This window comes from Plectropomus leopardus, chromosome 19, assembly GCF_008729295.1.
Source record: "Plectropomus leopardus isolate mb chromosome 19, YSFRI_Pleo_2.0, whole genome shotgun sequence".
In the NCBI taxonomy this organism is placed as follows: Eukaryota; Metazoa; Chordata; class Actinopteri; order Perciformes; family Serranidae; genus Plectropomus; species Plectropomus leopardus.
In genome coordinates this window covers 17,558,812-17,630,900 of record NC_056481.1, presented here as the reverse complement: position 1 = coordinate 17,630,900, position 72,089 = coordinate 17,558,812, and the positions used below count along the sequence as shown (strand labels likewise).

At 40.4% G+C, this 72,089-nt stretch overlaps 2 protein-coding genes across 2 annotated transcripts; one reads left to right on the top strand and one right to left on the bottom strand.

The window, feature by feature from the left end:
• Nucleotides 1-3,019: 3,019 nt before the first annotated feature.
• Nucleotides 3,020-8,963, bottom strand: LOC121959229. Its single transcript, XM_042508453.1, has 8 exons — nt 8,839-8,963; nt 7,865-7,903; nt 7,438-7,662; nt 7,072-7,347; nt 5,906-6,187; nt 5,588-5,806; nt 4,940-5,047; nt 3,020-4,405 (listed from the first exon to the last, which is right to left on the bottom strand). Exons 1-8 carry the CDS (start codon nt 8,870-8,872, stop codon nt 4,014-4,016), a joined length of 1,575 nt encoding a protein of 524 aa, XP_042364387.1. The 5' UTR covers nt 8,873-8,963; the 3' UTR covers nt 3,020-4,013.
• Nucleotides 8,964-18,116: 9,153 nt separating this feature from the next.
• Nucleotides 18,117-70,849, top strand: LOC121958391 (SH3 and multiple ankyrin repeat domains protein 1-like). The gene is made up of 28 exons (XM_042507286.1): nt 18,117-18,171; nt 33,152-33,753; nt 38,568-38,771; nt 42,131-42,202; nt 42,290-42,398; nt 42,605-42,756; nt 43,152-43,319; nt 43,631-43,672; nt 44,318-44,434; nt 44,541-44,618; nt 45,380-45,446; nt 45,714-45,883; nt 46,040-46,170; nt 48,091-48,230; nt 49,683-49,796; nt 50,442-50,520; nt 55,591-55,673; nt 55,847-55,971; nt 59,220-59,355; nt 59,535-59,615; nt 60,078-60,086; nt 60,286-60,312; nt 60,408-60,464; nt 60,643-60,764; nt 63,386-63,509; nt 63,600-66,855; nt 68,180-69,076; nt 69,377-70,849. The coding sequence occupies exons 2-28, from the start codon at nt 33,256-33,258 to the stop codon at nt 69,426-69,428; spliced, it is 7,110 nt and encodes a 2,369-aa protein (XP_042363220.1). The 5' UTR covers nt 18,117-18,171; nt 33,152-33,255; the 3' UTR covers nt 69,429-70,849.
• Nucleotides 70,850-72,089: the final 1,240 nt, after the last annotated feature.

Below are 72,089 nucleotides of genomic sequence, written 5' to 3'. Positions count from 1 at the left end.
AAATAATGTATGTGGAAATACTGTATAATAAAACCTAGAGGTGATTATTCCTTTACAGTAATTATAGATATACATGGCAGTTCATGCTAATGCATTATTCCTAATTTTTTTTTGTTTTAATATCTGTTATTTGGTTGTGCTAAAAAAATAGATGATTACAGCTGAATGTTACATTTTTGCGCACCTGATTTGGTTTATCTGATTTGTCCTGTTAGAGCCAACTCTCCCCTGCTTCATGTATGATTCCCAATAACAATAACCCTTTGAAACCTGAACAAATTGGTTGAAATTCTTTCAAAAACATGGGGAGAGGGCAACTGGCAACTGGCAACTTAACACAGGCAGGAATATTCAAATAAATAAGCACAACAAAGGCAAGTAAAAGACAAAAACAAACCAAAAATGCCCGAAAAATGTGCATAAATTAAAAAAAAAAGTATAGCCTATGTATTTTTTTCTGTAACATAATTTTAATTATATGTTTATAATGATTATATATATGTATGTGTGTGTGTATGTTTACATAGAGAGTTTTCTGGACATTTTTCCATAGTTTTTATAAATTTTAAGGTCAATTTCTCAATTTGCTGAGGTTTCACAGAGTGAAATAGCTTGTGAGACGTCTGAATGTAGAAAACTGAGCTTGAACCAGGTTTTAAATGGTTAAACCTTTGGATGCAGTGGTCTCATGTTACCCATAATGCTGTACTGCACTCCAGACAGTGTATTGATCACTGGGTTAAAGAGAGCGTGGAAATGAAGAAGGTAAATAGATTGATTTGATGGTACCAGAGCAGGGGATTCACCAATTTTCCTCAACCAGTGTGAAGCACTGAGGCTCAGAGATTCACCCTCACTGTCCTGCTCTGCTCTCGAAAATCACCAGGATTATCCTGCATCCATCTGCCAGAGAGAGGAACAGTTGTTACTTGGATGTAACTCCAGCTCTTTAAACAGGCTTTGCTATTGGTTCACTCCATCCAGGCTCTGACTCAGCACCTCGAAACTGATCTTTGATCTTTTTACCCATGTGTCAACCACACACTATAAAACACCAGAGCACCTCTGGTTCATCTCCCTCAGCAACTGGAATAGCACAGGGACCATCTGGGTCTGCAGTGAAAGAGCTCCAGACAAACTCATAGACTAAAGGCCTTTGCACACTAAAGGCCAAATTTAGCCCTTAAAATTCATCGCTTGTGCTTCATGCTGTATTTAAGGCCTACTTATTACCTTTCTCTGGCAAAAGTAAAACATACAACCATAACATAATCCAAAAAACTCACCTTTGTGTGGCTTGAATGCTTTCAATTGTGGCAATTAGATTTTCTTCTGCTCTGTAAACATGAAACGTTATCAGAGTTGTATGAAGTACCTGAAAGCCATACTTGAGTAAAAGTAAAGATTTCTTACAGGAAAATTACTTTGTTAGAAGTTAAAGCCACCTATCAGAATATTACTTGAGTAAAAGCCTGAAAGTATCTCATATTCACTGTACTTAAGTATCTAAGTAATTTAATTATGTTAAATGTACTTACATATTGAAAGTAAAAGTAAAAGTTTTTAACTCATATTTATGTATTTTTTTTTTTTATAAATGCTGGTAAAAATAAAAGGCAGCGGTAAGAATTTTGAGTTTTATTTCTTCATAATATAAACTTTCAACATGCAGTTTAACATGCATTAAACTTGAGGAAAAACAAGACTTAAAAGATTTAAATGAAACAAAACTAAACAAAACAGTTTTTCCTTTCATCCTCTCCCCTCGATGGTCCATCTGACCCCCTCTTCCCCCCCTTTGCTTTTATTTTTTAGTAAGTAACTAAAATGCTTAAGGGTAATTTGGAATAAAAGTATAGGTCTGCATTTTGTTTAGGAAATATAGTGGAGTAAGAGTGAAAGTTGACAGAAATGTAAAAAACTAAAAAACTATAAAAACTCAAGTAAAGTACAGGTACTTCCAAAAACACTTAGGCTAAGTACTGTAACGAAGCATTATTAGGTTACTTCGTTACGTTACACCATTGAACATTACTCATACACTCACCCAAATTAGCCGTCGGATGGACGCACACCGGGGTTTTGGAGCCGCCTCACGCCCACGACCGAATCACAGCTGTGCTGATCCACCATATCAACACGCCCCCGCGCGATGTTGTAAAGCAAATTAGTTGGCCGTGTGAAAACGAGCCGTCGTCGTTTACCTTTTTTTCGCGGTAAATTCGTTCATATAGGTGCTCCTTTGATTAAGAATTACTTTTCTTTCTGGCCGCAAAACATGTCGAGCCGAGAGAAAAACTCCTGTGGTCAAAATACGGAAACTGAGCTCGGGCTGACAGGTGAAAAGGCCATGGCTAAAAGCCAGCTAGCAAACAATGCTACAAACAACCCCTATCACTCTGCATGTAGCAACAGACTGAAACACAAGCGACTGTTCGTCTACAACACTTGCAACATTCAGGTAAGAAGTCTTTGAAAGAAACGCTACTGCGTTTTTCAAACTTATATTTCCAGGAAAAGGTATGTACTGGAAGCTACCAGATATGTAAACTAACAAAACAGGAACAATGTCATCTGTTTAAGAATGTTTAACAATGTCATTTTTTTAATGTGTTGTTTTGTTTTTAATATTTCAGAAAAAGGGAGGTATCTTCTGGAGATAGGGGGTGTTAGACTTGTTGACTGTATGCTACTAAAGTTGATGGGAAGGTTTTTAAACTTCCCTATAAGTTGAACTAGGGTGGCCTACTTTAGTTGGTGAACTGACTGCAGTGAGTTTTGTCTTCCTGACGCTGCATTTCTAAACATTATGAAAGAACCAGTTTTGTGAGCTTGTTTGAACTTAATCTTCACCTCTGTGTCACTAACATTTTAGAGTTTTGTCTGTGTGAATAAGTAATCCTGACCCCTTATTGACCCTTAATTGGCATTAGGTGGTTGCAGGTAGAAGACATTCAGATCATCATGTCTTAGAAAGAATATTTTTTTTGATGAAGTAAATGTACAAACTACAACCAAGTTTGAACAAAATAGATTTATTTCAGCACATCAAATACAACAGGAATTCTTCTCTGCATTTGCACTGCAAATTAATGTCATATCTGATAAGCGTACATGCGTGAATATAAAGAGATTTTTAACATGAATACAAAAGCAGAACTTAAGCCACTTGTTATTTGTGGAAATAATAGCGCATCACAAAAATATTTGGTAAAAGCAATATATTTTCAGATAAAATCACAAGACCATTTCGTTTTTTGCTGAAAAATGCTTTGCTTATCCTAGTCACTGAAAGCATATTTTGAAAGTTTGTTCAAGCGCTAAATGTAATTTACATTATATTTTCATTAGAAAAAGCCTCAAAAAACATTTGGATCATTGTCATTGAAAATCTGCAAATGCTGTAAGTAGGTGTATGTGTTTGATTATTATCAGGGTCTGAAAATTGCAATTACAGGGTCAGATCAGAGCTGGACAATATACTTTTGTTATTTTTGACTGCTGGTATCACCAACATGAACAGCTTTATGTTCTGGTAACTTGTGTTGGCTGTTTACATTTTATAGAATATTCCATAATTAACATGATAGTTATGGATAAAGTTGCTGCATTGTGCAACATAACGTCTTTATGTTTTGTAATTTCTCTCTTTTTTCTCTCTCTTTTTTTAACATTTGCTTTTGTTGTTTCGCAATGTATTTCTCCTTGCCTATCACATGGTCACTCTCAAACCTTGTTTGAAGAATTAATTTGTCTTTATTATCTGATCTCTGTCTGAAACATACTCTTTTTTACTTTGTTTATACATGAATCCTGACCCAGTGTCACCCAGAGTACATTTCTCATACAGGATTTGAACTTCAGAATTGTGATTTCATTTGACTTTGCTGGTTTGCAGGAAAGCATAAAAGCTACTGAGACCTATTTGTCCCGTCATGGCTCAAGTCTTTTGTTCTCCGCCTCGGCCACCTTCTTTATCTTATATTCTCAGTCTTTCCTACTGCTACATATCCTCACTCACTTCCACTTGCCCCCTCCATCCCCAGGGTGTGGTATACTCCCTCTTTCACCCCCTCTTTCTTCAGTGCTTCGTATCCCCCCTCTCCTCCTGCTACTCCCTCCATCCCCAGGGTGTGGTATACTCCCTCTTTTCTCCCCTCTTTCTTCAGTGCTTCATACCCTCCCTCTCCTCCAACTGCCCCCTTCTGTTTCACAGTGTGGTACTCCCCCCCTGTCATTTCTTCTTTCTTCAGTGCTTCATATTCGCCCCTTTTCCTCTCTCTGCCTGGTGCTTCGGAGTGAAGGGTGTCATACTCGCCCTCCCTTCGGGCACCCATCTCTAGCCTCTCATATTGGTCATCACCTTTGTCTTGTGACCTCAGTGGCATATCCTCGTAAACTGGTTCTAAAAATAAAAAGAAGTGTTATGTGATGTCTTCAGTAGGGGTCGACCGCTATTAGTTTTTCAGGGCCGATACAGATACCCATTATTAGTGGCTATTAGAGGCCAATAACCGATATGCTTTTACAATAAACATGAAAATCTTTCTGTTTAAATTTAGAATTTGAAATATAACAAACTCCGACACAGCTCTTTGTAAAAATGCCTTTAGTAAATGTAAAATCAAAACTAAAAGATTAACATCCTATACAGCAAGATCCCAGCATTTTTTTAAAATAAAATCAAGTGAAAATTGAAATAAAAATGAATAAATAAAAATAGCCCCCTGAGGTTTTACAAAGTAAAAGTTCTTCTCACGCTGACACTTTCTTCTCACTTTTTAATTAACTGATTTTATTCGCGATCATTAAAATAGAACACTAATACAGATAATTGAAAGAAATGCCAAATATCAGCCCCAGTAATTTGCTAATAATCTTTTGACCCCTAGTCCTCAGTGCGCTTACAAAAAGTGGAAAATAAGTAGGAGTTACTCACCTGTGGTATTTCTCCTCCTATACCATATCAATATTAACACAGCTACTAAAATTAGGATCACCAGCACGATGACCACTATCGCTAGACTGGATATGATTGGAGGTTGATCTGAAACAAGGACAGAACATAGTTAACATGAAAGCCACGTGACTGTGACCTTGTGATAGTGCATATTAGCTGAGTTCCCATTGCAGTCCTTATCAGTATAAAACATGAATGTATAAAGAGAACTAGATACAGCTTTGGAGGCAGGGGTCCATTAATTTATATGAAAGTTGCTCAGTGGTGCATAAATACTGTATGGTATTGCACTGCCACAAAGTTGTTGGGCTTACAAAAGTGGCAATAAAAAATGGTCAAAATTGATGCCACAGATGCAGAGGTATCCTGACTTGCAACCTAACCCTAGAAAAAAGTAACTCTCGGTTAAGAACTTCAAGTTTTCAAGTCAAAGGTGAGATTACACTAACCACATTGTCAGGGTCCCTTTTGTAGGAGTTGAAAACTCCCTCCATGGCTACAAAATACATTATACAACTGTTATCACAGGCTGAGCAGTACTCATGATGACTCGACTGCTCTTAATGTGTATTAATACATCAAGGAAAACAATATCAAAGCCCATTAGCAGGAAAAAAAAGAACTCACAAGTGTAACTGTTGCTGAGAGAAGACCTTCCGGTTTTCCACACGGCTCTACATGCATAAGTACCACTCACTTCTGGCGTCATGAATGCTTGGGTGGAATCCATACGTTCCCATGACTGAGCACTCTTGTGGTACCAATGATAGGAGCTACCATCAGGACAAAGTGGACAAGAACAGGACATGCCACCTTGTACAGAGAGTATTGCCCTTATATGAGGTGCTTTAAAAAGACAAGAGGAGACAGATTTTAAAGATGTCTACTGGAGAAACAAAAAGCATGTGTAAAGCATCTAAAATTACACAAAAGATATAAACTTACGTATTTGGACAAACACATCTTGTAAATCAGAGACCACTCTGTTTGGGGGCCCATCAGTGCGTCCCATGTAAGTGAAGGTGGCATCACACTTATATTTTCCCTTTACAGATTCTGTCACATTAGAGATTTCGTAGGTAGGACTTGGACTATCTTTAATGACTGCATCGTCTTTGTAGAAAACAGCTTGGCTTATTCGATTTGTGCCCCAGGTGAGGCACTTCAGGGTCAGAATTTCCCCAACTACAGCAGGCAGGGGATACATTTCCAGTGATACGTCCTTCTCTGAAAGATGGAGATGAACATTGGTTTGGACATGTTAATAATGCTAATAATATTACACTGTGAATAGGGAATCTGCAGCTGCTCTTGGGTTTGTATAAAGGTTGTGACACACCAAGCCAGCATCAGAGACCTAGTGAGAACGAAAGCCAGCCCTGCTGCGTCACTCTCACATTGCGGTGTCCTGGCCAAAAAGTTGCACAGGAACACACCAAGCCATCAGCAAACAAATACGTATGTTCTGAACCTGTCTGAGAGGAAATACCCCTCCATACTAGCAATATGATGTGTTCAAATGGATATCTTGAACTTGTAGTAATGACATGGCAAGCTGTGTACATGACATGCTTGTTTTTTAAGTCATAAAGTTGTGGGAACACCGCTGCTGGGCAATGGCAACATGGATGCTACTGTTGATGTCAAGGGGCTACCAAGGCTAATGATTCAGCAAGCCTTCAAGTGAGTCACATAATGCAGGAAATGCAAAGGCAGAGTGTCAGAAGAGTGGCCTTAAATTAGGAACACAGTAAACACAATCCCAAATGAAAGCACCAATGGTCTCTTCAAAATAGGAAACCGGAAGACCGCCATGACAGTTAGCACATTAACAGCCAAACCCAATATTGAAACAACAAATTATATTTACTGTGTGCCAGTGAACAAAAACACAAGCCATCGGTGTGTGTGTGTCAATGTTTATGTAAAGAGCTCAATGGTTTAAGATTTTTTTTTTTTTTACGACATATAACAAGTTTATTTCGACCTCCCTCCATCTTAAACTTTGTTTCTCTTCTTGTGCACTGAGCGGAACGCCTAATCAGAGTGATTTCGTTCTCCGACAAGCTCCACACACGCTCGACACATCATGAATGTAAAAGTAGGCCTACCTGAGGTCCTGACAATAATTTGGTTACTTCTGATTTGTTGGTTGTCAGAACACCAGAAAATTGTCTCTGGGATATGCAGTCTTTTGGGCTGAAAGATCACACTATCACTGTCTTTCTTCACCGTCAAATGAATCTTCCTTGGCTCTTCTCCCCTATAGACCCAACAGTTCCATCCCTGCAGACCACCCTCATTGTCAAGCTGCAGGATAACTGAACCTCCTTTCCGCACCACTGGCTGACCGGTCCTGATGGTGAGTGAGGCTTTGGGAGTATAATCTGAGTGGTAAATATGTAGATAAGACAATTATTTTTATTGATCCATGTATCTACCCTTACTTCTTTTGGAATTTAAACATTAAAACTTACCCAGGACACTGATGGGTAAACTGTCACTCTTCAGTCCATTGCTCTGACATTGATAAGACCCTGAGTGCTTGGGTGCAGCAACTCCTATCTTCCAGATTTTGTCTGTCAACGTTTGTTCCGTGTCGTTAACGTACCATTTAACTGTGCTTCCACTTGTGCTGTCGTCACATCTCAGAAAAAATAAGTCCCCAGAGAAGATGTGCGTGAGTTTGGGTGAGATATGAACTAAGGAGGCAGGATACAAAGGAAAAGAAGACATACAGTGAAGTCCTTGAATTGGCACAGTTTATGTCATTACAAGAATGGGCCAAGAAAGGGCTGTTGTACATGACTATTGTTGCCATCTAAATGACATTTAACATATCTGAGAAATAATTGAGGGAAGATGGAGTGCCCTCACATTTGATCATTTGTGAAAACTGATTACCTTGTGGCTTTTCTTGACATCTTGCCAGGCACACAAATACTGTAACAAAACAGAAAAAAATGTATTCTTTAATTTCATTAAAGAATTCTTTAGAATTTAGAATTCTTTATACTCAACTTACACAGTTCTACACAAAGAGTTTAGCAGATGTGTGAAAGGTTATTGTTTTAATTTTTTTATATTTTATATTTTAACAAAAAAATAGAGAGAAATGCAATGATGGGGAAAAATTACAAATTATAAAAATGTTCTGTATAACTTTTTTTTCAGTTTATATTACACATTTTTCATATGCTGGTGCAATGCATGTTTAATTATTTTTTTTTAAAAGTTGAAAAATTAACCCCAACACTGTGAGTTAATTATAGAGTTTGTGTAAGCTCCTGGTACTAATGTAAATGATAGTACAGTATCCTCAGAAGTGTATGAAAGCCAGTGTCTATCCGTGTAAGTGTATATTTAATCAGCTTTTAATTGTTCAGCAATTCAAATAATTTTTATTTCTGTTTTTAAGTATAAGTTTATTCATTATATTAACATCGCCCAGCTAATAATAATAATTGCATAGCTTAATGTATAAAGCAAAATATATATTTTACATGCTTATTTCTATTATTTAAGGTTAATATCTTTATGTCATCTAATCCTTGAGATAAAAATGTACAAGTTTTTCTTTAATCTTTTTTTTTGTCCAGTCTAGAAATGATTCCTTCTTTCTCACACTGATCTGTTAGAGCACTTCACTGAGGGTTAAGTGCCTTACTATAAAGAGCAACACAGTGATTTTTATGCAGACAAAATGTTTACATACATACATACATTTGTTGAATGTGAAATGCAATTTAATTCATTACAAAAAATATTTTAAATTTTACTAAATTTCACCTGAAAAGCATGAAATAACTAACTTTACAATCTCAAAACTATCTTTAACCCAAGCACCCCTAGTTTATGTTTCATTAGATCCCTCTTACCTGCCAGGAGCAGCAGATGTTGTGTTTCCTTCATGTTCTTGCCAGAGTGACACAGATAAGAGAAACACAACAACAGAATGCTGAGAAGTGACCAAACACCACTGACCCGTTTTTAGTCATGTTGAGGAAGTGGCTATTGGGGCTGAGCCAAGATCAGCGGTGGTGCAAGAAAAAACAGTAATATAAGTTTGCATTCCTCAGTATCTGCTTTCAAAATACTTCCGCTCATACTTAACATTATCTTCTCAGAACTTCAAAAAAATTGAATCTGCGAGATTTGAAGTAAGATAACAACTAGAGAACATTTCCTTAAAAAATGTGTTATGCAATAGTGCACATCCTACACATACAAGATCAATACAAAGAAACACAGAGACAGTGAATTCAGAGTACAAATGGTTTAGCATAAAATACAAAGAAGGAAGAAGGTAAAACTGGAAGTAGATGCTTGAGATAAGCAACTTCTTTACAACCTTCTGTAAACCTTTAGAGAGGGCAGTTAATACTTTCCTTACAACTGTTAATGGCAGTAAAATGATTACCTATAATTAGGGCTCTTAATGCATTAATTGTGATGTGAGTTACATGTTGTACATGATGTGTTATTTTTCTAAAAATGGTGTTGATTTCCTGCACACATTCCAGTGTTTAAGAGGCTGTGCCTGGGTTTCAAATCTAGAGGGGTTATACTGATGGTATCATGCGAAAACTAGAAGACCTTAGGAATCCAGCGGTACCAACTATGCCATGCTAGTTTCTTGGGAAGGGGGCTAAATAACTTTGGGGATATTAAAACGGTATGGTCATTTCACAGGAGTCCTTTGACCTCAAACCTCAAGATATCTGAGTGAAAATGGGTTCTATGGATACTCATGAGTCTCCCATTTACAGACAAGCACATTTTATGCTAATCCCATGCAGTATTTTTGCTGTTATTGTATTCCTTTTCAAGACAATCTGGTAAGAATTGCTTTACCTCGTCAATATGGACCTAATAAATGTCTTCTAATGCAAAATAATTAAATTGAAAACATACGAATAAAAAATGTAGTTAATCACAATTAAATATTGAAATTCTGTGATTAATTGTGATTTAAAAAATTAATCTTTTAATGGCCCTACTTATGTTAACTGCTGTATAAGGGTTGACAGAAAAGCAGTGAAAAAGTGGATCATTTAACATGATAGAAACTCCTGTGATTCAACAGCTCTAGAGGTTTCATGAAGACAGAAGCAACAGAAGCATTTTTGTGCTGCATCCTGATTTATGGCCAGAATCCTATTAATAATAATCAATCAATCAATCAATCAATCAATCAATAAATAAATAACATGGAAAAGATCTGAAAAATCAAGTCATTTAAAATTGAAACTTAGCCTCATAATTCTTAAGAGCCCATCAAGCCTCACAAAAAATTCTTCTGCTGTGACTGACAATTTCAATTTATGATTTACATCTTCAATTTATGTTTTTGTCCAGCTCTTGGGATTCATTCCCAATTAAATGGAAAACCTTGTAATATTATACAATCACACGACAAATCCCATCTATTTGAGCTCATGAAGACCACCTTATTGTACTAGTTAAACAGGTGACTTGCAAGCAAGAACTTTTGGTATACTGAGGGCATTTGGTAGCCTTGTTAGTGCATTCAGATGTGTTAACTGCAATGTATTGCTATGCCTCTGAGGAAGTTATTAAAGTAGCCTTTCTGGTGTTTTTTTGTCATGATACAGAAAATGATGAGGCTGCAGGAAGTTCGAGCAGTTAAAAGCAGGTAGTGGTGTTGTGGCAAGAATGCAGTGCTCAGCCAAGGTCCAAACTGATGACATAAGTGCTAAATTTTAACTGTTTGCTTATTGCTTTCATGCTTCACCTGCCTATAGAAAGCTGACACCCTCCTACTTTGTGTCCATTGCAAGTGTTAAATTTTATATAACCACTGGTGTTGCAGATGGTCATATCTGATTGGATGGTAAATGGACCATGAACACCATTTTGAAAGTCAAGTGAAAGTTCAACTACTGCAGTACTCTATGAAGTGAATCAAAACATTAAATGATCCTTTCTAGGTTATGTGCCTTTAGCTGGATTTGTAAGATTAGGTTTGACTAAAGTCCGTTATATTGCAATAGCTGTAATGAGTAATCAAAACTCGTCATTTGGGTTCTTCTCTCATTTTTCGTCTCTGAGAAAGGAAGGAGAAACTGTCACAGCCTGTCGAGTGGTTAAACCCTTACACAGATGGAAAGCAGAAACCACGTGTTATGTTGAATTGTTGTTAGCCGCTGACACCACAGCCGACACAGAGGCACAGAACCTAAAAGAGGAAAACAAAATGCAGTTTTGTTTTAAAATTACATGATATCTGCCAATGTGTAAAAATGGCTATTGATCAATACACAGATAAGACTTGAGGTTGTGAACTTGTCTGCATGACAGGCGCCCAGATAAGGTTTAAAAAGAGCGATGATGTAAAACTCAAAAAGTGTAACCTGACACAGTTATATGGCACTTAGTCATCACTTGTTTATGTGCAGGTCATTTCAGGACAATGTGGGTTTTTGGTGTAAAATAATGTGATATTGATTTCTGAAAGTAAAGACAGCTGAATTGGTCAGCAACTTCTGCTTTTCCAGAGCATGTGAAAGAAAACACATTTTAAAAAGAATAAGGTATAACTAAGAGTCCGCTACTCCACTCAACAAGTGTTGCAAACAGGCTAAGTGACTTCAGTAAAAAGCATAGGAGTGTTCCTCCTCTCAAATGTTTCAAAACTCATCCGCTGCAAAAGCACGAAGAGATACTTGCATGGTGTAACACATCATGACAAAACGAAATGCGTTGTTTCTGTTTTGTTGCCTTGTTTCTCAGAATCCAAACAAGGTTTCATTTTGTGAAGAGGGGGTATTTTCGACTTACTGTAATCAGTAACACTTAACACCAATGTATCCGAAGAGAAGGAACTTAATTTATTTTTGCAGCCCCTCCTTTTACAGCCTTTACTTGTTACACATTACATTTCTTTTTTTTGTGATCGAAATTTTATTGATGTTTTCAAAGAAAAAGAAGTGGAAGCAAACATTATATTAGGCAGAAAGCGTATAACATCAGAGATAAATCAGCAAGACACATATTGAGATAGAAATTGCCCCCTCCCTTCCCCCCAGATCCCACCCTCCCCACCCGCGAGGCCACCACAACATACATCCAAATACATACATTCACTCATCCAAGCACCTTCACATAAAACCGGGGTATTTATACAAAAGAAAGACACAAATACACACATCCCTATACACAATTATACCCAAATACACACATGGGCAACCAAATAAACAGAGAGAGAAAAAAAAGAAACCCTACCCAACCGCCCAAAGAACCCAGGAAAAAAAAAAGAAGAGTAGCTATGTGGCAAAGCCAACCTCACCCAGAAATGGCGGCCAACATAAACAGCATGCATAGGCTGCATGCATATATGTACATATAAGAAAGATACAACACCACTACAATTTTACTATATATATGCACATTGATCAAACCAGTCGACAGGCCCAGACCACCACGGTTCAACTCAAACAGAACACAGTTTTAGAAGAGGAAGATCAAACAAGATCCACCCCCAGTTTGAATGTTGAAACACATTTTGAGCAACTACAGCGATGCTGACGTATTTCTAAAAATGTAAAAAAGGCAGCATTCTGAGAATGGTTTTATTTTCATGATTTAAAAAACAGTGTGAGCTCTGTGTTTCAGTTACTTGAAATGGCCACCAGAGTCCAGCACTGCATCGGTTTTCCATGAGCAAATAATTCATGAATGAGGCCTTACAGCAGGTTTGAGCCCGTATGCCGCTGAGTGTGTCTGTACAGTAAGCAAATATTTCATTGCAAATCATATGTTATACAAAATGTTTAATTTTAAGAATGAGTAACTGTATTTAAGGCTGTGGATTTGCAAAGGCTCAATCTGTGAGTAAAGGGATCACAAGATATGAATCTCAAAATGTGATTGGATGGTTTAAGTAATATAATATCTGTTGGGAGCTTGTTCACACTGAAAATGTCCACACATCTTTTTTTTGTTTCAAGCCACTGATCCAAATCCTCTCTGTGCTTCACAGCTTTGATTTCCTAAATCAATAGTTTTTTTTCTCCTCCTGCCCTCTACTCTCTTGTTTTACTCTTTGTTTTGACTCCACTTCACCTTAAGCAAAGTGACTGCACTCACTAAAACCCACAGGAGAAAAAAATAAATAAAAAAATAAAAGAATAAAAACCTAGCCAGCATATTCTCACCACTGTATGGTCCGTCTGCCCGTGACCCACTTTTCTCTCCTTGCCTTTGGCACGAGAGGCGCTCACACAAAGCAGGAGAAAAGCTAGTTTCTCATTCTCACAATAAGGACATTGGGCAGCAAAGGCAGCGTCGGTAGGATGAAAGTGAGGTGAATACACACCATGGAGTGCTGCACCATTAAAGGAAGAGCACCCACTAGAGCTCTTATCAAGGGTTACAATGCAGATGTCATGTTGTCCTTAAGAGGCAGGATATGGCAGGATACAGGGTGTACAGAGTGTACTGTTGTGTGCATTAATGTATTTCAACCCAGCTCACCTTCCTCTGTCCTCCATCCTAATCTCTAAAAGCAACCATAAAGCAAGCTTAAGGACTATTTTTCAAACACTCCAACTGCATAAATGCATTTCACTTAAACAATTATTATATAAACTTACTTAGTATCGTCACACATATCAAACTTTAAGGGTACTAAATATATAATTTCCTTTTTAAGATGGTTTTCTCTGTTATGATGTACAACAAGCGTTCATTATTTGAACAAAGGATATTGCAGTGTTACTGTATTTGTCTCAACCACTGGGTTACCAGATGCCCTACTGTTTTGGTAGGTTTTGCTTTGAGGTTACATCTTCTCTGTTTTTGCAGCTGGTGTAATAACCAGTTTACCATGTGAGAGCAACATGTGCCAAGTCGAGACACAAAGCTATTACCAAGTGGGACAATGATGCAATCACTCCTTGAGCCTTCCAATTCAATTCATTGGAACTCGACTTGCTTTAGTCCTGATAGCCAAATGATTAATGTGCAATATACTCCAGTCATAACATTAACATGGCAGCAAACAGCTATTTGCTATGTAAAGATTTAGAGCAGTAATGGCGTCCTTAGCAGAGAATGAAGTCCATCGTCCTCTGTGTGTTTTACTATGATTGTTTTTGTTCTTAGTTTTGGTAGCGGTGCTGAACTTATGTGCATGTTAGATTAAATTAGATTAAATTAGAAAACTTTATTAATCCCCAATGGGGAAACTCATTTGCCACCAGGAACATTTCATACAGACAACAAACAATGTACACAGTACATTCACAGTACACAACAAATACAAATGCATGCAACAAATAAATAACAATATAAAAAGCCTTTTGAGACAGCCAAGACCACATCTAAAAGTGTTCATTAAAAAATCTGTCTGCAGGGGCATCCTTAGTTGCTCACTTTATGAGCCGCTGAGTCTGTTAAAAACACAGTGAAATGGATGGATTTGAAAACATCCAAGTGCATATGAGCAAAGCTACTCTTACAAAGATAACATATTACAAAATACACCAATGGTATGAAAATATATACAAATATATAATATATAAATACACTCCCTGTCTCCTAATTGGATGTAGTCTCCTCTCTTGCTTATTCCCCACCTTGTTTGGAAGTGTTGTGAACATTGTGTGCTTAACAAAAGCAGATTCAAAGTTGATTAAAAATTTCTGTTCATCTTTTTGCAAAGCACCGTTGTTAGCACTACAATGAAACCAGAAGGATGGTTCAGCACCACAGAAAGAAGAGATTCTTTGTTGCCAGATCTTGTGAGTGGGTTGCTGAGACAGAAACATGTCTCGAAGAGTTAACTTTCTCCTGATTTGGCTTTCTGAAAAATGCCATTTCGTGTCAGAATGTTCAGAGGATATGTGGCTTGTGAAAATTGGTTTCAATATTTACTGCAGTGACTATGGAGCAAAAGAATCGGCCAGAATATTTACAAGCGTTCACTTTACCCATTGGATTGAATAGACTCAAGACCATCGCTAGACTCTCTACAGCAGAAATAAACGCGTTTACAGCCTGGTTAAAAAAAGCGACAACCCTAAAAACAGCTTTGATCTGAAGCTTATTTCAGCATTGATGACAACTGCTCAGGGGCTGGATTTTTTAATTACTCACTTCATCAAATTTTACTAAGGCTTAAAGTTATGCATTTGTAAATATAGGGATGCTTGAGTGGCAGGCTTCCATCTCATCCAAATATGGTCACTTCCACTTGCAGTGGTTGAAATGAAAAACTGAAGGCTTCAGAATGGGTGATGTCATGGTAACTACCTTTATTATTTTATACAATCTATGGTCTACAGTGACAATAATAACGCTGCAATAATGCTGTTCCTGTGAAGGACTTTTTCTTTCAGCAGATTAAAGGTAATACGACACAGTGTCGCCCTGGGTCTTGTTCGGGTCAGTTGCAATCCTAAAATGAGTAGGTCATGACCTGTTTCATTCAGACCAATAGTTCAGTTGTATGTCTGCTCAGGATGACTAGTTGTGCAGTCTGATAAGGCTGGGACAACTCAGGAGAGAGTTAAACTATTAGGCTGAAAGAAACAGGTCATTACCTTCTACTTTTAGGTTTGCATCTGACCTGAACATGACCCGATACAGCAGTATGTCATAATACCTTTAGCCTACAGAAGGAAACATTCATTTACAGTCCAGGTTAACACTGTTAACTCTGTCACCACTATTGCCTTTGTAATAAATATTAGCACTTAATATTGTAGCTTAGCCACCTCCATGATTGCCTGTGACATCTGAGGTGAGAGCTGTGATACGGTTGGCGAGTGTAGCCCGGTAGAAAGAAAATAGGTTCTACATGAAACCGCTCACAACAAGGTCTGTGAATTGTCTTGAGTAACTGGGTCATGAGTTCTGGAAAGAGACATTGCTGTTGAGTTTTTCAAATGTATTTTTTAGCACTTTGAGCACCACAAGCTGAGTGCCATCTAGTTTCATTATATTCAAGAGAAAGCAGACATCTCTTTGACTGATATCTCTAACACTGATCTCACACCAAAACAATCTTGACTGATAAATAGCACTATGTTAAAGGAAAAATATGTAGTGGTATTCCTGATTTGAGGGTGAACTTTTGTATATTTTCATCATATTGTGATGTATAAATAAAAGACGTATCTTCCGTGACATCACCCACCTGTTTGTGGACTTCTGTTTTTAAACATAGAGTTCAGCATTTTGGCCATCGCCATCTTGGTTTGTTGGAACCAGTGTTGACCATATTAGGACGAGAGGTCGTTACAGGGGATGAGTGAGGGGTGGATGTGACTGGAAACAGAGGACACTATAGGCAGACAGCCTTTCACTCAAGCAGCCCCTTTGTTTTATATATGCATAACTCTGGACCTTAATAAAATGTAAACTGGTGAGTTATGATAAAAATTCAACCTCATACAGTTATCACGAGTGCTAAAATTAGCTGTAGAGACCAAAAACATTAGCATAACATGGCAGGCTGTAAACATATATATCTCTGCTGTAAAGTTGGGCATTTTAACATGGGGGATCAATGGGAATTGACTTTGTTGAGGAGCCAGCCTCATGTGGCCGTTGATGATGAATTGCAGTTCTTGGCACCTGCACATTGGTGTCATTTTTCAGCCTCAGAGGTTGTCGCTTGATTCTTATGTTCCCTTTTCCGTTGTGTATTTTGTGTTTTATGGAAAACACACCATGCTTTCCTTTTTCATTTGTTATGCTATCGATAGTCTGACTTGCTTGTAGTTATGGCATTTTTATCAGGTCTGTCAGTGTGTTTTGTAGGACTTCCTGTGTAGGAGTTATTATTTTAAGCTTAAACTGTAGCACCCTCAGTAGGCCAATCTGTGTAATTCTATATGAATATCTATTACATTACTTTTTTCTTTTTCTTTTTTTTTAAAGTAGGTAATTTTGACATTTGATCACAGCCCATATAATCATATGTTTTTAAAGGATTAGTCCACCCAAAGTACTAAATACGTGGCATAAGGGCTGTGGATCACCCAGAATAACTGGGACATTGTTTCTGTTGCTGTTGAGTCAAATGTAATTTTTCAATCTGGTGAGCATAACAAACAAAAATGCTATTCAGCTTCACTGCACTGGGATTTAGACAGAAGTCCCAGCAGCAAGTATTTGAAAACCTCACCTAATAAAAACAGAAATGTCTGCATGGCAAGACACCACAAGGGGTAACTGGGAAAATATGTTTTTTTACTTGTGTGTAAGGGATTCAGGTGAATAGACCCTTTGAAACGACAGCACATCACTCCTTCAAGTTCATTCAAAGTCAGACCAGTAGGCGGTCGCCTTCTAGACAGTTCATGACCGTTGTTGGACTGTTTCACAACATGTGGGTGCAGTATCCATCATCTTTTATTTTACTGAATAAACCCACATTTTATGAATGGAAAAACACCTTTTCTTTATTTCTATTGTGACCTCTCAGCATCAAAGACATAAGAGGGACAAAGAGGTGGCTTAAATCCATCCACTGTATGTGTGAGACGAGGGAAGATTGAGGGGAGGGAATCACATCATGGGACGAGTGTGAGTGCGTTTGATTGATGGAGTGACTGAAATAATGAGCAAGAGAGGGAGGAGAGGCTGAAATGTGGTGGAACAGTGAGAGACCAAAAAAGACAGAGAGGGAGAGAGTAATGAAGAAAATTGGGGATAATTGAATAGGAGAGCACTTGGGTGCGAAAAGAGAACCCAGAGAGCTACTGACAGATGGATGGTGGAGAGTCACTACACAGTGGAAGTACAAAGAGAGGAAGGAGAACGAAGGAGAGAGATCAATCTAACAGCTGAAGTAAGAGAGAGAGTACGCCACGCTGGAGAGAGAGTGCATGAATGTGTGTGTAATAGAGAGGGAAAGAGAGAGAGAGAGACTGCTATACCGGGGCATAGAGTAGGTGAAAGTGTGCATGTGAATGAAAAACAGAAAGAGAGGCTGCACAATACAGTGGCTCAGGCTGGCTCGCACCGATGCACATTTAAAAGACTAGAAGGCATGAAAATGTGATTTTGAAAGAGAAAAAGCAAATCACTTTTTCTTGTTTTTTACTCATCTATTTTTCATCAACTGGATCTTTCTTTCGTTTTCTAATCCCGGCCCTCTTTTTTCACTCTCTTTGTGGTTTATGAAGGAGGTCACTGCGGATACAACGAGGAGCAACACAGCCTGAACTGCAGACTCAAAGGTATTTACTTTTTAATGTTTATTTATCCTGTCAATTTTATGTTTGTATTGAAAACCAAATAAGAAAAACTGTGTGTGAATTGTGTCTGAAAATAATGATAAGTGTTTGTAATACAAAAAAGTGAAAAATTATAGAATGCAGTGATGATAGATGAATAGTGTGAACTGTAAATTTAATTTATAAAATACATGCATTTAAAAGTAGAGGGCACACAAAGAAGGAAGAAATTATCTTTAGCAGCAAGGTGTGTGAGAGTGAAAGTCATAAAGCTTGACAAAAAGAAGTGGGTGCTGCTGAAATTGTGACAGAGAGAAGGGGGGATATGCGTCCTCTCAGGTCTGATTCCCATGTTTTATGTAGGTGGGCAAAAGTGGGACAGAGGAGGAATTTCAAAGATCACAAAGCCTTCAAAGAAAATGCTTAAATAATTGCAAATATCACTCCAAAACAGCTTTAAGACTGATGAGTAAGTGTGCCTTGCTGATGTGTATTTAAGCTTTATAAGTTTTACAGGTGTAAAGCAGTTGTAATGAAGGTCATGTAGGTTTGTTTTCTAGTGTGAATCATCGAAATTAAATTACAAAAAGACACACTGAGTTGACATTCTAACTAAAAGGATTACTGCTAGGCTTTTTTCTGCAGTGGGCAGTGATGGTGGAAAAGTTCATTTCTCTAAATGAGCCTTTCATGCTGAATCCAACTCTGTGGCCATAATTAAATCCCTTGTGCCTAGTTAAGACCCTCTTTCATGTAGATTATTCCATGTTCATTATGAATCCGAATTGTACATTGCAGTAATTTACAACCGCTCCCCCACAGTTACAAAGTAGGTTACGACCTGTTGTTTTACAGTGAGACATGCACAGAATTAATGGGGGAATAATTGATGCCGATAACATAAGGTAGAACTCTGGGAGTCTGGGAGTTTGGAGAACGAAACATTAATACTTGTGCTTATGTAAAGCCTACCTTTATGTAATGCTGACATTAAAACCATCCAGACACTTACAGCGTTGCATTACATTTAACAGAATCAAACGAGAGCTCATCAACACCCACATTTCACACACTCCTTTCGCTGAGACTTGTCAAAATCGTTACCTGCTCACAGTATTTATGGTGTCAGATGGTGGAAAGGTGGAAACCCTTGAAGGACCCCAGAGAACTGACTATCTCTCTCTCTCTCTCTCTCTCTCACACACACACACACACACACACACACACCTGCATGTGTTCCTCTCCAGTTCTGTGCACTTTCATCCTTTAAATACAGCATAATTGACTTTGCACAGCCTCCTAAGACCTGCCCTGCACGGTGTAATGCACAACAAGCAATACTGGCTTTAAAAGCACATTTCTTTTTATTGGTGAAGTACACCTGGGGGAATTCATTTGGAAAAGGAAGAAAATAAACTAGGCAATTTAAAGCAGAGTGGGCACACTAAGATTAATGGCTTCCTGAGAAACTCAGAACAATTGATCATAATAGAACAAAGAGCGCTGGGTGACGTTATCAATGCCAGAGAGGGACTGAGTGATTATACCTAATGTGTGGGTAATGCCAAAAGAGAGTGTGATTATGAAACAATAGAGTGGAAGATGAAAGACATGAAATTCACTGAATTGGCCTGAAAGCTTTATGTGTCAGAGGAGATGTGTGTGTTTCTCTGATTCAGAAAAATTTCCACCACCACTGCCTACTTATTTCCACTTCATCCTATCCTGCCTCATGCTGTTCTTCCCTGCCCGGTCCTGTTCTGTCCTCTGCAATTTCTGCAGGAAGAGCAGCAGTCGATACACAGGCTGGTCAGTGTAGCAGATGTGACAATGCTATATAGTCCACTAATTCCCCAGGGTTTGCTATGTAGAGTGTAGGACAAAAGACAGACATGCTGAGAGAATATTTCCAGTGACAGCTCACTGCTGTGGAGGAATACAGTTAGACTCTATTAGCTGTAAGCTACTATTGTATCCATGAAGCAGAAATGCAAAATCCACAACAAAATGTTCCTTAAATCAGTCTCGTGGGAAATTAAACTGGGCTACAGCTGTATAGAGCTAAAAAAATAACCAATACACACGTGCCCATTGCACACACACATATTCATAAGCATAAATTCAAGGACAATGCCACCAAGTCTGTGCAAAGAAATGCCAGAGAACACCTTCTGTGTGACATTTAAAGTGACATCGTCAAATAACCTTGAGAAGTAATTTAATGTTTAAATAAAAGTTATCCTCTCCTATGATTTTTAATGAACTTCTAATTGTTATTTGTAGAACTGACATAGTCTCATTGCTGTGCTCATTAAGATGGAATGGGAGAGAAGGGCTGTTTCCCCTGACTCTGCAGGCTTTTCATTATTACATACAGAGAGATTTCCCCCAGGGGAAAGATCTGGAGGATTGCCGTAAGCCACGAAAACAGAAGCCAGCCAAACTGCAACACATCCACCATTATGAAGAACTAAAATAGCTCTAGCTTTACAATTTCTGAACACAACTTTAAGATAATTTGTGCACAGATGGCTCAGAGAGCAACAACTGGATTTTAAATGCACTGATTACAGGGACTTTATCAGGAAACACTACTGTGCACTTGGCAGCTTTTAAAGCAGGGCAGCACCAGTTAGAGCCTTAATATGTAAATCTGATGACATGAAAACGGGAGACTAATACATCATATGATGACAGAGCTATAGCACAAGTGGGTGGTCATATAACTTTAGCTATAGTTATATAATAGTCTCACCTCATTAAACTCACTGTTTGCTGATTCAATCCAGCCTCTGGGCTGCTGAGCAGCCTGTTTCAAGCCAGCAGGGTCAGGTGGCACTTTAGCTGGTATTTTTTTGGCTTAATTCAGGGTCATAACAAGGTAGTGTAGATCTGATTAGAGTCGAGAGCAGGTGTAAAGAACACACTTTCCATTAAATATCTTGGATGGGGAGTGCACATTTATCACCTTCTTTGTTTTTTCTTGTCCAACATCTTACCTCCAGTTATACAGATGCTCTCTCAAAACAGGCGATGGTACCTTTTGATACAAAACGCAACATGTATTTGAGGGTTTCTTCCAATGTTGTAGTCATGACTACATAAACCGAGACCAAGTCATGATTTAGTCCAGAGTGTATTGAGACAAGAACAAGAGCAGACCAGCGTGAGTCCCACACTGCAAAGCACACTTAGGATAAAATGTGAGACATGCAAACAATAGGCACTCCTAAAATTGGTCTGAGATCCACATTCACCCCAAAAACCCTGCAGAAAACAAATAAAGATTCCTCTTCATTCACCTCTCCTATTGCCATACTATGTATGTGTGAATGAAAGTGTGCAGTGAGAAGTGTCTCGGTAAATCACTCAAAAGGCATTGCAGAGATTCATTTTATATGTTGGATTTTTTTTTTTGTTTTCTATGAGCAAACAAAACTGAAAAACTGAATTAAACTTAATCTCTATTCAATAATAATTTTTCTGCATAGGCAATGTAGTGACACCCTGGATTTGTGATCATAACCAGTCTTGAAATCAAATCCCGACCAAGGAAAGACCAAGTAAAAGTATGTTTGAGTCCGAGACGAGACCAGGACTGAGACTAGATTTTGAGTACTACAACACTGGTTTCTTCATGCTTTCGCTTCCTTTCATGCTTCAAGATTGTAGATGTTACTGGTTTCGTTAAACAGGTTTCTTGACAATTCAAAGTATACAGCAATAATAGAAGTGTTATAAGTTGTATAAAGTTAAGAATGAAGGGTCCTCCTGTCTGTAGAGCCAATTATAGCCCATTACATGGTAGGTGGACGAACTCTAATGGTGCCTGACAGGCGTCGACATGGTCCTCACTTTGTCAGCCATGTCTAACAGCATTTATTAGTATCTTGTTGACTTTTGTCTCTCAGTGTTACCTTTTATGTCAATGGACGTGCAAGGTAAGTGAAACTGTCACTACTGGGCAGTCTGTTTGTGGCTGTTTATCTGCCATAAAATCCACCCTAAAGCCTTAATCCCACACTCATCTCTGTGTGTCTGACTAGTTTGTCTTTGGCCTGCTTTCATTGTATTTGAGGCCTGGGGTCTTTTGTTAGGAGCTCTGGGACAAGTTTAAAAAGTAGAAGCTGCCTTTGAAAAAGTTACTTGATACCAGGAATTATAAAGATGGTCTGTTTTATTAGAAATGTTTTGACTCTACATCTGCGCTTCCCTCTGTCTTTTGTTGAAATAGAAGGCAACCTGCTGCACAGTTGCCTTTGAAGTCTCTGTTTTCATGACATTTTAATACACCTTCTGTCATATCATGTGTAGAGAGTGAAACAGAAATTTGTTTTACATGAAATTAACTTCAAATCTTTACCTTTAAACATGCATTGCACCAACTTATTTTTATGCATTTCAGGTGTTGCAGCTGTATTAGTTATTATTTATTGGCAGTTTTACACCGATACAAATCAGTGTCATATACCTCAGTTTGGTTAAGGTGCAGCCACAGAAATGTGCACATCAACCAGGGATGTGGTGTCATTTAATTCATAGCTGAAGGTAACACTTTATGTAATTGATCAACATTAAACAGGAACGCTGTGTATCATATTGGCCCACATTGAGCTTATTGAACTGCAATAGTTGTGCTTCATTAAAATAATAATATTAAGAGTGAAGGTGCCAATGAAATCACATTTGCATGGTTTTTTGTTCATAGGTTCTCAATCTTAGAGGTGCTATCCCACTCTCAGATGGGGTTGACTAGATTTGGGATTGTTCTGTTGGTGTTTTCAACAGCTGCGGTCACTACAATCAACTGCAGCGCATCTGGTTTAGAGTCAGTAGTTACTTATAACTTAATCATTGAACTGAAACACCAAACAAAATTGTACTTATTTTTGCGGAACTTCCCCAGATCCGTCTATACTCAGATTCACATAATTTTGACTTACGAAAAATGGGGTCACGGGCCCAAAAAAGTTGAAAATGAGAAATCCTGAAATAGGGATTTCTCTTCTATAGTAGGACAAAGAAGCTTTAGCTACTGTATCAAACAATGTTTACGGGAAGGGGGAAGTCTTATAAATAGCGCAGGGGATGTTCACTCCTAAATCTGTGCTGCATTGAGGTCTCCCAGCCCATTCAGCCAAGTTTAGCCCAAGTGAGGCCCTCAGCGCACGCTCCACCTGACCCAATTATATCCAGTCTGAGGGGAAAGATAGCCCACTTTGATCTACACGAGACCGCCAGCCAAGCTCAAGCTGACTGGTCTGGCACTTAATGCCACTTTCTGCCAGACGTTTTTCCAGGACAGATGTGTTTGAGTGCTGTTTTAAGAGTCATGTGTATATGTGTGTATGCGCAGTGCACACGTGCTTGGAACATCAGGCGAGCTGTGTGTAACCTATGAAGTGGCCCCTTTTTCTTAAAAAAGATCGTCCTTGGTGAGATGGCGATGGGGAGGATCGAGCTGGAACGCAGATCAAAGGAGCAGGATGTTTATTGTGAAATGGGGATCTGGGAGTAATTATTTTAATCATCCACTTAATTACTGATTAGCAGGGTTACCATTTTTTGCTAGATTAACATCAGATATGCAATTGACTAACAGCTGTCTGTTTGTGTTGGATAGGAGAATTACTTCCCTCGCTGAGGGAAATGCCAGAATCTTTGGATGCATGGAAGATGAACGTATCACTGGTGTTGTTATCTGCCTGTAAAATTAATGAAGGGCGCAATGATTGTCAGTTAAGCACTTGCGTTTCATCAGATTTTATTAAGCACAGATTTAATTACCACTTGAAAATGCCAAGCCCTGTCATTGCAGCAGGAAAGCATACAAATCAGTTAAATTCCTCAATAAACTTGTTTTTTTTTTATGTTTAAGAGCTTGGGTTTTCAACATTTTACAGGTCAAGGACCCATTAGCTCAAAGAGAGATGGAGCAGGGACCCCCTATTTCATGCATTGTGTCAAATTGAGTTGCACTTGAGATAATACTCTAAATCTTTTTGTATGCGCTGGCCTGCTGCTGCAAATGTAACAGCAGTTAAAGCATGGCTAGGTGCATTAGCCTCACTCACTACACTTTTGACAGCAGTTTCTGAGATGGACGGTGTATCAGAGGCTCTTGCTCTGTGATCCACTGTGGCTCACATGCATGCTTACACTTGGAATAATATCACAGCTGACTGGCCAATTATGTTTCAATAGTACGTAAATATTTGCTAACTTGTTCACCTCAGTGTTATGGGTAAGTGCTGCCCATTTATAAAAGCAAGCTTGCTTACATGATTACACATGGATTCATTGGTTAGTGTTGTGTACTATAATTTAAATGTTTGTTGGATAGTATAATTACTCTACTGTAAACAACTTTTTTGGCCAATAGAGTGCCCCAGGAATAATTTTTTTCCTGTAGGCTAACATAGAAGTTAGAGTTTTTTCTGATACATTTTAAATAAAAATAGACAAGAAAAAAAGAACTGAAATTTAAGCCTAAATTATCAAAAAGGCAGCCCCCCTGCAGTAACTCTGAGGAATCCCTAGGGGTTGTAGACCCCCTGTTGCAGACCCACATTTTAGAGAAAAAAGACATTAAAACTTAAAAAGATTTTCCCACTTTATTATGCTTTGGAGTCAACTTTAACGAGTGCTGAGGCTACACACAGTACCCACATATGATACCCCAGTTTAGCTCTTCCCCCTTAAACTACTACGTCAGAGCGCCACCCCCAGATCTGATGGCTAGTGATGCACCATTCATATAAAACCAAGCCCTCTCCCCTCAGTTTAGTGACTCACCCCATCCATCCTGTGTTGGAGTAGGCCTAGAGTGTTCTTGACGGTTCCTCGTCACTGGCGGTGTGAAAGAGGCTGAAGGGTGGAGACCCAGTGAAAGAGAGGGATATAGAGGACAGAACTTGGCCGCTCCACTTTTGCAGGACGTAAAAGTGGGACAATCTGTTCCTTGGATGATCTCCAATTCTACTTTCCGGGGACCGATACACTGAAAATATATCTATACACATGCTCTGTCCTACATAGGGAGAGTATGAGTGAGTGAGAGGATGAGAGAGAGATTGACAAAAAGTGGAAATATGAGTATAAGTTGACCTGACTGTCCATAAGGTCTTTATAGTACATAGTGTGATTTGAGTGAATATTCATTCGAGACTGATGAAAATAACCCCTGCAGCACACAGACAACACTGTCACACCAGCTATCACAGCAAATTCTGCAGAGCACACACAGATAATATATGTAGTGACAGTTAGATATTGTAACAGAAGATAATCATATTGTAATTTATCATTTAAAATGCAGTGGGAAAAAAGGATGACACATTAAAATGAGTCCAAGATATCCACCATTATTTTTTGTGTGTAATTTGCACTGCAGTAAACTTGAGTTTGACTTATTAGCCAAAACATGCATAATGTTTTGTTTATACGGAACCCCAAGGACTAAAGCAACCAAATGAGCCTCAAAGTCATTATTGCAATTTTGCTGTGCTTTGCAAAAAGGATGATGAACTGCACAGAAAAGAACTCAGGAAAGGCAAAGACGAATAGAGACGAGAGAAATCAGTGACCTCTCTCTACAAATCTCTCCGTCCATCCATCTCGACTTTCCAGGTGCTCAAGCAGGGTATCCATCTCTGTCCTCGTTATCATGATTAATCAGTTCCTGATTCTTCATCTTACTCTCACTCCATTTCCTTACTTTCTCTGGACCCATGTCGGCCCAGATCTATCGAAATCCTCTCTCTGACTCTCCACATGGCTTCTAATCATCAGAAGTCAAGCTGCTCTCTTGGTCTCCCCTGGGCAGACCAGCTCGCCAACTTCTGAAATCTTCAGATGTCCCTGTTTTCTACTTTTACATTGCATGACTGTTGAAATTTTCATCCAGGTTTTGAGTTACGAGCCCATAAGATCAGAAATAAAGCAATCATTTGAGAAAATTATATCATAGTGTATGTTTGGACATTAAAGGATAGGTTAACATATGAAGACTGTCTCTTTTTAGTCTCTATGATCCTCTGTCCTTATTCCTCTTTCATACTTTCATACTACCATGAACAGATCACTTCCTAATGTGCTTCCAGTGTTTGTGACGGGTGACAAAATCCACAGTCATAACTCCGTAAAAATAGATTCAAAGTTTATCTGAAGCAAACATGAACAGTCCAAGTTAGACAAAACAAATGAGTATCTTTCAGTGCTAGTCTTTTTAGCATGAATTTTCCTGTTTGTGTCATATTCTTTTACTGCAGCACATCAAGAAAACACAAAAAGTATATAGGTGATGCTTTCATTACCCAGGAATACATTAAAAACTTTTAAAATGTCAAGCTACTATAAAAGCCCTTGTATCATGTTCACAGACTGACTTTAGCAGATTTCAGCCACAGACAAACTCACATTGCTCATATTATTTACACACAACAGCTAAGACTACAGGACTTTAAGATGTTTCAAGGTTAAAGTAATGTACAGCAGTTTGATACAACTGTATCAGCTACGACAAGTGTGAGCAAAACATTTGAGTCACAAACTTGCACTTGCACACAACAAGATAGTGGTTTATTTCTGAAAGTTATCTGTCTGTGGTGGCCTGCATTTTCTGCAGAGCATCTCCACAATCTGAAGAAGTAGCCTTTACAGCAAAATAAGGAATTGAATCTGGTTTTAAAAGGACAATTAACTGCAAAATCAAAAATGTGTATTTTTCTTCTTACTTTAAACTGCTGTTAATCAATTTAGATTTTTTTGGTGTGAGCTGAGGAGTGTTGGAGATATCAGCTGTAGAGATGTTTGCCTCCTCTTGAATATGATTGAACTAGATAGCACTCAGCTCGGTCATACTGATGACTGTAATTTCATTATGTTGACCTGTTTTGTAAAAATGACATATATGGCACTTCTGTCCATTCTGGAAGAGGGATCACTCCTCAGTCGGTCTTCCTGAGGTTTCTACCATTTTTGGGATGTTGTATGTTGTATGTTGTAAAGCCCTTTGTTGAATTTGTGATATTGGGCTTTACAAATGAAATGGACTTGAAATCAACCTTGTTTTGTGGTATCAGCCACCACTGTGTGAATGTGTGTTTGAATGGGTGAATGTGTCATGTAGCATAAAAAGCACTTTGAGTGGTTGGAGGACTAGAAAGGAGCTATACCAGTGCAGGTCCATTTATCATTTACCATGAGCTAGTTAACATTACAGCACAGAGTGCCATTTAGTTTAATTATATCCAAGAGAAGGCAGACACCTTTACAGCCAATATGTCAGAACCTCAGCCACTCACACCAAAACAAGCTAAACTGATGATTAGCACTAAAGGTAAAAGGCGAATTATATTTTTTTGATTTTGGGGTGAACTGTGGTAAAATAAGCCTTGCTGACTTCCAATAAGTCATACTGAAGAAAAATTTAAGTTAGTGGCTGAAAAAAGAAGAGCTTCAATGTAAAAATTTTCTGCCTCTGACATAAGATTCAGAAAGACTGCTCTGTCAAGAGAGTAAAACTCATTCCTCTCCACCACCGGCGTTCTCCCAAGAGAAAGAAAAGTCAAAAATAGTTGGAGAGCTGATGGCCAGCACAGGGACAGGAGAGCCAAACAGCTGGCTAAAAGGAACTGACTAAGTCTGAGCTATTTGTTATGGCAGAGTGTAGGAGTTGAGTGACATGGTGGGGAAGGCAGACGAGACGAATTGTGACGTCCATTATGAGTTGTACAGGCTGAGGAGGGCGTTTCAGGAGGTGTGATTGGCATAGTTAGAATGTGAAATCAAATAGCGCTTTATTTTAAACATGACAAAATTTTATCCTGTCATCCTACTTTTATCCTCACGTTACTGTAGATTTTGGCTCAGTTCTCCACTCGCTCTCATTCCTCTTCCAGTCACGGCCGTCCTCTCACCCCCTTTTTTCTCTCAATCTGATTACTCTGCTTTATGCAAACTACAACTCTCTCCATCTTTCTCTCTTGTGTATTCCCCTTTCGCTTTTACATCCCAATTATTAGGCTCCATCAACTCTCAGCCTGTCCCTCTAGTTCCTTATCTTGCCGAGTGCAGACTCAATGTTGATCAATATTTGATGAGACTTTGTTCATAAATCAACGTCCCCTATTCCCTCCTGGTGTACTTGAATGATAGTGTTAATCTCCAAAGCTTGTTAGCTTTTGATTAGAAAGGTATTTGGGCTTAAAAATGATACATCAATTTTGTAGATGTAAAAATGTAAATCATGCAAACAACAATGGCCAGTGGAGGGTCCTGTAGTGCACTATTCTCTAAAAATAATGGCCATTTGTAGCAGCTGAGCTTTTTTATGGTGATTGATAGGCACAGAGACCCTTAAATTTACCTTAATGAAAAAAAGTTTCATAAGTGCCAGACAAAACATTTGTTTAGTCATTTATCACATCAGTCTATAGTAAGTAGTTAGATACTCATCAAATGGTTACAGTTTTTCTCAGACCATCCTTCCGTTTTCTCCTCTCCCCCCGTTTCTGTCTCTCAGTTTTTCTCCGGGTTCACTTGCTCTGACAGACATTGTGTTTGTGTTGAAGTGGCCCACCCTGTCATTCTCGGAGCATCTTGGGGGATTGACCACAGCCACTCCTCTTCTCTCTGTGGTATCACTCTTTTGCTCAGAAATGCTCAGCTAGCAGACTTCCTTTTGGCCACTGACACATAAACAGGCCAGGCTTGGATTGTTTTGCATACATCTGGTCAATCATCCAAACACTGCAGACTTTTTAATTTTGGCATTTAAAATATGATTGTTTTGAAAGTTTCAGTAACTATCATTTGAATTGTTCCATTGCGAGAAATAAATTGTAGTGTAAAGCTGCAGGAGTTTGGCTGGATTTTGTAGACATACCGACCAGTTTCTAGGCCAATCTAGGCCAATTTACACAAGTCTAAACATTGATTGATCAGATTAACCAAAATCCAACAGTGTTGTGCATGTTCACACTTCATAAGAGCAAGCTCAAAGTACAGTTCACACAGATTAAAATAAATAAGTTAACATTTGTGTTCAGTTTGAATTTTAACTAAATTCACAGTGCCAAAAATGAACCATTGTATTTTCACCCTTTTCTTAATGAAATACAATTTTGTGATCATCATAAACTCATAGATACTTTCAGAGACTGGTCAGATGCTTCAGCTTGATGTGTTGTTTCAGATTTGCTGCAGATGTCGCTGATGTTCAAAACCAGCAGTCACAATTTATATATAAATGTGAGAATTTTTTCTGTTGGAATCTGTACTGATTTGTTCACAAAAGTCCCTTCAAATATCCATATAAACTGGTCTCAGCAGTACCGCCAGCTGCTTTGTATGAAGTGCCATTAGCACTAGCCATGCTGATGTTGTGTTGATGTGCCAGTTGCCCTAAATCGAGCATTGTTAACAGATGTGGGAGTGAAGAACGCTCACGTTCAAGTTCATAAGTCAAATTCATAACTGAAGCATTAAGTTCACTATTTGAAATGGTAATGCACATGCACAACACTTAAATCCAAAACTTAAAATCGTTCATAAACTCAACCCTGTGATTCCCAACGAGAACCAAGCCGTCAGTCCAAACAGTTCCAACAAACTCCCACCAACACAGAAACGTCATCAAACCTATTAATCACTGTTTGGTAGTGTCAGCTGGGCATTGTCGCTTTAGCGTGCTGAGATGCCACCAAAATGTTGGAAAGTATGTCTATACTACACTCCACTCCATTCACATTAGGGGTATGGAATGAAGTACTCTAATGGTGTCAATATCTCTTCAAGAATACTGGTATTGTAATATTTTAAACAATACCCAACCCAGTATAGACACAGATTTTCAACTTTACTACAATCACAAGTAGAGCCAGTGTTTGCAAACAAGCAAGGACAATTTGCTTTCCAGCCAAGAATGATAACAAAGCAATCCTCTTGTAACAGTATTTTAATATATACTTTATGACCTCTTCATCAGTTGTTTCTGTTGGATCTCTGGCTGTTGACCAGCTTCTTCATCTCTTCATAATTATTTATGTCGATTTCAGGCCACTGTAAGCTGTCCCAGACACCTGTTGATGTCCTTGGTCACCGATAGAGGTTGATAAGTCAAAAGTCATAGATCACTTAATGCCCCTTTAACCCTCATCAGCACCATGTTTTCTACATATTTTACTAAAAACTGATAGACTCTCCATGTTGGTACTCTGTGATTGAATGGGTTTAGATCTGTGCCCTAATTTCATCTGATATTTTATTGAGTTCCATCTGTCCTGATACCCATCTATTTCAGACTCCCAACTCATATGATATTCAGAGCACCAAACTACCAATGAGACAGTGGGAGATTCCCTGCGTCATTCACCATCATTAAGGCGGCTGTTGGCAATGGTCCAGATCTGCATGATGGCAAAGCCCCTGTAGCCAGACTTCACCACAGAAAAACCAGGACAGAACATATGGAGGCGCCAGTATGCCAAATCTGAAACAGTGAAGCAATGAGAATAATCTTAAAGCAAAAATCCACCCTAAGACACTATTTTAGTTTTAAAGTTACTAGTAGCAGTTGTTGGTGATGCAAGTTGTATTTGTGGGCCCATTTTATTGTTTGATAGTACTTTATTTTTCATGCAGATAACTTGCCAAACACAGTAGACCTGACATCATGTCAGTCAGGATATTTTCATGTAATGGCAGTAAAGTTTTGTGGCCAGAAATGTTAAAGCTATCTAAATCTTCATCAGTCATCCGGGTGATGATGAGGATCATCCAGATAACCCTGATGAAGGCCACAAGCTGAAACGCATCGGTCCAATAAAGTTATTTAAACTACAAGTGTTGTTGGAGCTCTTTGACCTCATCAGTGAACTGCTGTGGACAGGGGCCGGCCGCTAAACATATTTTTGCCACCTATAAAAAGCTTAAGTGTATGCTATATTTAGAAAACATTTACTACTGTACCTTGCAATAGACCACTCTTTCTAAGGTGGAACTAAAGCAGCTGCATCGCTCTCCTCAATGCCAACAGGCTCCTTTAACAAAAAACAGTAATTTTACCTTGCAGAACACAGGAGTTGCTGATGATTGTTTAGTCTGTTTGTGTTATTCTGTGACACTTTAAAGGACCAGTTCGTTTTCTCCAAGGTCTCACAATGGCACAAACTAACTAACCAATCAAGTCAGAGGTAGACCAGAAACTCCCATGCTCTGCAACGTGTACTTGCGTTTTTGTCAGTAGTCAGGTGGCATTGAAGAGAGCATAGATGTAGATGCATAGCAGAGTTTGCCATTAGAAAAAGGCAGTCTGACTGCAAGTTAAAGCGGTGAAAATAATTTAAAGCCATTTATCCATTGTAAGTAACTGGTTTTTTTAATGTGGGCCATGGGGGGACTGTAGCCTACTGTATGTGACACTGAGCGAGAGGCAGGGAGACCCTGGACAGGTCATATCACAGGATATTCTAAATACAGCATACACTTAAACTGACATTGATCTTTTTACATTTAGGTGGCTAAAAGACATTTTGCTGCTGCCCCCATTCATAGCAGTACATTGCTTAGCTTCCATGGTGGTATTCCTGCCCGCTCCGAAAAAGTAGAGTCGTGCTGACAGCCATCAACTGAAGGTAATACACTGACTATGGCATACTGAAGTATGTCATATAGCTCCACTTAAAAAAAAAATCATTATTACCCCTTTAAGGAGTGTGACTGTGGGTTTTTTTTTTCTATTGGAAAAGCTTCTGCATTTTTGCAGTACACTTCAGATTAAATTCAGTTTGGCATATTCTTAAACAATGCAACAACCATTAAGCGAATGCCAGTACTCTCAAATGTGTTATCCTGGAACCAGGTTCGTAGAGTTGTCTGGACACCTTTGCTGAGTAATTCCCCAAAAGCACCTTAAATCTAGAATGCGGACTAATGATAAGTTATCCAGATAACTTGCCCCCTGGTCTTTTCATTTAAAGGCATCCAGGCTGGTTGTAAAAGCTTACAAGTTGGGGAGGGAACATATCATGTACAGTATCAATGAAGCTAACAGGATGTTCAAGTTCCACAAAGCAATAAATAAACCTGTTTGCACTAGAACTAATTGAATCAAACTGAAGAAAAAGTAAAAACCTGCCTCCAAATAATTTACATATTCTGTATGTAATCGAACACTTCTCACCAAGTGCAGGTGAAGGTTTGTTTGAGGATTTTTTAAAAAAATCACTGCCGCTTATGTGAAATATTGACAGGTTCACCTGGCCGTAAGCTTTCCACACTGCAACAATCAATGCACAATCCCTACATTTTTAAATTACCAATCCATAACCTTGCTTGCGCAAGTAAACCACCTTTTATTTGAGTATAATGCCAGATATATTGCTCTTATTATGGCTGTTATAGCTGTACAGCAAGTTGAGACACTTTTCTAGAGGTTGTCACAAAGCATTGTATCATATCCCTGAACCATGTCGACATGATCGCAGCAGGTGAAAGGACAGTGAGTATGCCAAAAGATCAATCACAACGCCTCATTTAAGAATCACACCAGCATTGCAGTGTATCTGAGGGTGGAATTTTCCTTTAAGGAGCTCACATTTAGCTGTTAGCCCTGGGTTGTGCCTCAGACGTAGGTCGGCGCCATTAGCACAAATGATCTTGACCTCATGTGAAGCTAAATTTCATACCCAACTCACTCTCTTCTGCAAAGAACCTGTGATGCAAATTCACAGAGTTTATATATAGCCTGTCTTTCATCAGCCTGCTATTCCCCGATGCATTCCCAGTGGCTAAATGGAAAATGTGGACCAGCTGTGTGCTCATTCACACATGTGGACTTATTAGCATTGCCGGTGGCTAGTTTTTTTTTCTAGTTTTTGCACGTGTCTTTTTACATACTTTCTAATTCTGCTAAGTTCACTCTATCAGTGTAAGAGTTAAATGACCAATGTTTACCTCCTTCTCTGCCTGTTTCCTACAGCATGTTTCTAAGGATGAAGCCAGTCTCATGGGATAGCCATGTTTTGTCTCCATGACAGCTATGTCACTCAGCCCACTCTGCAGTGACCCCCTGCACAGCAAAGGATGCTGGGAAATAATGAGCACTTTTATCCCGGTCAGGATGACAAAGATGGGGAGGATGAGGAGGAGGAAGAGGAGCAGGGAGGAGAAAACAGAGAAGGGGAAGATGGACGAGACACGGAGAATGGAGGGTTAGAGGGTCCGGAGGAGAAGGAAATGACGGGAGGACGACAATCCTGGGAAGGGAAAGGTGGTGAGGTGCTGAAACCAGCAGCCATTGTGGTTGGGAGACAGAGAGCAGAACGACCGCTGAGGCCAGGCAACTTGGGCAACCGGGGTATCGCATATATGTCCAATCAAGCCCTGCTACATCATCAACCTGTCAATAAGCAACAGCATCATCTCATCGCAGCCAATCAGCAGCCTCATCACGCAGGCCTGAATGCGCTCCAGAAGAGACGAGCTCTCATGGAGCGCAGCATGACCACAATGGCTCCCATGGAGGACACTTACCTGACCATGATGGTGTTCCGCATTGGAATTCCTGACATCAAACAAACAGTAGGTGCACATTTTCATTAAAACACCAAACACAATTTAAAGATTTTATGAAACAAAGACCATCACACAAGAAACAATCAGAAGTTCCCTTTGACCCCCAAATACAATTTGATCTACAAAATAAACAAGTCCAAAGATTCAGTAGAGTTAAGGCAGAAAAAGATTATGTCGCCCGGGTCAGTGCCTTATAAAAAAAACTTGTGAGAAAAGTGTTCCTCATACATAGAATTTGTTAGAATCATAAGAAAAAAATGTTAATCCTTTGAAACCACATTTTTGTGCTGCTTTTAGATGCCTTTCACAAATATTTAAAATTTTGAATGCTGAGCCAGTTGTTTTCTTTGCAAAACATGGGTGAAAAGGCAATGAGCAACTTGGTAATTAATGTTTTACACAGTAACTGGTTACGAAAATTAATTTTTAAAAGCCAGGGAAAAATTACTGTATTTATAATTATCACAATTACTTATTAATGAAGTATTTCTGTTACAAAATTATAATTTTTAAACACTTTTTACATTTAAAAATATATAGATATATTTATGTATTTCACAAATTTCAGGTTATTTCTTGATAACGTTTGCATCTTTCTGTTTTTTGTTGCTCATTGCCTTTTTTTCCCAAGGTTTTTAAAGAAATTAAGCCAATTTGCCAAGGTTTCAAAGTGTTAAAGAACCATCAAGCTCAATCAAAATTAAACTTTAAAAAGTTTAGTTATCTATGTAAAAAATCTCCATAGCAAACAGGGCACAGACTGGAGGTCTTTCCAAATGAGGAAGTAGTTCAAGCCAATTCTCTCTGGTATTACTGCCTCAGAGAGAGAGAGAGAAAGAGAGAGCTGTAAAGTGGATACAGACAACTTTTAACTTTCCCCCTCTAGTGTTTTCAAGAGGTATTATTGTTTGCACCGCTGTCGCAAAGACAGTTGGATCACTTTCCGTTTTCTCTTATAGCCTAGTAACTACTACAGTTTCTAAAGTTCTTCTGTTGTTCCACCATCCACTGTTTCTGCTACTGGGGATAGTAACTGCACATAACCTATACTGACACTTTTTGGCAACTGGGGATAGCTACAAATAAATATTGGGGAGAACAAAAGCTTTTCCTGTTTTTGTTGGGAAATGGTTGACGCACTTCCTTAGTGCCTTAAATGGAGGCTTTATTTTCCCAGTAGATTGTCTCTATTAGCAGTAAACCTCTGATTCTCTGCCCAAATCCGATGTGCGTGACTCACCAGCCAGGTTCAGGCCAGGCCATGCTGTAATTTTTTAAAAACTCCCCAGGCTTAAATTGGGTCGTGTTCACTCTAATTTTATTTTATTTTTTTTAATGCAGGACTTATAGGCTGTAATATCATAAATGATTAATGAGCTGTGTTGCCATTAACTCATCCAGACTTCTGTCTCTCATTAATAAAGAGAAATGTTATATAGGGTCTATTTACCGTAATATGTATGGCATAAAACCATTTTTGGGCGCATGTTGGAGATTTTGTTACAAATATCTGATACTGCACTGAGAAAACTGTAGTTAACTTTAGCTTGCATTAAATGTTTTGTTTTTTTACAATAGAAATTTGGGAATTTAATAGATTAATAGATTTTTAATCTGGCTAAGGCTCAAAATCTCTGCATTGATTTGAGCTTGTTTCAGACTTGGACAGAAACTATGCAGGTTCATGTAGGGTCAGGCTTGTTTTTAACCTGATTGTAGCTCTATGTGGCAGACAAAATTGCATAGTGAAAGTGAGGCTTACAGGAAACCTGATGGTGTCATTCTTCTACAGCCATTACGTTGTGCAGTCAACATTTACTTAATTAAGATATGTTAAAGCGAAAACTTGTTTTTGTCTTTTTTATTTCGACACACATAAAAAAGCAATGATAGAAATGATGCATTTGGGTTATTGAAGCTTTCCAAAATCTGATCTTTGTGCAAGTACAGACTAAACTAAACTTTTTTTCATTACTTATTTCTCCATAATTTCCTGCAGTGTTGACTCTACATCTGTTTCAAATTAGTTGCAGAGAAGAACCCATGGGTGCTTGATGCATACTTTTTTTTTCACATTAGCCAAATAGTGTGCGCAAATGTTCAAGCACATCTCTTATTTCAAAGCGTTTTCCATTCCAGTCATCCCACAAGCCCAGGGATGAATCCCAAAAGGAAGCAGGAAAAAACACACGCCTGACTTGTGTTGAGCAACCTGCGAGGGCTGACATATTCAGTCAGCAACACCATGTAAGCATCTGCCTTGGGTCAGGCATGGTCATAATTAGTTTCCAAAACTGAAGTCAGTATCAATTCACACATAGCTCTCAGTTGTACGGTGGCAGCAGGTGAGAATTGGCCAGCCCACGCACGCCATATCCAGGTGAGAATGGGTGCCCCACTCTAAGCCCTCCCCCAATCTCCCTTTCTCCATTTCCAACTCCCTGAACATGCCGACCGTTCTACATGTCAGCTAATCTGCCCTCAATATAACAGTAATTGCTAATTATCTAATAGGTTTTTAATGAGTTTGGGGAGAGCTGGGGAAGTGAGTGACGCTGTAAAGGAAGGAATATGTGGAAGCCGTCTGTGTTGCTCTCTCCATCAGCCACAGGCATCATGTTCAGCTCTGACAAACACTCCCCACTCGGAATCTCACAGCTGAAATAATATTGAGCCGAATTTGGAGAGATGAAGAGAGGGAGGGAGCTAGTTAAAGAGAGTAAGGGGAGTAAATGCTATGAGGAGAGAGTTGGGGAGTGAATAAGCAAAAAGGAGGATATATGCATTTCTAAAAACCATAATACTGCACAGGGAAGTTCCTTATACCTCTCCTGAGTGGGGACCAATACTGCCCGGAAGATCTCAGAAAACAGAGCGATGGGGAAAGAAGTGTCACTGTAATATAGTGTTTACATTACCTTAGGCTTCTCTTGCAGGGATTAGCCAGTTGATCTCTCTCTTTCACGCACGCTGTGAATTTATATGCACAAAACAAATGCACTCCCATAACGCACACATATACTTCGCAGCTCACTTATATGCATGTGCATACACACGCACATCCTCATCATGTGGTTTACCTCCCAGGGACCACCAAGACATTGCTACGGCAACGGGTGCCTGCCTTCACTAATGAACTGGTTGCCATGCCAATAGAGTTGGTTATACTATCATATAGTGCAACCTAGTAGTGGTGGTGGTGGGGGGGTTCACGGGGGGGTGGGGGGCAAAGAGGGATGTGGAAGTGTGCTGAGCTGTGCAATTTTACTTACAGTTCTCTGAAATGGAGCAATAGCATGGATGCATACATCTCATTCAGGGCTCTCAGCCCTGTTGTTAAAGCCTTGCTCCCGGTCGGCTCTGTCCTCAGGCTCCAGACTTTAATAAGAAAAGGACAAAAAGGATGGTCTTTCTGTGGAAAATGCAAAAAAAAAACCCACAATAATATAAGGGAATTGGCAGTGCACAAATCAGCATGAAATCTAGTTAAGCATACCACATACACATGATACACCCAAGGTGTTTTTTTCACTGAGGCCAGTGAGCTTCTAGTGTATCACGCACAGATATATAGAAAGAGGCAAAGGAGCTTTTCTCTTTAAGCTACTTTGTTCTTTCTCTGCAGGATTGTGGCATAAATCTGACATTACGCATCCAGAGATATTAAGAATATAGCACAAAAGGTTAATATTTATGCTAGTATAAAATATTTACTTCCTCATGAAGGGTTAAGAGAGAAAGTGATGTGAAAATAAATAGACCCCTATATCCTGATAGCACTGACAGACTGTAAGTCATCTTATTTCCATGAATATGGCAGATGATTAATTATTTACAGGTAATGCATTCATATTCCGCACACACCACATTCTCATGCAATCATCGTTCACAGACTGATCTTAAAACAGTCACACTACATTATTAATCCATAATAATAAAATGCCATTGGTCGGCTATTTAACCAAACTAAGTTATCCGCAAATGTGTGTATTAATATAAATGCGTGCAGGTTTACAGACGCAAATACTACCATTAAATTAGTTGCTGTTTCAATGTTATTGACTTTTCTTCAGAAGTTCTTAGAGGTACAAATGATCTTGTTTCCTTGGGAGAGAAAAAAACCCAAAGAAGACAAAATCAGAAACAGTGAGAGACCAAGACAGGCTATAGCTTCTATCATGAAGCCTAGCACTTTGCAGTATTCAGACCGTTTACTTTAATAAATTAGGAATTCCAGTATTTTATTTCCTTGGCATAGGAAATTCAGTCACTATCTGTGTATATGAATGACTCTCTTTCAAACAAAGTCTCAAACTTATGTCATCAAGTATTAAGTCTAGAGCTGCTGTATAGACAATGAATGGGGTTCTGTGGACCCAAACAGGCTTTATGCTGTTCTAGTGTTTTCAGCTCTGAAACAGAAAATGTACACATATACTCAGGACATTCCCCTAGGTGCTCTCAGTGTCATCTACAGCATTTTTCCCAAATTATTGTTAACTTAGCAGCTCCAGACTATGTATGCTATAACATCACACATTTGAGTTTTAGAACTCTATTTTTTGAATTTGGGTTCATGTTTACTGACCATGGGACCATAGGAATAAAATGTATGAATTTTGAAAATAGGCATAATTCCCCTATAAGTTAAAGTAGCAATACCACATTATAAAATTACAAGGGAAAGTCCTGCAAGTACAGAAGTATTATCAGAAAAATGCACTTAAAGTATCAAAAGTAAAAGTCATTCAGAGCAGGTGTCGTTGACAGAAACATTAGCTGACCTCCACGCTGACCTGTGCTCTCTGTGTGTCTGTCAGAGGTGTCTCCAGTTTGACCAGGACTGCACGGTGTGGAACGCCAAGCAGCAGATCATCTGCTCCCTCAGCGAGTCATTGTGGGACGTCTACAATTATGGCCTCTTCCAGCCGGCTGGAGATGGACGGGACGCCAAGTTCCTGGAGGAGGAGCGGGCCCTGCGAGACTACTCACAGACCTTTGAGAAAGGGGTGCCTTACCTGGAGGTATGGGGGGGGGGGTGCATGGTGACTTAGTGCAAAGCTATAGCCAGGACGTTAGAATTACAGGGGTATCTCTGTAACACCAACACCCACTAAAAATGTCTGACTTGATGCTAAAAAAAAGTCTTTTTACAGTTAGCTGTTCAGTCATATTGCCTATGAATTTAATTTCTGAAAATTAAATTATAATTGTTTGGAGACTCCTCCACACTACCAGGAATAACATTTTAGAGGGGAAATAATTCATGTATTTACTTGTTGGCCTCAAAGTTGTAAAAATTCAATATACTAAGTATAAAAAAAACCCCATAAAATATCTGCCTATAAAATATCCAAAAAGTATTGCTACAACCCTCCAAATTTAGACAAAAGTCAAAGAAGACATGACCTCTGTTTCCTTAGTGGTAGCTGCTGCTCTGACTGAGTGTGTCTTTATCACGATACATATATATTTGTTTTATTTTATATTTTTACTTGTTTGTTTACGTTGTTTATTAAGTTATTTGCTCCTAAAGAAAAACATCATTGCTGTCATTTTCAAATTGCATTCGGAAAAAAAAGTTAAATAACAGCAGCAGTGGTTCAAATTATTTTTGTGAATCTCTCATCTTTTCTAGCTTTTGTAGTTTGAGTACATTAACTATTGCACTGCGTCATAACTTGAAAACTTTAGTGCTCATAATTAAGTAAAAACCAAAAGGAATGTTCTCAAATTGCAGACAAATTACTCAAAAATGACTTTTTATTAAAATTCCCATGTTGAACACAGTAAATGAACAAATCTGGGCAAAACTAATATCCACCTCATAGATTTAATTGCATCCTGTGCATTATGTAACATACAAATTAGATTATATGTCTCCACTTTTTTAGCAAGTGGGCTGTGAGATGACATCAATACTAAGACATGGTGGTGTGATAGAATTATCTCACAGTGCCCTCTGGTGGTCCAGCAGCTGTAAATGTTGATAAGCTGGGTGGGGCTGAGACAGTATCCCACACTCAGGGTTTTGCTTCAAACCAGGGTGTTTACATTCTTGACAGGGTTCCAGATGAGGACATGTCTGTGGACTGATGAGGCCCTGTAACTAAACACTGCTCCTCAGCTGAATGTATCTCACAGCTCCATGAGTGGATGTATTTTTAACACGAGCAATGCCATTCTGAATCACATCAGTGCTTGAACAAGAACAGTATTTGCTGGTATACAGTATTTTGTCATTTCTGTTAGTTTTTGCACCAGCTAATAAGCAAATTGTAGTTATTTCAAAGCATTATGCCAATTTGCTCCTTTATGTTGTCCAAACACACCTCTGGTGCTTGAAATATGCGGCTGTTCTCCGGCTGTCTGAGGTGCATAATGTTGTTCTGTTCAGCTCTCAGTTGCTAAAAAGAGCTTCTCCTCTCACCTACACAGTCCTCAATGGTTTGCCATCACAGCACAATACTGATGTGTTGACAGCATATCCAGTCAGGTGGTTTTCATTGACGTCTCCCATTCAGAGAGAGAGAGAGAGGGTGAGAGAGCGGAAGGCAAACCCACATGATCTCGGTGAATTCATCTTTTGAAGGATGTTATGTTTATGACTCAAAGGGGTTTTGAGGATTGATTCTCTGAAGCATGTTTTAGACCAGTGTTTTGAATTCAAACACCTAATTTTCATTCATGGCAGAATAAAGGAAGCTCTGAAACATTTGGAGGACCACATAAGAACGATCTACAAAGTCCTGCTACATGTATATCATTAATATCTATAGAAAACAATATATTCAAACAAATACACAGTTTTCAGTTAAGGTCAGGAAGGTAAAATAGCCTGTCAGGACATGCCAGTGAGTACATTGTGTTTAAACAATGTCAGGCTTTACTGCATGTCAGATCCGATGATGTATATGGCTCTATGCAGCTTTCGCTGTATTTAAAAGAAAACTGCCCACTTTGTGAGCAAAAGATATTTAAGGATAGTTTAAAGATATTTCATGATAATTAGAATAAATAATCAACATTAACTTTCATTCATTTATAGGCACAATTTTAATTTTATGAAGACATTTATAAAACATTACGATACCTTTAAAGTGACAATACCAATACCAATAGAGTTCTTCATTTGTTACCTTTTTTCTGCTTAATTTAATACCCATGGTGTGAATGAAAGCATTAGTTGTGTAAAATGCCCCAGTTTCCACAGGCGTATAGTGTCTGGAGGTATTGGAAGTGTATTGTTGATCACGCTTGTGGCATCACAGCACACTTAACTGCCAAATCACCGTGCTTGACTTCACCACACCACTGGACAGGATAGTAGCTTATCCATAAATGGGCCAGTCACACATTGCATTGAAGAAAAATTGTGTTGTTTATCTGCGAGTATAACCATGAAAATAGAATACTGCACATAAGACCTTTATTAGTAGGCTGACACTGAAGTTGGCTTCGGCCTGGTTCCCTTAACAAAAAGCAAATGGGATTTTTCCATTGGATTTGCGATTATTTCAGAAAATAAACTCTGCAGGCAAACAAAACATAATGATGCTTATACATTTTGTTCAGTACGATTATCTCAAGAAAACACCATTTAAATTATTTCTAGAAGTAAAAAACTAATGTTAGGCTATTAACTACACAACACTACAGTCACATGACTTTAACATCTCTTCAAGTCTCTTAAACTTGTTATCAACAGACGTTGTTTAAGGCACCTAACAAAAAAAAACAATCAAAAATCCCATTAACTTTGAGTCTTTCCTGCACCAATCTAGTAATTTTTTTCTAGATCTGGATACAAAAACAATCGAATGTAGGTATCTTTGAATGGAGACGTTTCTATACTACTTGGGGCTTGGTTATTTTTGTTAAATACCTTAAAGGTATTGAGTGCCGATTACCAGCCCTATTTCCAGTGCGGCCTTACTGTACATGTGATTGAGCTTTTTCCAAGAAACAGACAACAAAATTAGATTGTTTTTCAAAATAATTAACTCATGGAGGTGTTCCAGTGACTTTGAGTGGGAGAATGACTATCTGGAAACAGTGAGAGTGTTTAGCTGCAGGTTAACAAGAGTAAGCTGCAATGCTGAAATGAACAAAATGTAATTATTTGCTCAAAAAGCACAAGCCATCATTTTTTGAGTTCTTTTTACTTAGTTTTGATTCCCAGATTTGCTTTCTGCTAAAAAAATATTTAGATCATAAAACATTAATCTGAGGTACAGATTTGCAGCACAAATAATGATCTTTTGTTATTTCCACTATGTCCACTATTACTAAATTGTTATTTATTTATTTATATTATATACTAAATTGTTTTGCAGTTTGATGAATCACAGCTTTCATGTGTTATCTTTTTTCTGGTCCTCAGTTTAGATACAAAACCAGAGTTTATAAACAGACGAATCTGGATGAAAAGGCGCTCTCCAAACTCAGCACAAAGGTATTTCTTCTTGCATCTATTGAATATTTCTGGTGCACAACATTCATTTCCACTCAGACAATCTTTTCCTTCCTAATCTTCTCTCAGGCCAGTCTGAAGAAGTTCCTGGATTATATTCAGACTGGAGCAATAGAGAAAATGGCAAAAGTCCTCGATAAAGGTCTCGATCCAAATTTTCATGATCCTGACAGTGGAGGTGAGTTTGCACACAATCCGTTTTCTCTGTCTCTCTCTGCAAGTTGCATTTTTGACTGAATTCATTTCGGATGTCCAATAAACAGTTTTCTAAGTGGCACTGGGTGATGGTATGAAATTCTATCAGAGTATCTAAGGATGGATTTTTCACTCACACTTTTCCACCTGCCATCTCTCCTGACCCCCTGCCTCCCTCTGTGGGATCAGAGACCCCGCTCTCTGTGGCAGTGCAGTCGGGCCTGCCGGTGGAGGGCATCAGATTGCTGGTTCAGGGTGGTGCTCATTTGGACTTCAGAAGCAGAGATGGCTTCACACCGGTGCACAAAGCTGTCAGGGCTCACAATCACGCTGGGCTGATGGTAAGAACTTTGAATTAAAGTCACATCTATCTGTCTATCTAATTATATATCTATCATATATCCATCTATCTATCTATCCATTATTTATGTATACATACATAGCTCATATGTCTCACACATGTTTACCTGTAAACACGTGTGTGTGTGTGTGTGTGTGTGTGTGTGTGTGTGTGTGTGTAGGCATACTACAGTGTGTGTGAGAAATTGTTCTACAACTGAAAAATGGCTAGACAAATCTACTGTCCATCTGTTTATCCATCCATCCTGCCTTCCCGCCTTCCTTCCTGCCTTCCTTGCATCCTTCCTTCCTTCCTTCTCATTTTCTCATACAGACAGAATATATACACCCACACATTAGAGAAGTAATTCTTTTTTTTTTTATCTCTTCTTTCCAGGCTCTCTTGTCCCTTGGAGCGTCTCCAAACTACAAAGACCGCTGTGGCCTGACCCCACTGTACCACACTGTACTGACAGGGGGCGACACCTCCTGCTGCGAGACCTTGCTGTATTACAGGGCGAAGCTAGGGACGCGGGATGAAAACGGCTGGGATGAGTCCCATCAGGTACCAATGGAAGTTTAATCTCTTCGAATGATAATAAACTCCCCAAATACAAATCTGTCTATCTGTCCATTGATTCCCATGTGGTTTCATCATTTCCTTCCATATTTTCATGTTAAGTATCTCTGGTCTTTGTCTCTCTTAATGTGAACTTCAGCAATGCACCAACATGTGTCTGTCTCATGTCTGTGGTAGATGCCACGTTCCACCGCCCTCTGACTCTCTCAGCATTTTCTCACACCCCTCTCTTCTCCACCTTCCTCACTCGTGTGTCCATTCTCTCTCCTTCCTCCCCTCCTTCTCTCTTTCCATAGCACAGAGATGAAGAGGAGATTGAAATGGAAGAAATACATAAGGTACCCATCATCCTGCCATCTCACCATCCCCACCAGCCTCTCAGAGGCAAAGGCAATGATAATTATGATTTGTTATTACAAAAAAGTGAAACTGAATGAAGTGACCAAATAGTGTCCTATAACCCTGTTTAAACCTGGGTCATCTCAGTCCACATCAGAAAGAGCACTGGACCTCTTTCTTACTGTAGATACGGGTGCATTGCCTACATTATGTCTCTGTGACATTCTGGTAAATTTGCGTTTGTGCTGCAAGCTGGTTGTCATGGTATTTTATTTTGGATTTGCCATGCTCTGTTTTCTTTCTTTACTTTGTACGTATCTTGTGATATTTTAGTCCCTGCAGAAAAAAGTATGAGGGAACCTCTCAGGCTGCTGAAGGCTTATTTCTGTTGTTTTAATGATTTTTGTTTCCTTTCTTTTCCACGGTGGTGCAATGCTATTGGCTCTGACCTGTTTTTCTGTAAGAGTAATTACAGATCTAAATGTGGATGTAAGATACATGTCTCCCTTTCTCTTTGTATCTCTTTTTCAATATCTTTCATCTTCTGCCCTTTTCTGCCTAATTCTATTCTAATGAATATTCTATACTATTCGACTAATAATGACAATTTGTGGATATTTCTATCACACTCTTGACATGGAAAGGCTTGCCAGAATGGCTTCGCCCAGCACCTGGAACATCTGCTGTTTTATGGAGCAGACACCTCTTCTCAAAATGCCTCAGGGAACACTGCACTTCATATTTCTGCCCTGTACAACAAGGCAAGTATGGAAACAGATTACCTTATATGAAACTATTATTACTATAATTACAATGCTGGTTTTTCTAAAGGCATTAACTCATCACTTTCCTTCTCTAAATGATCAGGAAAGCTGCATCCGCGTTCTTCTGTACAGGGGAGCAAATAAGGAGGCAAAGAATAAGCTTGGTCAGACCCCTTTTCAGGTATATGGTTTCACTATCGATTAAATGACCAATGTCTAAGATGTAGGGGGATATATTGGCGGAAATTAAATACACTAATTGTTTTTTTTAGTATATTATCACCTGAAAAAAGGAAAAAAATGTTTTTTTGTTGAGCCCTTTATATCTACAAAGGTAGCGGGTCCTCGTCTACAGAAATCACCATGTTGCTTCAACATGTTTCTACAGTAGCCCAGAATGGACAAGTTGACCACTGGCTCTAGAGAGGACCATTCACGTTTTGCATTTTCGTATCGCTGATCATAGTTAGCAGCCCTTCCGCGACAAGCTGCATGGGATTAAACACAAATTTTTTTATGGTGAAACTGCCTTATTCAGAGATTTTGCTGGTTTAAATCAGGGGGTTTGTTTCTTTAGGGGAGGAAAAGACCTTTGCAGATAATTCGGCTTCTGGCAAAAACCTGAAAATCTTGATCCTAATTTATCAGAGAAAATAGGTGAGCAAACAGTCACAGGAGTATGGCAAATGGTTTGTCTTCGATTTGTCAAGCAGAGTAGGAGAAACACCAATCTGTACCATGAAACTGCTTGAAGTGTGTTTACTAGTCTAAAACACCAGGTCCATTTGTTTAGGAGATGAGGAGTCTCCTGCTGACAATTCGGCTCCTGGTTCTAAATCCTAAACACTGTACCTGTAACAGAAAAAGGAGACAACCCAAAAAATGAAGAAGCAGCATTATTGCAAAACCTTGAACACTTATGTCTCATTTGTGTGTTTGCAGCTAGCTATAATGTCTGGCCACTTTGAACTCGGGGAAATCATCAAAAACCACAAAGATTCTGACGTAGGTAAGCTTTCATGTCTGATTGCATCTTTTGAGGATGCTACCAAGTGTTACAATCAGTTCCCAGCACCTGCTTTTCTTTGTACTTTCCTGAATCTATCATGTATTTGCCCTTATAATCTCCCTTCCTTTCCCCTAACAATCTACCTAATTTCTCCCTCCATTTCATCCTGTCACATAAACCCCACTTTCTTTCCTCACTTTTTTTTCACTCCTTCTTAATACTCACCTCTGATTCTTCACCCTGTTAACCTCACACCCTTATCCTCAGTGCCCTTTTTGGAATCACCAAAGTATGTTCCCAAGCGAAAAGAGAGCGCCCACACCCTGCCTCTCCCTCATTCCCACCCCCTACTGCGTGCTAACAGCGATAACTCCATGACCCAGTCTGACCCTCTGGCCCTGCCCAACAAGGCTGCAACCAATCCCAACCCGGGACAGGTATTGAGGACCGTTAGGTGGCTGCTTGTCTGCTGATCTGTGTGATATTAAATATGCTTAGCTGATGTTGCATTGCTTTCTCAGTTTTTGATGTATCGTAAGTTACAGGATCAGCTTTGACGCACTGTCTGTATGGGACTTGGTATGTTTCTGTAGGGGCAGCGTAGGGCCTCCATCGGCATGAGAAGCTCCAGCAGCCCCAGAGCTCGTACTCGCTCCCCATCCAGAGGGAGAGGAGGCCAAAGTGACACAGAGGAGAGGCACAGGCAGCCAAGAGGCAGACAGGGGTAAGGACCCTGTGGAGGGAGGTTATACATGAATAGAGGGAGAGTGGTGGGTTCTTATTCTGAGCAGGTCCTTTAAGGCCATCTACCAACAGGGGTCAATAAATCTCTCGTTACCATTAGCTGTATGCAGGACTGCATGCTATTTATAACTTTAAGAATGTCATATATTTAAAGTACAGCATGGATGGACATTGTTGTCCTGTGAGGCAACAGAAATGGAGTAGCCAGTCACGGCCTAAAAAAGCTATAAAAATATCAGATGGCGGTGCAATAGCTCCTGCAACAACCAGGAAATAAAGACTCGCAGTCTTCAGCCATGCTACTGGCTCTGTGAAGCTGTACAGTTGTGCTTTTAGTGTATTAGCTTATTAATATTTCCTAATTAGCACTAACCACAAAGTACAGCTGAGGCTGATGGGGAAGGTATTTGGTCATAATCATAGTAGTAGTAGTAGTAGTAGTAATAGTAATAATAAACTTGATTTTTGTAGCACCTTTAATGTCAAAGTTTTACTAAGAAAGAAATCACATGAACAGACACTTGACATGAAAATACACACATAAAGATAGAAAATAAAACACACTTAAATAATATTAAAAATGATATTAAAAAAAACAAGGAGAAAATATAATAAATAGAATGTATCACATAAGATGGAAAATAAAACCCACTGACTAATAATATTAATAGAGTAAAAAAAAACAATAACATAAAATCAAGTAAAATACAACATTTTAAAAGAAATTAAGCAGTGCACAGTTGTGGACAACAGTGAAAAATTAAGTAGCCTCGGTGTACTTGGGGAATTTGTTGCACTAATGTCTAATATTTGTAGTATGGTTTTGTTGTTCGGCTAAATGTTTTTTTTATTCATGAGTATTTATGTAAAACAGTTGATGTCCTTGGATGCAGGAAAAATTTCAGAATTTTCTCTGAAAATGAAATGAAATCAGATGAAATAAAAACTAAATTCAGCTTTCTTTATAAATATTACTATTTATGGAGCTTACTTTCTTGATATCTATAGGGAGTGTGTTTCATAGCTTTGGGGTGTAATTAACAAAGGCTACATCCCTGATTTTTTTGGCTGTTGCTGGGGAACTCAGATAAACTAGCAGCAGACGATCACAGTGTTCCTGAAGGCAAATAGTTAAGCCCATTACGGGCTTTGTGTATAAACAGGAGGACCTTAAAATCAAGTCTAAAAGTTATAGGAGGCCAGTGCAGGACGGCTTAGCCTGGACTAATGTGCTCTTTCATCTTAGTTCTAGTTAATAGCTGAGCTGCATGAACCAAAGTGCTGGACAAATTAGAATGAAAATTGTAAAATGATGATGGCACAAGGTGCTGTTGAATACATCACCAAATCTCATTAGGATTCATTATCAAGGAACAATGGGTGTATAAAATTTCAGCTAAAAATAAACTGAAAAATCCTTGCTAATACAAAATGTTTGGTACTTGCTATTTGTGAGGCTTGAAATTTTGCAATTAGTAATAATATCCTGAGGTCGCAGCTTAAATGACAACCACCTCCACATGCTTTACAGTATTTCCGATTAGCTTATTACTCATCACACTAATTCCTTGTGTCCTAAATGACATTAATTTCTTGTGGACTAAATGCCAAAATAGTGTGTAATCTAGTGTAGTATTATAACACAGAATTGAGGCACACTGACTTTGTTATGATTGTTAGCACTTTGTATATACCTGACATACAATAAGAACTGATTATTAAGCACTGTTTGTAAATACAAGATTGCTGTTGGTTTGACTGATTAGTATGACTCAACTACTGACTCTGATTTAGCCTGACAGGCTGTATGTTGTCTCACTTTGTCTCACTTGTTTTTCCACAGTGTGGGACACAGTCTTATCTCATGGTTATCTCGCTCTCTCTCTTTCTCCTTCTGTAGTGCAACCTCAGCGGGCAGTGGGGGAGGTCAGATGAAGCGTATGTACAGTGCAGTGCCAGGGCGGGTTTACGTGGCCACTCGTGCCCACTCGGCTAGTGGAGACAGAGAGCTCTCACTCAGCAAAGGGGACAGAGTTAAAGGTGAGATAGAGCAAACATTTATGAATGGTAATTAAGAAGAATATTTGAAAAAAAAAGCCCATTTTGATCATGTAGTTTTTTTTTATCAGATGGACATTCTCAACTGCAGGTGATTTTGTGTAATAACTACAGTGCAGCTGCAATACAGTCTGTTGCAAAAGAAAAAGCATAAGCTGCTGTATCTAAACTTCAACAGCAAGGAAGAGGTGTACATGAGGGAGGAGAGGATTGTAAACAAGAGAAATTAGAAGCACCAGCAGAAACATCCAGTCATCACAAAGCAATACATGTTCCTCACCATTCTCAGTGGATTATACAGTGTTATAAAAGGCAGCTTAAGGTAAACAGGAAAGGTTGAGGACAAGATATATAACAGTGTAAAATTTTGAGACTGCCCAAATTATATACCAGTATACTATTTCTTTATCTGTCTGTCCAGTGGTACAAGGTTGTGACAATGACTGCAGTGCACACTATTATGAAGGCCCTAGTGTGCACTAGTTACTAGTTATCAAGCACACACAAGAACACCATTACACATATATATTTTACCAACAATGTGTTGGATTTTACAGTTGAATGAGTCACTTAGGTTGTTGTATTTGGCGTGTATAAAGGTCAAAGAAAAAGTTATCAAAACATAACACAATTGCTAAATTAATGTTCTGATTATTTGTGACTCACGTTATATCTATCTTGCTATCCTAGCGATACCTGCTGTATCATTGTCGACCATATATTGTATTAAAATGAACTGACTAACTTTGATGTCTCCAAATGATTTATGGAGTCAGTTTTGAAGCCTTGGGTTTGGCATTTTGGCCATTGCCATCCTGAATTTTTGGAGCCAGAAGTGACCATATTTGGACAGGTTGAAGATGTTAAGGAGCAACTGATGGATCTGACTCATAGACTGTGACTCACAGACTTGCTAACCTTCTCCTCCTGTTATTTTTTGTCTCGTTTTTTCTCACTGCTGCTTTTATGTGTGAAAGGCATGACTGCTAGCTCGGGTTGTCAGTCTTGACAAATTTTGCATCTAAACTACTGTATACTTCTGTAAACCATATTGTGTCATCATATGATCAAACAGGGACTTGATATTGGACCACTTACACTTACTAACATACTGTAGCTTACCCAGCAATCATGATTGCTTATGAAAAAAAATACCAAAGAAAGGAATATATTGGTCATTTAATTGAATATTTGATGTACAATAATTTTGTTAGAGATTGCAACTAAACACCATGACAGAAATGGGTTTTCCTTTTCGAGCATATAAAATGGCACTGTTTCCAGTGTTAATTTGAGATGTTCTTTGAAAATGGTGGACTTTTAAGGTGACAATCTGAATTTCTCACAATGGCTCCAAAACATTGTTGGAGGACCCTATTGCAACTGTGTTAGCTGCACTGTCTATATTGACCCTCCTGTTTCTGTCTGTTTCAGTGTTAAGTGTAGGCGAGGGAGGATACTGGGAGGGAACAGCGAAAGGCCGTACTGGCTGGTTTCCTTCAGAATGCGTGGAAGAGGTAGCAGGTCCCAGCAAAGACAATCGACTAGGTAAGACGAAACCAGTTAGAATATCACTTCACTATTATGTTTAAAAATATTATTCCGTCCGTGGCAAATGCAAAGCCTTTTGGGTTTGTGGTAATCTATTGAGAAACAGATTTTGCAAGATATCTTTTTAAAATAAATTGTAAACAAGTCTTGTGCCTGATTGTATTTTTTTTCTTGTTTTTGTACTCTTTGAATTATTAATGAATTTAAAGAAATTTGTAACTGTTTTTTAGATAACTCTTATAAAGTTAACAAGACAATTAATGATAAGACATAGCACATAGATTGGGGAAAGAGCATATTGAAAAATGGGTTACATGCTCCCTCAGGCTGGAATTATCCTTTAAGTCACTGTAACACCCAGCACATGTCACACTCATGTTTACCAGCAGGCCCTTGTGCAGCACACAGTCGCACATGTACAGCACAGACATTCACTTTTCAACTATTTTCACAGCTGCACTGTTCACACAGGAGGCAAGCCATATGCCACACAGAAGACGCAACAAAACGGGTGTAAATTTATTTGATTCATTTGTGTGTTTCACTGAAGAGACAACACTTGTATAGAACGTCAGAGAAGGTGTCGTGACGGAAGCTGAGAGTTTAAATTAAGCATATGTTTTGCCTGCACGTGCCTTGCAGAGACGCGCAGTGAGAAAGCCAAGAGGAAGCTTTTCCGTAACGTCACTGTCGGAGCCTACGACGGCACTGATGGCCCCAGGTAAGAAAAGTTGCTGGGACCCTCATAACCTGTGATTGGGCGAAAAGTAAATTGATGGAAAAAAGTGCGAATGTGAGGGTGATTGTCTGTCTTGTGTCCCTCACCACAACCCTGAACATGACACCAGTTTAGAAAGTAAACAGACTCATTATAAAGCTGATTGTCTGTAGCCTCTGATGTAGGTCTAGCTGTGGATTGTAAGATGAGAATGGGCAGCACCTGAGCGGTCGGATCTCTGTTTTTTTTTTTGTTTTTTTTTTTACTGTAAGACTGTGAGGCTGGTCAACGTGGTTGAAACAGTTGACACTCTTGTTTTCCAGGTAACTGGAAGTTCTTGTGTGTGTATCTGTGTGTGCACTTGCTTTACCTATTGCACTTTTGTGTCTTCCTGTGTGCTGTCTATTTTCTGCTGATCCCGAACAGAGCCCGTTCTCTATTGTTTTGCTGCGTGAACGCGTCAGCACTGAAAGCACAAAGAGCAGCCATGCCATTTTCAGCTCTGCCCCTTTTGGCTCCACTAGACAAATGCACTTGTCTCTTTGAAACCCCCATCCCCATGCCTCCCTCTCCTCTGTTGTTGTTGTTTCTTGTTTACACTGAACACAATAATGCCATAATGAAAGGTAGAGGTGGTGTGTGTGTGTTTGTGTGTGTGTGTGTTTGTGTTTGTGTTTGTGTGTTTGTGTGTGTGTGTGTGTGTGTGTGTGTGTGTGTGTGTGTGTGTGTGTGTGTGTGTGTAAGTGTAAGGTAGAGGTGGGGGGGGCTGTGTATTATGTGTGTATTATGTGTATTATGAAGCTATGCATGCTTGTTTGAGAGTTAGTGTGCATGTGTTTGTGTGTTTCTTTGCATGTATATACATCATCCTGCTGATGAGTCATGAGGAGGCTGAGACACCAAGCATTGGTTAGGTCCCTGGGCCAGTGAGAGGGACTTACCAGTGCCCACCCCGGGGTTTCTGCAGCCTCTTACACATTGTAGCTGACATTACCCTTGTGCTGAGCCGCTCTCACTGTCATCTGAAGAAAACATTCACTTTAATGCAGCTGTGCTTGTGTTCTTAATGGAAATAGCAGCCACTGGGGTTATATTACCTGTGCTAAGCTGGTTAAGCATAATTGCAGTACCGTGGTGAAGTGGTGCTCAATTAAGAGCAAGGTGATCCGAAGCATGTTCCCGTACTGCAGCTAGGCATTTGGGAGAATGTCAATTACTATTTCAGAGAGAGATGGAGAGTGTTTGTTGGCCTGCGTGGTGATGACAGCTCTTCTTCAGAGGAGAGGAGGGAGCTAGAGGAAAGTTTGCAAATGTGTATGTGCGTGTGATAGAGTAAATACAGAGTGAGAATCAGCTGTTAGTATATCTGTGATACACCAGTCAGTGGATGTGCAAATGCAAGCTCTCTCTCCCTGTGTCGCCTTACGTTTATACCCATCCCCCGCATCCCCACCCTCCAAATTCAGCTCTCAGTCTCCCCTACTTTGCAACCGAACCCTCTTCCTGTCATGTACCGGCACACACACATCATGCTCTCTCTTCCTGTATGATAATTGCTGGTATTATCTCTCTCTCCTCTTTCTTTCACATTGTCTTCCTCTAGTCTTAGGTATGCGGGTTGCAGACCAGCACGCTGTCTCTCTTCCTCTCATTCCCCACCTCTCTCGCTCTCTCTCCTCCACTCTCGCGGCTCTCTCCGGCTGAGCTCTCGCTGGAAGACCGGGAGGAGGAGGGAGGAGGGAGAGGAGGAGGTGGTGGTGGTGGTGGAGAGCGCGCGAGAGAGAGGAGGGGGGGACATGGCAATGGGGGGATGCGGAGAGAGAGATTTCTCTCTCTCCCTCTCTTCTTCGTGGCCGTCACTGGGCCCCAGAAACAGGAGCGTGTGGTTCATTTACAGGTAGCGGCTGTTTCCTCATTCATTGGCTGGCTATGGATGTGAGGAGAGGACAATGGAGAGAGGGGAGAGGTAGATGATGCTATTGAGAGGCCGTGCCTTTTCAAAGACAGACTAATAAGCTATGTATTCTGTGCGTGCGTGCGTCTCTGAGTATGCCTGTGTATATGTGCGTGTGTCTCACATTTGTGATTTTTTTTTTTCCTCTGCATGTGAATAGCTGTGGTACGGAAGTGGCTATTGAATGGAGACTCTGCAGCATGTTTATTTTTGTGTCTTCCTCCCTGTGTGTCTCTGAACGCTGTGTGCGTGTGTGTTAGTGCATGAAAGGGAGCACATATTGATGCATTTCAGTCAGACAGTGTGGGTGTATTTCATTCTCTTTGAGTCATGATTTCTTTAAGCAGATATTTTTCATTCACCAGGACTTCCCATTTATTCCTGTTCATTTAAAAATGCTATTGTCACATGCCATATTTCAATGTATCCCAGTGTATCATTAAAAATGAGAAGGATTTAGACCGTACAGAAGGATGAAAGTGAATAAGTCAATAAGTGGCGAGAGTGCGGTTTTTCAGTTCCTTTAAAGCTCTTATTTGAGATACCGGTCATTTCTGTGCATGTCTGTGTGTGTGTGTGCATGCGACTATACGCACTGAATTAAATATATGTGGTTTTCACATATAAGTGTATACGTCATAGTTTTTGATTGCTGTGGGAGTATCTCTCCTGTGCATATATTTATGTATATGCATTGTTCATCCATCTACCACGTCTCTGTCCACAGTATGTCACTAACATCCGTCAAGTGCTTCACTTGTGCTGTGTGGGTATTGTCCCCACATTGCCAATCTATCTGCATGCACATTCAGCAGGTGAATGGTTAAAAAGCTGCCTTTTTTCTCAGTAATTGTGGAAAGAAGAGAGGATGACTCAGGAGGGTACATAATAACTCTGGTCTCTGGTAGGCTTACAGCTTCATTGCAGCCAGTTCAGAGAGAGTGTGTCCTACCAGCCAATGGGGATTAACCAGGGACTTTGCGCTTTTTATGGCCCTAATTGGCCAAGCATTAGCAGTCAGGAGGGTGACAGACAAGTTGAATTGCTCTAAACATGTAAAAGAAATCAGGTGTGTGTCCGTATCCCAGCAACACAACTTAGAAACACCTGGAGGACCAACGCAGGGCCATGCTACCCCTTTGTAGAAGTGGATGGATGAAGAGCCCAGAGGATCCGTCCACCCACTCTTTGCTACTTTGATCCTCAGAGAGGGAAAGCATGGTGGAGGACAGGGTGAGAGAAAAAGGAATGAGGTGTGAGGAGCAGATGGCTGGAAGGCGGCTGTGCGTTGGCGAAACAGTAACATTGATGGAGAACACACAAGGGATGGACCTCAGTAGGGGAAACTAGCGATCGTCTGTTCAGTGCTAAAGTTACGACTTGGTGTCGAAGTCTGGATCCGCGGGCCTGCAGGCCAGCGTTCATGACTCTGCTTGTACCTCTGTGATTCCACGGCCAAACTTTATTACTGCCGGATTAAATACACAAAACCTTGTTGGGTCTGTGCTGCAAGAGACGGTGTGGAATATAATATTACAGTTATTGTTATTTTAGGAGCAATATACACATGGGTGTTACAAAAGTGGCAGAGGCAGAATGAAGTTGGAGTGATGGGATCCTCTGCCAGACACAAAAGTCTCCTGCCTAAAACCTAAAAGTAAATCGAAATGTTGGCATTTTTATACAGTAAGTTGTGTTTTTTTGGAAGCGGTTACATTGCAGAGGTACCTTGCTGAGTTGATTGTCATGCAACCAATCAAATGGTTGTATTTAGGTTTAGGTTAGAGATAGTTGAGATTGAATTTAGTGCCACGGTTTGGTTTTTGCTGACTTGAGTGACTGAGATGAGATTTGTAATTGAAAATTTGTAAGCAGCGCCTGACATTTTAAACTAAGGGCAGAAAAAAACAAACATATGTTCACTACTTCTGAGAAAGGTCCAGGTGTGAATGCACACATCTAAACTTCCCATTTGAGAAGGGGACAGATAAAAACAGTATTCCCAGTGGAAACAATGTCCTTGGGTATACCCAGAGCATTTTCACTGCATTGTTTGGTACTCAAGCTATCACTATAAATAAAGACAATTCTTCGACCAAGCTACTCGTTCTGTTCACTCACAGTTCAGCTCTTCTAGGAAATCAAATCCTTTGATTTGATTTCAGTCGTACTGTCAGTTTGAGTTAAGTTGAGGAGCACAAACTAACACAGAGATGAGCTGCCTTAGAAAGAAATATCTGGAATTCCTCTTAAATCATACAGCTCAGGCCCCGGGCTTGCTAACAGAACCAGGGTGAATTGACATTGTTAGAAAGTCAAGTCCAGAAATGAGTCATGAGATGTGGCTGTGTGTGGCACTGTCGAGTCCATTTAACCAGTCCTGTATTAGAGAGAAGGGTTGTAAAGCTGCTTGGCCAAAAGTCCCCGACATGGTAATAGAATAATGAAGGAGCTTGCTGGGCCAGCTGTTACACTACTCCAACAGTCTCATAATAAGATTGCATCACTGATGTCTGAGATCGTTTCTGCCCTCAGAGGCTGTGGTCTTTGAGCTAGAGGAGCTGTTTGTGGAGGAAGATTAGAGGCCTGTCCAACTTCTTCTGGTACATAATTTGAAGTGTCATGTATGACCGGTAGTGGTGCGCTGGAGTCGGTGAAACAGTATTCTTGCAACAGCTGCCAGAGGCAGTGAAAATCTAATGCAGCGATTTAGGTTCATTTGGACATTTCCATTATCAGTGATGTGTATGTGCACATTTTTCTAGTGTGCTGCTCCTGCCGGCCCAGTGCGTGTCAGCTCGAGCTGTATGAGTCCATAGTATGGAATGTCATCTCATATACACTTCCTCCCATTGTGACACTAACTGTATCCCTGCATTCAAACCCTTTTGTGCACCAGCATTTTTTGTATGACATTCTCAGGCCAAACTATCTTTTGCTGCAGTGTGATTTCATAATGTGATGCAGTATAGCTGTTTTCCACATTCAGTAAATGCTTTATTTGCATGACAATAAGACTTTTCTGTTGCTATAGAAGTCATATAGCTCTCTTCCTCTCCGATTCTCCTCATCTCTTTCCATCCCTCTTTCCCCTCTGCTCCCTCTTTACTCTCTGTAAGTGACTACATCATTAAGGAGAAGACAGTGCTCCTACAGAAGAAAGACAATGAGGGCTTTGGCTTTGTGCTTAGAGGAGCCAAAGGTGAGCATCTACTACCAAATTAACCTCATATTCCTCTGCCTATATAGATCTGTAATTCTCATGTACTCTTTTTCTCTATTTCTAATCTCTATATTCCTCCCTGAGTTTCACACCCATATTCTTGTTATTTGTGTTCACTCACACTCATCCTTTTTTTGTCTTGTCCCCTGCAGCTCAGACTCCCATAGAGGAGTTCACTCCAACGCCAGCGTTCCCCGCGCTGCAGTACCTTGAGTCTGTCGATGAGGGGGGCGTGGCCTGGAGGGCGGGCCTTAGGATGGGGGATTTCCTCATTGAGGTAAGGATGGGATGTATTTTGGACCAGAGGTTTGATTCTTTCTGGGTTTTAGTTGTCCTCAGCGCCCACAGAGCGTGTGCACCAGAGACTTCCACCAGCCTAGCCTGCTAGCTTCTAGTTGCACCTTCCACTATCTTGGTGGAGATAAAATAATTAAATACTACGGCTCCTCTAGACTTTGTGTTATCAGACTGAATGGCTCAAATTCTGAAAGTGAAATGAGTTATCACTGGAGCTGGGACACTAAAAAAATTAAATTAAATTCATAAGGGGAATTGACTGAGGCATAACACTTGCGGGTGAGTAAGTACGTGATTTGTGCAGCCCAAGTCAGACCTTAAGCTTCGGGCTGGGAGATTGAGTACTGAGTCGAAACAAGTGCCAAAGTCTTTGCTTTTCTCACAGGACTATGTTAACACAGTGATTAACTTATTACATTTCCACAAATACAGCTAACATAAAAAATGCACAATATTGCCTTGAGTTTGTAGTTTGCACTAGTCGCACGTAGGACAGGCTAGTAGCAGGTCAATTTTAGCATGTGAGTGTTGGGGTTTTTTTATGCGGGAACTTGTTATTGGCAATAGACTTCTTTCCCATTGCAAGTACACTAGAGCCTTGTACACAGCTCTGCTGCAGATGAGTATGCCTTTCTGTTTGTTTTTTATTTGTTTGTTTGTTTTTTTCTGGTTTGTCAGATTTGATGTCACAAACAGGCCAGAAAACAGCTTAGTAAAAGCAGCATGGAGGCTAGTGAAAATGGTACAATGATTACTTCTTTTTTATCTCTTTTACTGAATCAGTCTGTCTTTCAACGGTGCCAACTAATTTTAAACTATGTTCAAGCGCTGACAGAGACAGGCGGTATTTTGTGGAGGCTGGTCATTGCATTGAATCACCATAGGGGCTCAAATTAGTTAGTTCACTGAAGTGTCATATTTCCATCACTGCCAACCAGACCCAGTCCGGGCTGGTGCCAAAAAATACCTGTGACTGCTGCAAAGTCATTTGATTGTAATCTTTCCCATTAAGTACATAAGCCAGATTTTAGTTGGAAATAGTGGTAGTTTTAGTCCAGTGGGAAAGGGGCTTCATTGGAGATGAGGACTTGTCGCTCCTGGGTCAATAAAAAGTAGTAGTTCATTTTAAACTTTTGATTCATAACTGGCACATCAATTTTTTGGACTAACAAATAACTGAAACCAGCATGACTTAATTTTAAACTTAATCTGAGTTTCTGAGATTTACTAAAAGCGCTATATTCAGAAGCCACAGTCAGGTAAAAAAAAAAAAAAAATCACCATTACTGCTGCACTGTGCATTTCTGGGTCCACGTTGTTGTTTCGTGGGGTATATTCCTCATTTTTGAACTAGTCGAATATAAGAATTCATGAACCATAAAGGAAAACTCTGTGGTAAAGCATATATTACAACTGTTCCCACTGACATAGTTGTACAACAAGTACAACTATGGACAGGAACCACAATAATATGTTTTGGGAGAGGGCTTTAAGTTTTAACTAAAAAAAAAAAGAAAATCTCTTGTTTTCGACTAGTGAATACAACAGGTGCAGCCAAGTGAGTGCCACATATTATTTTGTGAAATGTACAAATAAAGACAATACTGTATATATGAGGCAATCAAAATAGAAGCAGGTACACGAAAAAAAACGACACTTTTTGACAAAGACACTTCTGGCATGATCCGAAGATCACGCGTAGATGAAATCTGCAAAGTGGATCACAGGAACACCTAACAATACAACGGCCTTGCAGCATATACCAATTAAATGGCTAAGAAAATAAAGCTGTGCAAATGTATACTGTGTTTTTAATTCAATTTGCAGCCACAAATCTGTGTGTATTTGGAGATGCAGGAGGATTTCAGGTGGGCTGGGCTGGTTGTTGGGCGCAAAGGCCAGTGACAGGGTCAGTAAAGACATTTATTTTATAAATAGATGTAGGCTGTTGCTTTTGGCTCTTTAAAAACTGTGACGACTACTGCAAGTATGTTTATTACTTTTATTCAATATTTTAATTATTAGTTTTACTTTTATACTTTTATTATTTGCAGGAAATAAACACATTCATGGTGACTAAAAAGGAGATAAAGGATACAACAAATAACAAAATGTATAAAGTACACATACAAAAAATACCCAACTGTTGGAGGGAAAGAGAGATGGAGCATGTGGGGGAGAGACTGTGTCGACATGTATGATAATGCAGTAAAATGCAGCCAAACGCACACAAAAAGAAAAATGATTAGATGCAGTCTGTGGGGATTTTAAAGTTTGTTGATTGTGAAGTTCAAGTTCAAGTTTAATGAACGCAAGTCATTCATCCACCATTTGTTTGCACCAGATATTGTGTTAAATAATAATAGTTTAATTGCTTCATTTTGTGTCTAATAGTCAGCAAGGCTGTCGTTTTTTTACTCTAAGTAAATAATTTGAATATACTGCATTTCAGTCAGGGTTGATAAAGGGTTGCCGTCCTTGTTGCTGCTGTTCCTCGTCAACAAAGCACCAGCAGTTCAGACTTTCTCTCCATTTTGTACCCTTAAACATTCCTGTATGTTACCTTGAAAAGTTCTAAAAATGGTGATTGTCAAACCTCTATTAAAGCTGACAGATACTGCTAATTAATATTCAACCTAATATGAGTCACTTATGTAGCTGCCCGAGCCTTCGTAACTGTGATTTACTGTAGCCTCTGCCTGAATTGCTGGTGCACTTGTCCAAAACACTGCAAAATTATGAATATTGGAGGCAAAGGCTGAAAAGCGAAATAACTTACACCAGACATAGGAAAGTTGCATTACCACAGTGAAGCAGTAGTCACCAGAAGACTCTCATTAACTCTGAAGTTTGTTATTTTTTTTATTTCTTTGAACGTTAAAGGTGAAGTGGGTAAAATTTAGGGGGATTTGGTGGTGTCTAGCGATAAATTGTAAAAACGCAAATGGCCATTTGTTTGGTTCGACCATTCTGGGCTACTGTAAAAACATGGCAGTGTAACATGCCGAGCTTCGTAAACTAGTGACCCACTCCTATATAGATATAAACTGTTCATTCTAAGGTAAGGAGAACAAAACCATTCTTATTTTCAGGTGATTATTCACCAAAGAAAACATACTTATATTCCATTTCTGCCAATATATCCCTCTAAATCCTACCCGCTGGTCCTTTATTGCACCACAACAGCTCATTCAGCGTTCAGTCATTACATATCTTTGTGTCTGTCAGGTGAATGGCCAGAATGTGGTGAAGGTTGGTCACCGGCAGGTGGTCAACATGATCCGTCAGGGCGGCAACAGTCTCATGGTGAAAGTTGTGATGGTTGCTCGAAACCCTGAACTGGAGGACACTGCTCGGAAGAGAGGTAAGAGTCAAACTTTCCTCGTATGTCATTTCCATCCTGTGTTTATGATGTGACGATAAAGCTGATTGCATGTTTACTTTACCCTAAAAGCCTGTTGCAGTGTGGTTGTCACTGGTGACTGCATGTTTATACGAGAATACTAAACATTAAGTCTGCATTTGGCTGGCTTCCCTTGGCAGCCCCGCAGCAGACTAAAAGACTGACTCCTCCTGCCATTGCCCTGCGCTCCAAGTCAATGACATCAGAGCTGGAAGACATGGGTAAGATGATCGAGGGGACAAAGGACTGAATGCAAAGAATAGAGAGGAGGGGAGGTCTGGAAAGAACATGTAAAAATGTAATTAGATTTGAGTCCCCCACAGTTGTGTTTTTTCTGGAAGGGGGGGTGTCAAATTTGAAATAGCTTTTTAGGCTGGTTATCAGCCTCTCTGCAGGATGATGGTACAGTGCCATGGCACTATTAGGGAAACACAGCATTAAATATTAACCGAGTTTATGCAGAGAGCCAAGAAAATTATCCAGGCCAGGTGCGATATTATTTTTTTTCATTAGCATAGTTTGATGGGAACAGAGGTTTTTTTTTTTTTAATTTTTATTAATTTGCACTTTTGATATTACCTATGATGAAAAAAGGTTTTAATTAAACAGGCTGTGAAATGATTCATGTCAGGTGTCACAAACTGCTTTTTGTTTCTTTTTCTTTTGAAATGTGCTGCACACAGTGGACAAAGGTGGGAGAATCATGGATTTGTGTGCTCTCATTATCATTTCCGTCCCCATCACTATCACCATCCCTCTCACCACATCAGTATTCACACCATCACATGTGTCTGAGTATGTATTTCACCCTTTCATCTGCCTAATAAACATGACTGCATAGCAGTTCAAGTCACACCTAATTTTTGTTTCCCCGAATTATGTATGCTATAGCTGCTTCTCCATGGAAAAAGAAAGCAGGTGAATATCAGCCTCAATCTTTCTCCTTATCAGCCCCTGAGCTTTAATTAAAAGTCAGCCTGTTTGATGCTCTTTTTTCCCCCCTGCTTTTTCAGAATACGAGTCCTCTCAGGGTCCTGATAAGAAGAGGACAGTCTATCAGATGGCATTAAGTAAGAAATCATTCGCACCACTCTTGTCATACTGTAAAAGGGTGTTTTCAAACCTTGAGGGGAGGAGAGGGCACTCACTGAAATCCTACTTTTCATGTTTCTGCTTTTATTTTATGCTCCCTCTCACTACCTTTCTACATTTCCTCTCTGTCCTTCCCCTGCTTGGTCTCTGTTTTAGATAAACTGGATGAAATCTTGGCGGCTGCCCAACACACTATTACATCAGACAACCAGGGCCAGAGGGGTCATGGAGGCAAGAGGGACCGGAGCAAGAGTATTGTTCCCAACGTCTCCACTGAGGTACTGTTGGGATTTGAAAGGAAATTATCCTAGTCTTAGTTGTTACCATAATTTAGGATCTTGCTGGCTTTTTAGACTCAATTGCCCTATCTACAAAACATTAAAGTCTCCCTCCACTAAAAAATATGTTTTTATTATGTATATGTCCCCAAAATTGTCTGATCTTGACTATACTGACTTCTGTTTGTGCAAAGTTTGTTTTTAGAGAGGTGTTTTCACATTCCTACTCATTGCACTGTGTCTGTGCACTTTCCTTAAATCTGAGATTCAAACGTAGGCAAGGTAAAGTAGGTACGTCATTAACACAAAAGACAATTGCTTTCTAATTCTAGTTTCTTTTGATAATCTAACAAAAAACCCATATAGCAGCTATTCATGTGTGTTTCACAACCACTAATGCTGTGTCAGCCACTGCCAGTGAGCCTATAAGCTCACAAGCTAACACACAACATGAACGACAAAAAAAGATGCTACTTACACTTCTAATATGTCTGCCAGTTGCCAATTTTAGTGTAGACATGGGCGGATCATGAGACAGTGGGCCCCTGGTTACAGATATGGAAAAGGCCCCACCCCTGATACTTACTCAGGAACAAGACACACAGACTTTGTGGTGGTTTTGCGTCTCTTCGTGGTCTTTTTTGTATATTTATGTGGTTTTGTGGTTTTTAGTGGTAATTTTTTTTTTTTGTCATTTAGTGTCTATTTCCCAGCTGGCCACCAAAATCAACATAATCAACATTATCCAAACGTCTCATGTTAAGATAATCTTCATGTAGAATAACATGTAGTTGTAAGGTATGGAGACCAAAACCTGGCGTCTGCAAAACGTCATAATGTTACCGTCCACACAACGCAAAATTCTTACATTGTCAGACATTTGAAATATCGTCAGCTGGATTTTCATTCCAAACAAAATTTACCGTCTGTTTGATGAAAGAGTCCAATGTCTTTCTGACGTCATATTGATGTCCAGTGCCAGAAGAGCTGTTTTTTTTTTTTCTTTCCCAGCTTGGCTTCTCTTTGGTCATTTTGTTTCTCTTTGTGGTCATTTTGAGTCCCTTCCTGGTCAGTACATGTTGATTTGAGGGACATTTTGCAGGAGAAGGCTAGGGGGGCTAGCACTTGACCTGTGCCCAGCAGGCCTATTCAGTAATCAATCCATGGGTGCACAATAGACTCCTCATCGGAGTCAGGGTCTGACTGAGGCTTTAACATGTATTGCTGAATCTCTCTGATGTTTCTTCCAATGCCAGCCATTTTGATGCACACTGCTCCTTCACTGATAAACCTACCATAAGCAGCAGTAGTGGGCGGGGTGGAGACCAAGTCTATTATTCCTCAGTGAGGGAGAAAGAGTAGATCTGCTTCCGGCCTTTTTTTTTGAGTTTTTTAAATTTCCCATAAGCTAAAAAAATAAAAGTATTACATACTTAGAACATGTCTGGAAGGGGACAGATGAACAGGTATGAACCTCTCTCCCACTCCTGCAATACCAGAATCAAATACAGAGCTTCTCAGCTGCTTTAGGATGTAGCAGATATTTAGTCATGGAAGTGACTAATGCTAGCAAATGTTTCCTATCTTTAAAGCAGCTTGGTCTTCAGCTTTTTTTTATTTTTTTTTAGCTGTGTGTTTTCTCCTGTCCTCCTTGCACTTTACAGAAAATGATTGACAATGGACCACCCACACCAAAACATTTATTTAAGTGTGAGTCAGGTTGTGTCCATTCATCCTTGTCTGTTGCCTGATACACCAATACTCTGACTAACAGGTTCTACTGTATCACATTGTACTGTATCTGAAATCAATATCAGCTTAAAGGGATACTTCACTGATTTTCAACAAGCCTTGTATCAAAACAATGTGGATAGTATGTATGCACAGTATGTATGTAAACTTTCCTCCATCTCGCCAGTGCCTAGATAACCCTCTGGATCCCATGAAAAAACTATGAAATTTACATAATTTGAAAGAGTTTCACTAGCTCTTGAGGTTGTTGCTCGAACTACAGGCTGTACTTCTGCAATTTCATATTGCCCACCAACCCTGCTGTTGCCATCACGTACTCAGAGTATACAGCTGATCAAGACACACATGCGCTCTTCTCTCTGTCTCTCAAACTCAGACTGAAAGCTGATCAAGTGATAAAACTAGGCAGTGCTGATCGAATATAAATCAAGATTCTATTACTGAGTTGCATATTTCTTGCCTCAAATATTTTTAGAAAAATGTTTTAGCTTAAAAGTTTAACTGTAATGCGAGAACCAGCCACTATTTTTTACACATTACATCACCCACTAGTCTGGTAGCGTCTGACAGGGTGCGTTGCACTCTGGTCGTTGTAGGTTTTCTACCTCTTGAGCAAAAGCACCTTTTTTCTTTGGTCATGTAGCACCATTTTCAAAAGTAATTGCATCTTTCTAACACAGAGACAGCCTAGTTTTGTATCTATATTGGTGAAATACCTCTACCTCTACAGCCAACAGACATCAGTTTGATTTGATTGTATCTGAGTAAATATTTCCTTTCCTCTCTTCATTCTCCCTTTCCCCTCCGTCCCTTTAAATTCTTTTTTTTTTTCTTTTCTTTTCTTTCAAAATGTGTTTGGACACCTGAAGCAACCCTATGAGCAGCAGTCGTCTGTGAGTATGGTGCAGTCTGGACCAGGTTTTGGCTACAACCAAGCTCATTTTCAACCAGGCCACGCTCAGCACGCAGTCATGATGCGCCAAAAATCTATTGGTAACAGCAATTTTCACAGAAAAGTCTCTGCCTGGACAATAGTTTATTTTATAGTGTCTGTTTGTTGAGCACATGTGTTCTTGTTCTCAGGTGTAACAGAGGAGGAGAGGCAGTATCTTCACCCACCCGCTATGAAGCTGGCTCGCAGCCTGTCCGTGCCGGGACCAGAGGAAATCCCCCCACCCCCTAACACATCTGCCCCGGATCCACCTTTATCCGCCGGCCCTCATCCTGGGAGAGGGCCGGCAATGCCCATTCCCCCTGTATCCCAAGCCCACTACCAGCTCCACTCCCAGCCAGGGCATGCTACTCAAGCAGGCTGGGAGAGGGGAGGGCCTGCTGGCATGAACCAGCAGGTCATGGTCCCCACCCTCCGCAGACAATCTGAGGGACTTTGTGTCAGAGAGCCGGAGGCGCCCAGGAGAGGCGGTGGCAAGATGGGAGGGTTAAGGAGAGGCTACAGCAGCGCTACACCACCGACAAGTGCTAAGCCGAAGGCCCAGCAAGCACCACAGCATCATCCGCACATGGCCAACAGGGAGCAGGGTGGAGGTGTCGGCAGGGGAGCGGCCAGGAGGGGTGGTCGAGGAGCTCTGATGAAGCAGTCGAAAGTAGAAGATGGGCTGAGACAGCACAGAGGAAAAGGAGCTGCAGCCAAAGAGAAGAGCTCCATCCCCATCCCTACCATCATCGTCAAAGCGCCCTCCACCAGCAGCAGCGGCCGAAGCAGTCAGGGCAGCAGCATGGAAGCTGAGCCCACCCCGGATGTAGAGGACCAAACGTCAGCAGATACAACCTCAGACAGCCCCAACGCCAGTCTGCCTTCACCACTAACCCCCTTGCCACCTCAGACTCCTACGTCCACCTCCTTCTCTTCATCAACTGTTGCCCCAACTGTTTCCTCACAGCAAAACCTGGAAAACTTGGATTACACTTCCACATATGGTACGGCCTTCGGAGGACAAAGAGGAGGAGGAGGGGCACGCAGGGAGAGGGAACGTTTCCGAGATATGAGAAGAAAAAGTGCTTCTTTCTTCCTGTCATCTGAGGAGGACATCCAAGGAGAGGCAGGAGGAGGAGGAGGAGGAGCAGGAGAGGCAGGAGGAGCATTAGGGACAAGAATTCAGCCTTTACAGGGCTCACAAATGGAAGTGCCCACCCCTCGTCTACGGCCCTCCAAGTCTATAGATGAGGGCATGTTTTCCGGCGACAGCTATGTCAACTATTCCAGCAGCATGCCGCCAGCCTTTGGCCTACCTGAGTATTCCTCCCCTGTTCTCGGTCAGGATGGCCAACCCAAATCAGCTCCCTCGATGTACGGCACCCAGGCCACTACTACCTTCATCCACCCACTTACAGGGAAAGTTCTGGACCCCTCGTCCCCACTTGGCCTGGCCCTAGCTGCAAGAGAGCGGGCCCTTAAGGATGACCGCAGGACGCGCAGAGAGGAGAGACACTTTGGTCGGCAGCTGTCCACAGTAGGAGCGTTCCCCACCCCCGTTCAGACCCCAACTCCTTCCCTATTTGCAACTCCTACACAATCTACGTATACCTCCCCAGTGTCCGTCCACCTAACCTCCCCAACCGCCACCACCTCGCCTGCATCTCTGAGTCGGCCACAGTCACCAAGGATATTACGCTTGGGAGGAGGAGGTGGGGAGAGGATGGAGAGAGAAAAGGAAGGAGGACCAAGGGAGGGTCTTAGAGTTCGCTTCTCGGAGGATAGAACCAGTCAGTATTCCACCCAGTATTACCCACAGAGCCCCAGGGAGAGAGAAAGAGAAAAAGAGGTGTACGACAGCAGGCCTGCTCCTCCACCCATGCAGCCTCCTCCACCGCCAGTTCAACCCGCACCCCGCAGACCTTCCTTCCTGCAGATGGATACTCCCAACACCAGCTACATCCCTCAGTATACCGTCCCCACAGCCCCAACGCAGACACATGAAGCTCTCGGGGAAGCAAGAGCAGATTCGGGTGGAGGTCTTGGACTGATGGTTCTCCCTCCACCAGCTCCCTCAATAGATGCAGATGACGAGTTTGTCTTTGCAGATCCCTTGCCGCCACCTTTACAGTTTGCTAATGGTAAGAAGGAGAGAGTCCAGGAGTATCCTCAGCAGCATCAGCACCGGGGTCAACACTCTGCTGCTGTTGCTCCACCTCCCCCACCACCTCTCCCATCTGCCAAATCCTCAAACGCTACCCAAGCATCTCCACAGGGTGGTGACTCTGCCACCTCCAGCCTCACCTCCTATGACAGCGAGGTGGCCAACCTTACACAGTCTGCTCTCTCTCCATCTTACCCGTCCTCACAGATATTTCCCGCTCCCTCCACCACCACCGTCAGCACCTCTGCTGCCACTTTACCTCCCTCATCGCTACACAGACCTCAACCTGTGTCTCATTCTCACCCCTATTACAGCGGCTCTAATGACCCATCAGTAGATTGTCACATCCCGGCTCAGGACAGAGGCTCAGCAGCCCTCACCGCCACCATGACTTATGCTACCACCACCATGACAGCCACTGCTGCCGCCACCACCACCACAACCTCACCGGCATCCTCTGACTACAGCATAACCATGGCAGGGCCCAGGGCCGGCCTCAGCACAGGGGGCAAAGCCACTGACCACACTCATCACCCTACGATTATACCCAAAGGCGGAGACTGGCAAGATGCAGTGGTGGATTCTGGGATTGAGGAGTTGGACAGTCACAGCAGTAGTGACCATCATTTAGAGATGCTGGGATTGAGTGGGCTGAGAGGAGAGAGGGGAGGGATCGGAGGAGATGGGCGAGGAGGAGAGGGAGAGAGGGGAGGTGAGCATCAGGATGCCTGTACAGCCTACTCAGGTGGGCAAACATTTGAGGTGCACAGTGCTAAACTGGCAAACCCTGTGTTTCCAAAGATGAGTCATTACAAGGAAGGAGGAGGGAGGGTCCTGCCTGTAGCACTACGTAGGCAGAACAGCACCAACCCTGCTCCTTTGCAGTTGCAGAGACAAAGCAACCCAGAAGATGTTAGATTAGATGGAGTGCTCGCAGACGAAAGGAAGCGCAAGCAGAGTCGATCCAAAATGGAGGATGGCTTTAGTAGTGCTCTGGCTGCCTGCTTAGAGCGGCCCATGGACCCCCAGTCGGTGGGCTGGGTTGAGGTCGGAGAGCACGAGCAAGTGGGAGATGGAGTACAAAGAGGCAGCATTGTTTTGGAGGGCCGCAGACTTCACTCACCTCTTTCAGGTGTGAAGGCAAGCATCATCAATGAGCTGAGCTCCAAGCTGCAACAGATGAGTAGCATGAAGAGCATGGATGACTGGAGCCACCTGCCAAAGTCACCCACCATGCATAGGTTTGTTTATTTTCATCAACCGGCCTTTTACTTTAAAGGTCCCATATTGTAAAACGTCAGATTTCCATGTCTTTTTAAAGCAGATATAGGAGTGATATAAATACTGTGAAAGTATCAAAATGCTCAATCCACAGAGAAATGTACACAGTCTGTATTCGGAAACTGTGACTGTACAAATTTTCAGGATTTCTGTGAAGTTGTGATGTCACAAATATACTATATGTACTGTTTCAACCTTGAAACATTAACATTATAATTGGTCCTTTTGTATTTCCAATAGACCAAATCACTGTGACGTCACGTTAATGTCAAAAGCCACTTCAAAGAAAAAAACTGGCTACTGTTTTGAATCACATAGATATGTAAATCTGGGAACTTATTTATTTCTGTTGTCATTTTCAGTCGTATCAACCAACCTATCTGACATTTCTGTTGTGCTTATTTTATGAACTGTGTTGCTTTGCTAACGTCTGATAAACAGAATCTACTGGCATGTAAGCTATGCATGTACTGTTGTGGATGCAGGAAAACATATTTTAGCCACTTACAAAAATCAATATCAGTTTAAGTGAACATTAAATTTGAATGTTTGCTCTGCTTTACCTTACACAATAGCTGATTGAGGCAGTGGTAATGCAGCAACTCCGCTGTTCGATGGCGTAAAATTACAGTTTTTCTCATTGGAGTATGGTGTTTTTGATATAACGGCTTCACATCCTTGTAGGTAAGGGTTGTCTTACAGCAAGGGAAAGCTATGAAAATATCCTAAATATAGCACCGTTTGATAATATGAATGTGACGCAGTGGTTTTCTACCTTGAAAATGATGGTGAATGAACGTTGTGATTCGGTCTATTGGAATGTTTTACAGTGAATATGTGAATTGAAAGGAAGTAAACATGGACTCCAGCTGTTGCCTAGCAATGCAATGCCAGTTAAAAGATAGATCTATCTATTAAAATAGGAAATGCCACTACAGTGGTGTTACAGTCATTTCCCCAGCTGCAATAACATTGCAGAGACACGGAGAGCGCAGATGTGGAGGACACTGACCGATCAGTGCAGACTGGGCTTTATTGGGAGTAGGGGCTTAAAGAGACAGGCACTGAAATGGAGTGTTTCAGACAGTGGGTGAATACAGGTGTATTCAGGCAGACCTGGTGAGAATAATTGTGTTTTTTTAACATTAAAGCATGTAAATATGTTCTTGTAGAAATCCAAAATAAAAAGCCGAACCTGAAAATGAGCACAATATGGGACCTTTAAAATGATTTTTTGCATATTAACTTATTTTAACTGAAGTCTGCCATTTGTGTGTCTCTCAGGTATTCCGCGGATTTTACTGATGCATTTCACAGCCCCCCTTCTGGCCGCTCCACATCGCCACTACCCACCTCCTCTCCGCAGCATCGTCAGATTCTGACACCAAATCTATCGGCCACCCCGTCTGTCTCCCCTTCCCCTCAAGTCCCAGTGCAGCGCAACTGGACCCGCTCCCCTTCCCCACAGATGCCTTCTTCCCCAGTTCATTCACACCCTCCCCATTCCCCAACCTACTGCCCATACCCAACGTCGCCGAAGCATCGGTCCAAACTGCGCAGGCAGACTTTTGATTTTCAGTGCAGTCCCACTAAGGAGATGCGATCTTCAGTCTCACGGCGGCGGGCTCCCAGTCCTCTTATCTATAACACTGAACAGCAGAACCCTACCCCTCCCAGGCCGTCTTCTCTCCCCATCCTTCCCAGTACACCCGTCTACAGCAACCCCTTCGACTTCCCCGGGCCCCTCACCCCTCCATCGCCTGGCCTCCCTCTTGGAGATGCTTACAAGGCTTCAACTCCTCCACTGTTCTCTCCATCTGGTGTGCAAGGTGCAAACCCGCTACTCGTCTCCCGTTCTCTCTCCCCTACCCATTTTCTCTCTGGAGCCTCCTCCCCCATGCACCTGCCCCCCAGCCCATCCTGCCTCAACTATCCCCACCTCACACCTCCTCCGCCAGCCAAACCCTTCGCCGTCAAGCCCCTGCCCTACTGGACCAAGTACGACGTGGCCGACTGGCTGGCCTACCTGAACCTGGCTGAACACAGGGAGCGTTTTATAGACAATGAGATAGACGGATCACATCTGCCTTCACTCACTAAGGATGACTTCTTGGATCTGGGAGTGACACGGGTGGGACACCGAATGAACATCGAGCGGGCACTGAAGAAACTCACTGACAGGTGAGGGAGGACTAATAGACTCTGGAACACGTAAAGGCAACGGGGTCAAAGGTGAAAAAGGTGACAAAGGAAGCACCGGATGGTGAAGGAAAGTCAAAGTGTCTCATTCCTTCCATACAAGTTAGCTGGGCCATCCCCTTTCTTCATTAGATGCATATAATTCGATAAGTTATCTCATCTCTCCTCCTCTCCATCCCTCTCTCTTTATTAACCTGTTTTATCAACCCTATTTAGTTTGCTCCGTCATTATTTCATTTCCGCCCATTCTTATTCTTTGATTTGCCCTCCTTCTCTCCCCAGGCGGCTCTCCTCTCCTTTGCATGTCACTTCTTCTCCCCGAGACACAGACTGAGAGAGTGAAGGGGTGATACAAAGATGAAAGAAAGGGAGAGAAACACAGTGATGAACAATAACTGAGGATGTGAAAGAGAAGAACAGTGGACATCAACAGGTTGTGTTGAACTAAGACTAAGGTGTTGGGGGAGGGGAGTGCTTTCTTGCAAATTTGTTACAAATCTAGAGAATCCTGTTGAAATTTGTGGAACGACTCTTTGGCAAGACCTGGTGTGAGGAAGTTAAAAATATGAAAATGATGTTCTTTAACTAAAAATATACTTTAAAACTTTTGATGGACAGGGGTTAAATGAACACACCGTTTTGTGCTGTAAGACAAACACATACACACACACGCTCATATTCTCACATACACTGACAGATGGATTCTCACACCATCTGCTGCTTGAGAAAACTTAAGTCTGAGTTCAAAGAAAAGTTGCTGCTTAAAGGGTAAACCCTGATAAAATGTGACTGATTGTGGCCCAGCCAGAAACGCTGGGAGAACAGTCACATCCTGACATCAGTTTTGTAGCTTTAAGCAGATCAGAGTATCAAAAGGCTGTGAGTACAGGAGCCAAAGTCAGAATACATGAGAGAAAGGGTTTTGTTTGTAAATGATAGAAGAAAATGGTAGACAACAATAGTATTCTTTTTATATATTTGCCATATTCCCCTCAAAGGATGCCCCAGTAAGCTTTGTATGTATGTACTTTGCGAGCACTTAATATATCTTACATGTTAAACGGGATTCACTATTAGTAGAGCCATTTGTTTTGTACGAAGTGCTGATCGCAATCATTCATTTTAACCTGGTCAGGGTATTTAAATGTCGAATCGAAGTTGTGCATAATGAGGACATACATGTATTGAGAAGATAGTGTTGTGAATTACATTTTATTATTTTCCTAATTATATAAAAAAAGAGGAAATGTATGAGATGAATTGACAGGGTTTGCATGTAGTTTCAAACTGCAAATCCTCTTTCCTCTGTTGGTGTTATGGCCATAGCACAGGTCAAGGGATGAATCCGTCCTCTTTGATGCCATAATGTTGACCGCTCTCTCTCTCACACAGCAGGTGCAGTGATCAAAAAAAAGGGCTTTTTACTGCTTCTCCGTCTGCCTGACTTCCTCCACCTTCAGCCTCTGTGAGTCCGTGTGTCTGATTTTGTGCGCGAGTGTTTGTCAGCCTGCGTTTAGTGGACAGATGCTTTCCCTGACCTACACCTTCTCTTTCTAATGCCTTTTCCAAAACATTTATAACGGTCAGAAAACTTTTCTTTTTCTCACTAGATGACAATCCCGATGTTTCCTCGTTCCACACATTTACCCCCAAAAAGAACTACTCTGACCCACTTTTCAAGTGTTTTCTTTCAGAGTGATAAAGTAAATACTGTATATGTCGCATAGAGATGAACATGAATGCCCTGGATTTTTTTTAAACATGCCAGTTTTAGCCATTTCCCCCTGCAGTGAATTCAACTGTAAGGCAACAACACATCATTTATAGATCTATATGTAATGATGATGATGACAATGATAACATAAAAATATAGTATAATAAAGATAATAATATTAAGTATGTAAACATTTTTAAGAATCTCCGTCTTCCAAATAGTGTGGACAAATTTCTTTGAAGCTTTGTTTTGTTTATTTTTGGGTTTTTCTGTAAATGCTTTCTATACTGCTCGCCCTGTTGTGACCCCAGTGAAGCTGACATACGTTAGTTAATGCGTATTCTCTCTATGTGAGTTTTAAAAAAAACTGACTCTGTATTCTCATGCTGAGTTGCCTCAATGCTGTCTCATGATGGACTTTTCTGAGAAATGAAAGGACTGAGCAGTAGTGTAGAAAGCATTACGTACTATGATTTAAAAGAGTATTTTAGGTCTAGTGAAATGCATAATGAATATACAGTATGAGCGTAAGTATGCAGAGATAAAAGGTATATATATAAATATATCTATAAATATATATATATATAAAGTTTTGCTTTAAATAAAATAAAGTATATACTGATAACAAAATGATAGAGGTACAACTAAGGTGTTTAAATAAATGCTAAAATAAACTACGGCGCTGTCGTGATTCTCATTTCTCCTTGGATTCCCTCATCTGACAAATTCACATAATGATCCAATTTAAAGTGCTGTGTTTGAATTGAGTCATTTGGCAGCGGCTCGTCTCAGCCCTGTGGTGGTTGAACACAACATTGTTTTCAGGTCCAGGATTATATTCCCATCAGGCTCGGTGAGCTAATAGGACAAAAGAGTTGAGCTCACGGGGAGGGAGAAGATGAGATGGCTTAATTCAAAGCAAGCAGTGGCTGCATTCGTGCAGAAAGATGCCTGCAAGGCACGAAAAACAATGAAAAACAACTTGGAGGGAGACGAATGTGAGGTTGTTAAGCTAGCATGGTGGCCAGGGTAAGGTTGATGGTAGAAAATTGTAAATATAACACCGTTGTTTTTTTTTAAGTTTGCGCCAGTTCTCTAGGTTGCCCCTTTTTTGTATTTCTCTAACTGGAGTCTGCTCATAGTAAACAAAATTACAGATGTCAGGGCTTGTTTTTCTCTGTGGGGATGAACCCACAAGCTGCCATTTTTCTTTTCACAGTATGAAATAAACATCCACAGAGAAAAACATTGGAGGGATTTACACCATTCATCCATCAAATA

Excerpts from the sequence above, each read along its gene's own strand:
- LOC121959229 (XM_042508453.1), bottom strand. The coding sequence starts at position 8,872 with ATGAAGGAAACACAACATCTGCTGCTCCTGGCAG. Across the intron at positions 6,188-7,071 it reads AATTATTGTCAGGACCTCAG|AGAAGGACGTATCACTGGAA; the intron begins GTAGGCCTACTT and ends TCCATCTTTCAG. Across the intron at positions 5,048-5,587 it reads TCTCAGCAACAGTTACACTT|ATCAACCTCCAATCATATCC; the intron begins GTGAGTTCTTTT and ends TCCTTGTTTCAG.
- LOC121958391 (XM_042507286.1), top strand. The coding sequence starts at position 33,256 with ATGCTGGGAAATAATGAGCACTTTTATCCCGGTCAGGATGACAAAGAT. Across the intron at positions 42,399-42,604 it reads TCATGATCCTGACAGTGGAG|AGACCCCGCTCTCTGTGGCA; the intron begins GTGAGTTTGCAC and ends CTGTGGGATCAG. Across the intron at positions 55,674-55,846 it reads TGTGCTTAGAGGAGCCAAAG|CTCAGACTCCCATAGAGGAG; the intron begins GTGAGCATCTAC and ends TGTCCCCTGCAG.